General features: G+C 39.3%; 1 pseudogene; it reads right to left on the bottom strand.

Moving 5' to 3' along the window:
• Positions 1-34716: 34716 nt before the first annotated feature.
• LOC136123243 (ATP synthase F(0) complex subunit C1, mitochondrial pseudogene) lies at positions 34717-51371 on the bottom strand (annotated as a pseudogene).
• Between the last annotated feature and the right edge of the window lie 20718 nt (positions 51372-72089).

The following is a 72089-nucleotide window of genomic DNA, read 5'->3' on the forward strand; positions in this document are numbered from 1 at the left end:
TGAAGACCTAATGAAACAAAATTGTTAAACCTGAGTGTTTCCATGCTAGATTTGCTGCAGAGTGAAAAGTTTGGGAAAGGTCCCAGTGATGGGACAAAGGGTATGAAGTGCAGTAAACTGGGGGAAAACTTAGTAAGGCCTGTTCATTCAGGTTTATCTCTGTGTTCCTTTCTCTTTGGAGATAGGGATGATCCTTTTGTCTGAGTGTAGGGAGGGTTTCATGATCTGCTTTAGAGGAAGGTCAAAAAGTCCTTCCTCCACCTGCCATTTCTCAAATTCCTTCACCTTAAAATATTAAATATACCAAGATGGCGTATTTTAGGGAAGCGTGTTCTGAACCCCATGATATAAACTCCTTGAGGGAAAAAGCTAAGCCTCTGATGCATGGCTTTTAAGAAATATTTCCTTCATCTAATGACACTGGAAACACCAAGTGTTGTAGGAGTACAGAAAAGCAGAGGAAGGAGTGATTCATTTTTCTACAGGTGACATAGTGTGAAAGGCAGCTGGACCAATATTTGAGCTGGTCCTTGAATTTATTGGGCTTGGGGAAAGACGTTTCAGGTAAAAGGAATCATATCACCAAGGTAGGGAGAGTTCCAGCATTTTAGGTGTGACTTGTTGCCCCAGTTGATCAGTGCATTGAAAGATTGAAACATAGACCTCTGAGGGCTAGTCTGTTTCTTTGGAATAAAAGAGGTAAAAGAAAAATTTTCTTAACTTTTGATTAAATAAATCATTGGAAAATAAGAGAAGGCAAGGAAATATGTTAGCTAAGGTGAAAATTGCTAAGCTCAAATCTGTACCCTTAATAAAGTGAGGTAATTTATTGGTTTAAGCAGAATACCTTCTAATTTAAAATAGCAATAAGCTCGATAATATAATTCTGATAATTTTTTACTTTTGTAAATGTTTCAAATATTGTGTCCGTTTTAAAAAATAGGTTTAAAAATATTTAATGGAAAAGAATAAAATTAAGCCATGAGTTAGATTTTCTAAATATTTTGACGCTCTAATCTGTACTCTATTTTTTAAATACTTCAAAATTGAATTTTTAGCAACTTGAAAACTATGGTATTTTTTTAAATGCTTGTGCTTCTGAGCTTCTCGTGCCCTCTAGTGGCAGGAATGAACTATTAAATCCTTAATTTAGTGTTATGAAAATGCTCAATACTACTTGATATAGTTAATTTTATGCATATTCAACATTTCATTAGGAGAAAATTAGGCTTACAACTAATGGGGAAGAAGTACTAGTTTGGATTAACATAAAGTAATAACTCCTAGAAACATTGTTGGAACATTTAATGAATATTAAATTCATTTAAGAAAAAAAAAGAATCAGTGGGCTACAGTTCTCAAAAAGTGTTACAGTTCGTAGTTTGTAGCTGATACACTTATCTAGGAAGCTAAGTATATCAAATCAAGAGGAAATCAAGAACACACAAAGTGGAGTGGTAATTTACATAGTTTCTTTCATCTATAGGTCTTCAATAATTAGGGAATTTTGCCCCCGGGAGGCAGTAGTCTGCTGTATTCAAAAGATAACTAAGTGCAGTGGAATTTTCCCTGATCCCAGAAATCAGATTATAGAGGTACAAAGTATCAGATAACCTGTCATGTTTCTTTTGAAAAACTCAAGGCAGAATCATGCAGCTGAAAACTTTACTAAAAGACCTTGCTTCTAGTTCAAGATCAGTCACCTCACCAGTGGGAGGGTGGTGCCCACGATATTTAAAATACCCTGTTTGCCATCCCCCAATGGTGGGCTCAAGATCCAGAGTCTGGAGACTGAGTTTGGATACTTGCTTCAACTCCGACTGGCTGTTGCCCTTTATCCTTGCTGGGCTTCAGTTTTCTCATCTGTAAAGTGGAAATTGTAATATCAATGTTTATTGGTTTGATTTTGTGTCTTAAATGAAATGTGTAGATAAAGCACTTGCTAATTTTAGAACAACTTTAAAAATTAGGTTTATTTGGTTTTGTATTATTATTATTTTTTAATGTTTTAGGCCATGCCTTGCGGCATGCGGATCTTAGTTCCCTGACCAGGGATCAAACCTGTGTCCCCTGCATTGGGATCACGGAGTCTTCACCACTGAACTGCCAGGGAAGTCCCTAAAAATTAGGTTATTTTTATTGCTAGGAATTGTTACCATTGTTACTAGGCAGAGCATGAGGAGACAGAGAGAGATGGAGGGCCATTCAAAAGGGATATTTCAACCAGGCTTTTGGCAACTGCTAAGACATTCTGAAAATTTTGCCAGTCTCTGAGTTCAAAACTAATAATGCCTAGGGCTCCCCTGGTGGCGCAGTGGTTGAGAGTCCGCCTGCCGATGCAGGAGACACGGGTTCGTGCCTCGGTCCGGGAAGATCCCACATGCCGCGGAGCGGCTGGGTCCGTGAGCCGCTGAGCCTGCGCGTCCGGAGCCTGTGCTCCGCAACGGGAGAAGCCACAGCAGTGAGAGGCCCGCGTACCGAAAAAAAAAAAAAAAAAACTATAATGCATATAGGAGGCTAGGCCTGAAAGGTCAATAAAGGCATGTAGAATTAGTCTCCCGAGGGAATGGGACTAGACATTTCTCTCTGGATCTGTAAATAGTGTTTATTGTGCACCTTTCTCTTTTTACTATGTAACTGTTAGGGCTTCATTTGGGTCTTTGTTGGGGGACTCTGGGGTGTTTCCATTCAACTTTATGAATTGTCCTTGAAACTTTTCAAAACACATTTAATATCAATTATCACTTTATTTAGGATACAGCCATTAAGATCCAGGCCCCAGGAAAAAAAACACTGCTTTTCCCCATTGGAATCTGCCTGTGGGAGTTAACACTGTCAGACTCCAAGGTGGCTTCTGGAATGCAAGGTTCACTCACCTAAGGGTTCATTCTAGACTTTGACTAAACTTACCATCTGGCAAACAGGAAGTTTTCCCCCAAAGAAATCATTCCCTTGGAATCCACACACTTTTCTTCCACTGAGGTGTTTCCCTGTATCTTCTAACTGGTCTCCTGACTGCACTCTCTCCTCCCTCTAACTCAGTAGTTCAAAGTCGCAATCAATGGAGAACCCATATACAACTGCTGAAGCTAATTTCAGGAATTCCAGGGAATCTTGACTGTTAAGTAAGCCAGAGGAACCTAGCTTGTGTCACAGTATTAAAATAACTTAAAGCAATGACAGTTGCAAACATTTCTAGGGCAAAGCTTCTCAACATATCTTGTCGTCTTTTCTTTCACTGGAAATCACCTTTTTTCGCACTCCCTATGCCCCCTAGGATTTTCCAGCCTCTCTTTTTACTAGGAATGCTGAGACTGTGCTCTGGCTTCATATCTGGGCCCAGGGTTTCTATTTTAGTTCTAAATTGAAACTATAGTGAAGAGGTAACAATACCCCCAGTGGCTACCTCTCTTGGATTCTGGTACAGACTTTGTTCTTCAAGGCTCTCCTTTGTCATTGATATGCAGCCTCCCTATAGCATCTACCAAATCATTTCCACCTAGTTTTTTTTTTTTTTAAATTAATTTATTTATTTTTGCTGTGTTGGGTCTTCGTTTCTGTGCGAGGGCTTTCTCTTGTTGTGGCAAGTGAGGGCCACTCTTCATTGCGGTGCGCGGGCCTCTCACTATCGTGGCCTCTCGTTGCGGAGCACAGGCTCCAGAAGCGCAGGCTCAGTAGTTGTGGCTCACGGGCCTAGTTGCTCTGCGGCATGTGGGATCCTTCCAGACCGGGGCTCGAACCCATGTCCCCTGCATTAGCAGGCAGATTCTCAACCACTGCGCCACCAGGGAAGCCCTCCACCTAGTTCTGACATAATTGCTTTTGTAGTGAGTTGGTTGGTTAGGCCATCTCTTTCAATCAGCTGTTTCTGTGCTCCTTTCTACTTAGACTACTTACCATCCATATATGAGCAATGGATGTACATTTGTACACACCCATTGTTTCATTTGATCTTACACTATCCTTATGGGATAGGTTATAGTGATCCCATTTTACAGATGTGGTTCAGAAACAGTTTATGATTTGCTAGCGTAGCGGAACAAAAATTCTTTTTCCTACTGAAAATATTCTTTTTTCTTGGGCTGGGGCCCTAAAAAGTGATCTGACAAAAGACAGATTAACAAGAGCAAAGCATACAAGTTTATTTAACATAAGTTTTATGTGACTTGGGAGCCTTCCTAAGACCCGAAGAAACTGTTAATCTTGAGAGTTTTTGAATTAGGTTTGATGAAGAGTGAAGAATCCCGGAAAAATGTGATAGGACAAAAGGGTATTAAGGGTAATAAACTGGGGGGAACTTAGCAAGGCCTGTTCCTCTCTGTGTCCCTCTATCTCTGGAGATAAGAATCTTCCTTTCCTCCAGGTATAGGGAAGGCATCTCTCACGTGAGGGTCTTAAGACTTGTTTCAGGAGAAACAGGGGAGGTCAGAGAGTCCTTCCTGCATCTGCAGAAGAATTTCTTCTCAAATTCCTCAAATTTCTCAAATTCCTTTGGCTTAAAACATTCAGTATGCCAAGGTGCCACATGTGGGGGGATAGTGTTCACTAGATAATGGCAGAACCAAGACAAGATTTTACATCTCCAAGATCCTGGTGCAGTGTTCTAGCCACTGAATTACTGTCTCCCTTTTATCTTCTTGACCTCTGACCTCTTCTCTTTTTTTCAAATACCTGTCCACCTACTGAGATTTTTCAAGGACGAATGTTGGGTGTTTAGTACTTCAGTATTTTCTAGCTGTCTCTCGTTTAATCCTCATGATCTTATGGGGGAGGTATTACTATGAAATTTTTGTTTTTAGTTTTTTAAAAAGTTGAAGTACAGTGTGATATAAGTTACAGGTGTACAATATAGTGATTCACAATTTTTAAAGTTTGTACTCTATTTATAGTTATTATAAAGCATTGGCTAAATTCCCTGTGTTGTACAAACTATGAACCTTGTATTACAAATGAGGAACTGGATGAAACACGGAGAAGTGAAGAGGTCCAAAGTCACACACCTAGCGTTTGGTGACGTGAAGATGTGAATCGAGAAGTGTGACTCCAGAGTTCTTGCTGTCAACCACAGTGCTATGCAGGCATTTTGTTTCTTTCTTTTTTCTTTTTTGGCTTAAAATCCTTCGCTGATCTTGTCAACATGTTCCTTTCCTTTCATCACCAAAATCAACCCACTATCTCTATTCCCTTATCAACTGCTTACTCTTCCACTCCCTGCATTCTGGCTCTTGATCAAAGCTTTTTTTTAAGATCAGCAATCACCAGTTTTCTAACATATTTTCTTTCTGTTTTTAACCTCCATTTACTCTTGGCATTGTTAAGTCCTTCCTCTCTCTTGAAGCTCTTTCTTTTGTTTTCTGTGACACATCAATCTGACTGGTCCTTCTCCAAATTCATTTATTTAGGCATTCATTCATTTAGTGTGTGTGTGAATGTATGAGAGAAGATGAGAGTCACTGAACTAATCATTGGACATTGGAAAATGGTTCTGTGGTGGTTTATGTTTTATTCCTTAACTTGATTACTTATTATATGGATGTGTTTGCTTTGTGAAAATTCATAAAGCCGTACATCATGATTTGTGCACTTTCTTAGTCTTCAACAAAACATTTAAAACCAAGTAAGTACAGTGAGGAGGAGTTTAAGGTCTAGTATGGGAAAGACACACACCATTACAGTACAGTATGATTGCATTGCTACGGCATTATTCTGACATGGGTTATGATACTTGGGGTCCTAGGAAATTACAGACTGAGCAGTGAGAACTGAGGTAGTGATGCCAGAGTTGAAAGTTAAAAAAATGTTTAATAAGGTCAAAGAGTTTGAAGAAGATTTAATTAAGACGGGGTGTAAGCACCTTTTGGGCAGAGGTTACTGCATGTAAAACATACATTTAAAACATGGGATTGGGCTTCCCTGGTGGTGCAGTGGTTAAGAATCTGCCTGCCAATGCAGGGGACACGGGTTCGAGCCCTGATCCGGGAAGATCCCACATGCCGTGGAGCAACTAAGCCCATGCGGCACAACTACTGAGCCCTCATGCTGCAACCACTGAAGCCCACGCGCCTAGAGCCTGTGCTCACAACAAGAGAAGCCACTGCAATGAGAAGCCTGAGCACTGCAACGAAGAGTATCCCCTGCTCACTGCAACCAGAGAAAGCCCATGCACAGCAACAAAGACCCAACGTGGCCCCCGCAAAAAACCACAAAAAACCATGGGGATTTCCCTGGTAGTCTAGTGGTTAGGATTCAAAACTTTCATTGCCATGGCTTGGTTTCAATTCCTGGTTAGGTAAGTGAGATCCTGCAAAAACAAACAAACAAACAAGAAAACCATAAAAAGAGTTTGCCAAGTTTGGAAGCCTTCCAACCACCTGATAGATTTTGAGTACCTATGCTTAGGTACTATGATAGGAATGACAAACTCAGTCTCTACTCTCAATGAGTTTACTATCTAGTGTAGCATATGAGGTTGACAGTTAAGCAGTCAGTTTAAGGTGTGATGAGTTAACTACTACCAAGAAAGAACATGGTGATATTAAAGTTGAGATCTAAAATAAATGAATAGACATTAGCCTGCAAGCTGAGGCCAAACCGTAATGGTCATGTTAATTGCTTAGGATTTTATCCCAAAGGCAATTTTTTCACTGGCAAGTGAAAGGATTAGATATGTGGTTGAGGGAGGTTCTCTCTCTGTGACTGCAGGGGCTGGACTGAAAGCCAGGCTCCCAGTTAAAAGGGTGGTGAGACAGGAGAGACGTAGGAGTTGAAGGCCTGGCTTTGCTGGCTGCCTTGGTGATAGGAAGACAGGAAGGCTTCAGGAGATAGATTTCTCAGGACCTGGTGTTGATTGGACGTCAGCCAGAGAGTGAGGGGTAGAGGAAGTCTTCCACACTTCTGACACAGTCATTAAAGATAGATCAGACTGTGAAATAGAAAATGTGAGAGCAGGTCTTGCTGTAGGGAATGTGGATGACTCTAGTTTTGGCCTTAGTGACATGAAAGTTCAGTGTGGCTAAATGTCCACAGCAGGTTGCAGCTAAACTAGGGAGATGGGTGAGAAGAATATCTTGGAGGGCGTTCCATGTCTGTGTGCACACTTGGAATCTATCTTTAAAGGCCACGGGGAGCTAGCTCTAAGGGCTTCTTCTACGTCAAGGTTTGTGCGTTATATTCAACATTCTTATTGTACATTTACTGATCTCACTTACTGCCAATGCTTTAATCACTGTTTTCGTGCAGAGTAGTCCTACATCTGTGTTTCTAGGTACCTATCTCCAGAGATGCATAGATAACATTTCCATTGGCCTACTAGGTGATTGGTGCCACCTGGTTGTCCTATAGCTTTCCCCGGGTATCTCACTTACACTTAAAATTTAACGTAACTCCCACGTTTATTCCTTCTGGGTCTCATGATTATTTTCCCCCCACCATCCTCCCATTATATAGCCACTTTACTTTACTTACTCTGCATATCCAATCAGATGGCTCTTGGCCCCATTGATCTCTTTTCTATTGTAGCTCTCTAATCTATGGCTCCTTCTATTCCAGTCACTTTTGTGTTTTTAAAAATATTTCTCATTGATTTTTTTCCCCTTGTGTCTTCTAATTGGTCTCCTTGACCTCACCATAAATCCCCTCTAATTTACGGTGCTGACTGGTAGGGCTGACACAGGTGGTCATCATGAATCAAGATCACCTAGAGAAAAAAGAAAAAAAAAGATCACCTAGAGAGTTTTCTATTCCGCTCCTCTCAAACCACCTGGGCTATATCAGACCCTCAACAATATACTTTGTTTTCTCTTCCCTCTACAATCTACAAAGAACCAGTAAGTCCAATTCAGTTTTCCCCAAAGGATGAGAATTAGCTAGAGTGATTCCTGGACCTGAGATTACGTTTTACTAGATTTTTTTTTACTAGATTGTTGATGGGGCTCAGGAATTTGTAGTTTAAGACTCTGGTCTAATTCATTCTGCATACACTTGCTAAAGTTATATTCTTCAAGCACAGGCCAGGGCTAACCTGTGGTTTCACTTTTTTTTTTTTTTTGAGGTACGCGGGCCTCTCACTGTTGTGGCCTCTCCCGCTGTGGAGCACAGGCTCCGGACGCGTAGGCTCCGGACGCTCAGGCTCAGTGGCCATGGCTCACGGGCCTAGCCGTTCTGCGGCATATGGGATCCTCCCGGACCGGGGCACGAACCCGTGTCCCCTGCATCGGTAGGCGGACTCCCAACCACTGCGCCACCAGGGAAGCCCTGGTTTCACTTTTTTCAAGTGCATTGAACATGGAGGCAGAGGCTTCTGATTATGATTTGCCTTCATTGTTTACGAGCTCTGTGAACTTGGACAAGTCCTTAATATCTTTGAGCCATGTCTGCAAAATGGGATGATAATAAATATTATTAATAATCATGATATTGAGTTCTTATCTGGATCAGAAACTTCTTCAGTTATGAAGATCTTTCATATATTTACATTCCAGTGTCTTCTTACAGTAATGGGGATATTGATACCCAGTCGGTTTATCTCAGATTTCAGAACTGGGTCATAAAGTGAGAATGGCCCTAGAAGAAAGAGTAGCCAAATGCTGAAAGGCAGGGTCAGGGTTATTAAAAAACCCCTTCTTGCCTCAAGTCAGTATAAATTCCGAACTGCAGGTTGGTATCAGGAATTTGATAGGGCATCACCCAGATAGGATGAGGGACCCCCGCATGCACACATAAATGCAGAGTAAAATTTGGGTCAGTGATTATCAAGTTGGCTGCCCACAGGACCGGAGAAACTTTAAAAACTGCTGATGCCCAGTTTCTACTCCCAAAGTTTCTGATTTAATTTGTCTAGGGGAGGGGCTACAAAGAAGTTTAAAATAGTCTCCAGTACCCAGGTTGTTTTAACGTACAATTATAATTGAGAACCATTATTTTAGAATGTCTCATGAGGAGTTTGCTTTTTCCTTCCAAATTGTCACTTATTAAACTGAAATGATCTTTTAAAAAAGAATTTATATGCAGTTTAATATGTGCCAGGTATTGTTTGAAGCACTTTACAAGTATTAATTCATTTAATCTCAACCACATATAAAATAAGTATTATCTCTATTTTACTGATGAAGAAATTGAGGTGTTGAGATTTTAAGCAACTTGCCCATGTTTTGTATTCAAGTAGTTTCGAAATGATGTTCTAAGTGTGTATAAGCTGTTTCTCTAGTTTTTCTTCAGCTTTAAAATTAAAAGGAGTGGGGAGACCAAAATATTATAGCACAGTTCATACCCTTCAGTGTTTTCTTAAATAAACAGTTATTTATTTAAAAAATTGGAAATTGTTTAAAAGAATCTTTAAATAGTATCAGTACATAGGAACTATGTAGGACAAGAAATAGAAAACCGTAGGAAGGATGCATATGTATTATTTCTTCAATTAACTATGATAAAGTTATAATTTTTAATTGACATTCTATTATGAAAATTCTTCTAATATAGAGAAAAGTAGAGAGAATACGCTAGTGAAAATCTATATATCCAGCAGTATTTTAACAAAATAATTAAAAAGCAGTTAAAGAGAGAATTAAAATGCTAAATGAATCTCTAACACAGTATCCTAGATTTAACACTTATTAAGATTCTGCCATATTTGCTTCATCTGAAATATTTTAACATACTAACAAACATGATGATTGTCTACCCCTGAATATTTAATTATACATCTCTAAAAACATGAAGATTTTTCTGTATAACTACATCAAACAAACTGGACAACGACTTCTTAATATCATCGAAGATCCAGTCTGTGTTCAGATTTTCCCAGTTGTCCCCCAAATGTCTTTTACAGCGAATTTGTTCACATCAGGATTCAAGCACGCTCAGCATACTTATCACATTAGCTTGTTCTGTTTCTTAGGTCTCTTTTAATCTAGAATAGTTCTTACTGCCCCCCAGCCCCAACTTGGTTTTGACCTTGCCTTGCTGAGAGGGAGGACCAACTGACTGCAGAATGTCTCCGTTTTGAACTTGTCAGAATGAAGCTCTGTTTTATTATTAACTTGTTTTGTCTTGCCCCTGGCTGCTGGCGACCTCAAGCATTTTTTTTCTTTACATCCTTAATCATTTGCTATTTCATATCTCTTTCTATTCAGTGAAACCCTTATTTGTCTTTTACCTTCTAATAGTAGATATCACTCTGTTCTGAGTTCTTGAACAACTTTTCCTATTCTCTCTCTCTCTCTCTCTCTCTATATATATATATATATATTTCTTTTTTTTCCTTGATGGGTACTTCTGATATGTCCTTTATACTGGACATGCCTGACAGCTCTAAAATCCTTAGTTCTATGATGTCATGATCAGGATCTCCCCCCTCCTTGCCCCTCAGTCATTCTCAATCAGGAGTAGTACTGCCCTCTAGGGGAATTTCTGGAAATGTGTGACAATTTCAGTTGTCACAGTGACTGGGGGCTTACTGGCATGTATATTGGCCAAAGGCCAGGGATGCTAAATGTTCTTCCGTACGTGGAATAATCCTGAGCAACTGAGAATTATCTTGCCTAAAGTTATAATAGTGCCCATGTTGAAAAACACTATGTAGATGACACTAGGTAATTTACTTTTGGTTGACTGATACACCAGCACATAGTAGGTGCTCAGTACATATTTGTTGAATGAATGAGTTTTGAAATTTGACCTTTTAAAGCAGACTGTTTTGCCACACACACACATATTACACAAAATTATTTTGTTAGAACTCCCTTAATTACAAGTGAGGAAAAACTCAGTTCACACTGGATTATGTAATTGAAAAGTTCAGGGGTATCTGCCTTCAGAAATTGCCAGATCCATGGTCGTAAATTGTATTATTGGCACTTGATCTCCTTTAACTTTTGGCTTTCTACTCTGAATATTGGCTTCACTTTCTGATGGGCTCTTTCCTCAAGAGAGTGCCCAGCAGCTCAAGGTTTATATCCCTTACCCTGAAGTCCAGGAGAAAGGAGAATTTCCTTTTCCTAACAGTTCCAACCCACACTTTCATCTTACTAGAGTCATTTGCATCACCTGCTCATACCTAAGCCAATCACTGTGGCCAGAGGAGATGGGGTACATTAACAGGTCAGGCAAGATTGTTTCTTTTCCTTCACTCAAGGCAGGCACTGAAGTTAGCCCATCTGCACCAGATGCTTTTATCAAAAGAAGAGGGGATGGATGCTGAGCAGGAAACAGCAAAACAACATGCATTTCCACTGCTCAAACCCATCACTCAGTACAGAACACCAGTCAAATATTCACTCAGTCATCATCATCTGAACCAGGGACAGATTTTAAAAATGTAATTATACAGTATAATTTTAACATTATTACACAACACTAAATAGTAAATATTATTTGTGTATGTTGAATATCTTATAATGTAAAACATCATCCCTGTCTTACCATGAAACTAGAAACTAAAGGAATATTCCAAATAGAACTGAAGTGTTTTTTGTTTGTTTTTTTTTCTTTCTTTTTGGCTGCACTGCATGGCTTGTGGGATCTTAGTTCCCCAACCAGGGATTGAACCCGGACCCTTAGGCAGTGAGAGCTGGAAGTCCTAACCATTGGACCACCAGGGAATTCCCAAATAGAACTGAAGTGTTTAATTCGATTCTACAAGTATTTCTTGAGGCCTACTTCTAGTGTCACATTGTACTGAACTGGTCGACCAGACCGGCGCCTGGGTCCTAGCCTCAGAGAGATAGGAGGTTTCGGCCAGGGAGGTTCTTTTTCTGATAGGATTTGTGCAGCCAATAACGAAACTGATGCTGAGACTAGAACAGCACAGGCTTTATTCAATGGCCAAAGAATGGAGAAGCCGGAACCTAGTTCACAAATCATCCTCTCAATTCAGGCAGAGACACCAAATATATAGGAGGGTGGAGGTAAAAGGGAGGAAATTGGAAAGAGTAGGAGGAATGTTCATGAGTTATCCAAGAACAGGGGTGTGGTTTGGACCTGGAATTGATGCAACTCTCCTTTTCATTCCTTGTTTGGGCTTTCCAGTTGTTGTCATGGCAATCATCATCTGCATTGGCTCTGGTGGGTGTGTCATTTAGCAATCTAGTGCATTACAATTAGCTATAATGAAGTTCCAGGTCTACTGGAAGGCAAATCCTCCCTCATCTTGGGCCTAATTGATTCTAACCAGTTCATGGGTTTTTTTTTTGTTTTTTTTTTTTCTGTTTGCAGCTTCTTCCTGAAACTTAGATTAGTTGGTTTCTATTCAAGGGAAGGGCAGGGATATGATTCTGGGGCAACAGCCTTGGTAACAAAATTTCTAGTAAAATAATTGAAGAACACTTCAAGGTAGTATGAGTTAAAATGCTAAATTTAATTTCTAAAAATATAGTTTAGTCCATATATTCCTAGCTTTCACCTCTGGGGCAAAGGGAATGGACAGCAGGCAAATATTATTTATAGACGAAATTTTCTTTTTGGATATGTCTTGAATATGTAGGTGCTATTGTTAAAAATTAAATGTCTATTCCTTGGTAGCATTTTTCTTTTTTTTTTTTTTGCCATGAGGCATGCAGGATCTTAGTTCCCCAGCCAGGGATCAAACCCGTGCCCCCTGCAATAGAAGCTCGGGGTCTTAATTACTGGACCACCAGGGAAGTCCCTCATTGGTTGCATTTTTGGCCATTGTTGTTACCTTAGCAGATGTTAGAAGTAACATTTTTTTTCAACTTTAAAAGGAACTAATGCTGGACTTTTGAGTCAGAAAGAGAAAAACAAATATCGTATATTAACGCATATATGTGGAACCTAGAAAAATGGTACAGATGAACTGGTTTGCAGGGCAGAAATAGAGACACAGATGTAGAGAACAAACGTATGGACACCGAGGGGGGAAAGCGGGGTGGTGGTGGTGGTGGTGTGATGAATTGGGAGATTGGGATTGACATCTATACACTGATGTGTATAACATTGATGACTAATAAGGACCTGCTGTATAAAAAAAATAAAATTCAAAAAAAAAAAGAAAGAAGGAACTAATGCTCAAAAAGGCTGAGGTTTCTGACCCAGGCAATCAAATACTCCTATTATAGGAATACCTTTCCCATCTCCTCAATCCCATATCAAGGTCTGAAATACTCCCTTTGCCTTTTAGCTGAAAACAATCAGAGGAAGAAAGGAATAGGGCCAGAGAGGCACAAAAGGGCCCGGAGACTGGGAGAGGGCAAGGAGGAAGAAACCTGGGAAGACAACGTTGATGTGCAAATTTCTTGAATGGCTACTGGTGAATGAGAGTAAGGCATATGGATGTAAGGGATGTTTAACTTTATATGTTGTCCTTCTATCTGCATTGACATTACTCCATAATCAGTAGGCATATACATTTTCAGACCTCATCCGAACTGAAATCAGAAGCACTTGGTACTATTGTTCATGCTTGCCTTCTTGAAATTCTGTTTGTTTATATTTTGCGGTATTATTTTCGTCTGTAGCAGGAGAGAATACCTGTTTTACTGACTACCTTTTAAACGGTGTTCCCCAAATTTCTTATTTTGCTGTTTAAAAATATTTTTTTATTATTATTACTTTCATATTTTGCTGTTAAAAAAGAAATCTTACTGTTTGTGCTCTCTGAGATCAGTTTATGCTGAAGGAGGAAATTTATGTCGTCAGCTCAAAATTTTGTTTGGGTTCTAGACTTGTGTTTCTATGTTACTTTTGCATGTTTTTACCTAGTTGTCCTATAATGATCTTAAACTCATGATGTCTAGACTTGAATTTTTCTTTCTCTACTCACATGCTCTGCGTCTGTTTCAAAGTCTGCAAAGAGAACCACTGGGTTTTTTTTTTTTTTTTTTTTCTTGCGGTACACGGGCCTCTCACTGCTGTGGCCTCTCCCGTTGCGGAGCACAGGTTCGGGACGCACAGGCTCAGTGGCCATGGCTCACGGGCCCAGCCGCTCTGCGGCATGTGGGATCCTCCCGGACCGGGGCATGAACCCGTGTCCCCTGCATCGGCAGGCGGACTCTCAACCACTGCGCCACCAGGGAAGCCCCCATTGGGTTTCTTGACTCTCTCAGTTACCTTTACCTGTTGCTGTAAAAATGCTGTGTAACAGTTCACTTTGAAAGCTCAGTGGCTTAAAATACTGTCATTATTATGGCTTACAGGTCTCAGCTGGTTTTGTGCATGTAGTGTGAAGTCAGCTGCCCTTTGGTTGCGTGGTTCTGGTGAGCCTGATGAGACTTTCACATGTTTGAGGAGCAGCTGGCTATAGGCTGGTCTAACATGACCTTAGTCGGATAACTGGGCTCTTCTTCAAGTGTCTCTCATATGCACATGTTTCTCATGTCCTTGTAGTAGGCTAGCCTGAGCATGTTTTCAAGCAAGCTTGGAGAATATGCTCAGAGCGATCACAGAGAAGCAAAAGAAGGTAGAAGTTCTTAAAAGCTTTTTCAAGTCACTGCTTGCTTCAAGCTTGATATTGTCCCACTGGTGAAAGCATGTCATATAGCCCAGCCCAGAGTCAGAGTAAGAGGGAACTAAATATAGAGTAAAGGGTCTAGATATGGGAGTCCCTTTAATTGGGGCCATTAAATGGAATCAATTTACTGCACTTTTCTAAGTTTGACTCAGAGTTATCCTTGGTTTCTCTATTCCCTTTACTTGCCATGCAGTTAGTTGATCATATCTTCTTTTTTTTAATTTAATTTTTATTTTATATTGGAGTGTAGTTGATTTACAATGGTGTGTTAGTTTCATGTGTACAGCTAAGTGATTCAGTTATACATATATATCCATTTTTTTAAGTTTCTTTTTCCATATAGGTTATTACAGAATACTGAGTAGATTTCCCTGTGCTATACAGTAGTTCGTTTTTGATTATTTATATATAGTAGTGTGTACATATTAATTCCAAACTCCTAATTTATCCCTCCCCCCGATGTTTCCCCTTTAGTAACCATAAGTTTGTTTTCAAAATCTGAGTCTGTTCCTCTTTTGTAAATAAGTTCATTTGTATCCTTTTTTTAAATTTAATTTAATTTTTAAATTTTTTATTAAAAAAATAGTCACGGCACGTGGGATCTTTCGTTGTGGTGCGCGGAATTCTCTCTAGTTGTGGTGCAGGGTCTCTAGAGTGTGCGGGTTCAGTAGTTGTGATGCGCGGGCTTAGTAGTTATGATGCGCGGGCTTAGTTGCCCTGCAGCATGTGGGATCTTATTTCTCTGACCAGGGATAGAACCTGCATCCCCTGTACTGGAAGGCGGATTCTTAACCACTGGACCGACAGGGAAGTCCCTGTATCCTTTTTTTTTTTTTTTTTTTTAGATTCCAAGTATAAGTGATATCATATAATATTTGTCTTTCTCCATCTGACTTACTTCACTTGGTATGATAATCTCTGGATCCATCCATGTTGCTGCACATGGCATTATTTCATTCTATTTTAAGGCTGAGTAATATTCTGTTGTATATATGTACCACATCGTCTTTATGCATTCATCTGTTGATGGACATTTAGGTTGCTTCCATGTCTTTTTTTTTTTCAGTGATTTTAATTTTTATCATGGTTAAAAAATATAACAAGATATAAATACAGTCAGCCCTCTGTATCTGTAAGTTCTACCTCCATAGGTTCAACCAACCATGGATCAAAAATATTCAGAAAAAAAACCAAACAAACAATTCCAGAAAGTTCCAGAAAGCAAAATTTGAATTTGTCACATTCCAGGAATGATCTATATAGTATTTTTTATAATGGGCTTGTCATATAGAATATATAGCCTTTATTATGTTGAGGTGAATTATATACTTTTGAGGTTTTATAAACAACACAAAAAGGGCGGACAGCAAAGAAAATACTTGGTTCAAATGGAGATGGTACTGAAGTTACCTCTGGTTGCCTCAGCCTTGCTGAGTCTGATGCATCCCTTAGTACCGCTGCAAAACAGCCCACCCTCCCCAAACTCGGTGCTGAAAATAACAAGCACAGGTTGTTGCTTGTACATCTCTGGATCAGCTGGTTAGTTCTTGGCTTGGCCTGACTCCCTCACATGTCTGTTATTAGCTGAGTGTTGGCTGGAAGCTTTGCTTTGCCTGCTCTTCCCATCCCTGGTATATGAAGCCCTTTTTGCTTCTCTGCAGAGGTATGGTCTTCCTCAGCATCGTTCCCATGTCTTCTCCCTGGACCCCAGCCAGGTCCGTCCATCATGGTTCCCTCAGCTGAATGCTGGGCATGCGAGCCTTCTCATGGATTACCTGGGTTGCATCTGAGCCCTTTGTGTTAAAAGTCCATCGCAGTTTACCCTTCTAATCACGTGTCCCTCATTCCCCTTCACCTCTTATCACACATAGGATTGTGAATTCCTTTTACTTTGTTCATCTCTCTCTCTTATTTTTTTTTCCAGGTATTATTTTTTTTAACATCTTTATTGGAGTATAATTGCTTTACAATGTTGTGTTAATTTCTGTTGTATAACAAAGTGAATCAGCTATATGGATACATATATCACCATATCCCCTCCCCCTTGTGTCTCCTTCCTACCCTCCTTATCCCACCCCTCTAGGTGGTCACAAAGCACCGAGCTGATCTCCCTGTGCTATGCAGCTGCTTCCCACTAGCTATCTGTTTTACATTTGGTAGTGTATACATGCCCATGCTGATCTCTCACTTTGTCCCAGCTTCCCCTTCCCCCTCCCTGTGTCCTCAAGTCCATTCTCTACATCTGCGTGTTTATTCCTGTCCTGTCCCTAGGTTCATCAGAACCATTTTTTTTTTTTAGATTCCATATATATGTGTTAGCATACAGTATTTGTTTTTCTCTTTCTGACTTAATTCACTCTGTACGACAGACTCTAGGTCCATCCCCCTCACTACAAATAACTCAATTTCGTTTCTTTTTATGGCTGAGTAATATTCCATTGTATATATGTGGCACATATTCTTTATCCATTCATCTGTCCATGGACACTTAGGTTGCTTCCATGTCCTGTCTATTGTAAATACAGCTGCAGTGAACACTGTGGTACTCTTTTTGAATTATGGTTTTCTCAGGGTATATGCCCAGTAGTGGGATTGCTAGGTCATATGGTAGTTCTATTTTTAGTTTTTTAAGGAACCTCCATACTGTTCTCCGTAGTGGTTGTACCAATTTACATTCCCCCCAACAGTGCAAGAGGGTTCCCTTTTCTCCACACCCTCTCCAGCATTTGTTACTTGTAGACTTTTTAATGTTGGCCTTTCTGACCTGTGTGAGATGGTACCTCACTGTAGTTTTGATTTGCATTTCTCTAATAATTAGTGATGTTGAGCATCTTTTCATGTGCCTATTGGCCATATGTATGTCTTCTTTGGAGAAATGTCTATTTAGATCTTCTGCCCATGTTTTGATTGGGTTGTTTGTATTTTTGATATTGAGCTATATGAGGTCTTTGTATATTTTGGAGATTAATCCCTTGTCGGTTGCTTCATTTGCAAATATGTTCTTCCATTCTGTGGGTTGTCTTTTTGTTTTGTTTATGGTTTCCTTTGCTGTGCAAAAGCTTTTACTTTTAATTAGGTACCATTTGTTCATTTTTGTTTTTATTTTCATTACTCTAAGAGGTGGTTCCAAAAAGATATTGCTGCAATTTATGTCAAAGAGTGTTCTGCCTATGTTTTCCTCTCAGAGTTTTGATCCTGTCTTCATTCTTCCTTTGAATTGAATCAGCTGTTTCTCTTCATCAGTGCCCACTAATGCTGATTGATTTAAGACCTTAACCATCACTCTCCTGAATTACTGTAATAGTCTTTGCACTGGTAGGCTTCCCCACCCCCACCCCGTTTTCTCAAGTTCTACATCAGATCACAACAAAACTGGTTCAGTTTCTCCATCAACCCTGCAGATCCCCGTCAGTTTGGTTTCCCTTTTGTGGAAGTTCTGACTCATAACCCCAGAGGTGTTTTAGCCCTCCTAGTCCTGTGCCGCAGTGAGGAGCTCCAGGGAGTGTGGACATATGGTTTGGGTGAGCCTGCTGCAGATTCTGTGCTGTTTGTTCATCCAGCATGGGGTATGTTACTGAACGCAAGTTTGTGTGCCTGACACAGTAAGGCCGAACGATACTGAAATGTCAGAGGTCGGAGCAGAGAAAGGTTTATTGTAGGACCATGCAAGGAGACAGGTGGCTCATGCCCCTCAAAACCCCAGTCCACTGAAGGGTTTCAGCAAAGCAGTTTTAAAGGCCAGGTAAGGGAGTGGGGTTGCAGGGTATGTGATCAGCACGTGCACAGTTCTCTGATTGGTTGATGTTGAGGTGACAGGGCCGTTAACATTATCAATCCTTGGGCGCCAGTAGGTCTGAGGGCTACATGCTCATGATCATCAGGTAGTTAATTTCTTCCATTTGGTGGTGGTTTTTAGCATCTGAAAAATTCAGGAAATATGCATGAGACAGTATTATCTGGGTGCTTAAGAGACAAGCAAAAGCAGAGGATATGGGGGAGGGATCTGTCCGGGTAGGCCCCATAGGGTCCTGCTCGGTTACCGATAGGGTATCAGAAGGCATCCCAAGGACTCATATTCCACTCATCGGTAACATCCCTGGTTAAATGCGAGGAGAGCAGTTTTTTTTTTTTTTTTTTTTTTTTTTGCGTTATGCGGGCCTCTCACTGCTGTGGCCTCTCCCGTTGCAGAGCACAGGCTCCGGACGTGCCGGCCCAGTGGCCGTGGCTCACGGGCCCAGCCGCTCCGCGGCATGTGGGATCTTCCCAGACCAGGGCACGAACCCGCGTCCCCTGCGTCGGCAGGCGGGCTCTCAACCACTGCGCCACCAGGGAAGCCCAGGAGAGCAGTTGTTACTGTAGCTAATGCTGATGAAGATTCCAGGTCTGCATAGCACAGTCATCAGCGGAGAACTGGATGCATCAGCATTGGAAACAGATTCTGGAGGCCTCTAACGCTGGGGTCACAGGAGGTCACTAAAAGCAGATCTTGGCTGGGATGGCAGTGTCTCTCTGTGGTATCTTCTTGGGCATGCCTCTGCTGATGCCTTTCTGAGCCTTAAATCTTCATACTTTCTGCAAGAACAGCAGCTGGTGCCGTAGGCTCGACATTTCTAGAAGAAAATCTAAAATTTCTTTTGGCTGAAAAGCTGGGTGGTATATTGGAGTATTTCTACTACGAGGATGAAGTGAGGAAGTGTTTGGGGAGGACTGTGACCCTAAGACTATTGTGGTAGAAGTTAGCAAGTGTCTCATCCAGATCTGGCACCAGTGTCTCTGTTTTGTTTATGGGCCTAGGACACAGGGGTCGGAGGAGGGATTCCATACTGAAAAGTTTGGTGCTGACTTACCATTCTGATCCAAGGAGCTCTAGAGCTTTGTGGCAAAGGCCCAAAAGGTACACGGGCCCAGCAGACACTGCATTATCTCATGTGCTTCACTGAGGTCCATGCAAACCAGTTCTGGACATTAGACAGGAATTGGGGGACTCAAAGGTCAGCGTCTAAGAAGGACATAGGACAGAATGAATAGAGAGTGGGCACAGGGGGCAGTAGGGCAGCAGGCATGGGCAGTTTGAGGGGACCATTACTGGGAGAACTGCACTGAGGGCTCTCTGGGAGTCTGGACAGAGACAGCCTCACTGACTTTTGGTCCAAAAAGGACATAAATATCTGTAAAGTACCTGGTACTTGATACATTGTAGGTGCAGTATAAATGTTTGATTTCTTGTGTTTCTCTTTGCTTTAATTTATACAATCAGAGTTACCTTTCTAAAACACAGATAAAAGTATTCAATACATCATTTCTTTGTTTTAAACCACCAGTCACTACCTTTCCTTTACATCAGTAGTTCTCAGATTCATGTCCATTAGGATCACCTGGAGGACTTTATAAAACACAGATTTCTAAGCCCCACCTCCAGGATTTCTGGTTCAGTAGATCTAGGGTGATGCCCAAGAATTGCATTTCCTAACAGGTTCCTAGCACCGTGTTGATACTGATGGTCTGGTAATTGCACTTTGAAAGGTACTTTATCTCTGAATAAAGTCCCAACTCCTCAGCACGGTTAACAAGGACCTCCATAACTTGAGCTCAGATGTGAAGACGGGGGATTCTACCTCGGAGAGGCGACAATGCCAAGAGCACCATCCCCTCTCTGGTGTGTCACACCTGGATTACCCTCCCCTTTTGGCTAGGCAATATTTTATTCCCCTAAAATCTGGCTTAAAACAGTGTGAAGGACTGTTTTGAGGGGAAAAGAAGGCAGTTAAGGCAAATGTAGCTTCACTAAATAGTACAGCATAAACTCAGGAAAGAAATGTGTGTTCAAGAGGGAGAGGGCAAAGACATTTGCTGTTTAGTCTGTTTGGTACCCTTGGTGTGACGGATTTTGTAGCCAGGTCACACCTTCAAGTCCATTTTATTATCTGCTGGTGAAGTTGCTTTCTTCTTCTGTTACACTTTCAACAGAAGTTGCCCCACCCACTTACCACCAGAGGTAGGAGGTTATTGTACTGGGGAACATGTGTCCAGGGGGGTGTACCAGAATCATGTGGGGAGATTGGAAAAAAATGCAGATTCCTACTGTAGACGTACCAGCTGAGAACCTCCAGAATGAGGCCTTAGAATCTGTATTTTAATTTAATTTTAATACAATGTATTAGGTCTTAAAAAAATACAGAAAACTATTTTTTAAAAACCCATAAGAGGGACTCCCCTGGTGGCACAGTGGTTAAGAATCCGCCTGCCAATGCATGGGACACAGGTTCAATCCCTGGTCTGGGAAGATCCCACATGCCATGGAGCAACTAAGCCCGCGCACCACAACTACTGGGCTTGTGCTCCAGAGCCCGTGAGCTACAACTCCTGAAGTCCAGGCACCTAGAACCCGTGCTCCGCAACAAGAGAAGCCACCGCAATGAGAAGCCCGCGCACCACAATGAAGAGTAGCCCCCACTCACTGCAACTAGAGAAAGCCCGTGCACAGCAACAAAGACCCAATACAGCCAAAAATAAATAAATAAAATAAAAAATTTTTTAAAAAGTTATAAAAAAAATAAAACCCCATAACATTGGCCCATATTCCTCTACTCAGATAACCTATATTGGCATTAAGAATAGAAAAATGAATATATTGGAACATTAATATAGTAAAACCTTCACTCCATCCTCTTCTCCTTAGTTCCTTTACTAAAAAGTAATCACTCATTGCTTTCCCCTGTTTTTATCTAGATAATATTCTGGGAGTCTACTTTTTGGGGGAAGAAATGTACATACTGAATGTAGAACTATTTTTATTACAATGTGAGGAGAACACTACAACATATCTATAAGTATCCCTCACTAGCTCCTTTTCCCTCATTTCCTTCTTAAATTGGGCACGCTGCAAAATCCATCCTCAGCCCTCTTCTTTCACCATCACCCAGGTGTGACAGCCCCTGTTCTGGAGAAACTAGGAGAGACCCATTCAAGCATTTAATTTGTGCCAAGATAGGTTGGTTTGGCTTAACCTTTGTGTGGTAATTGATACAATATGTATTTCCGCTCAGTTAGTGTTTATTGAGTGTGTCTTAGTCTGTTTGGGCTGCTGTAACAACATACCACGGACTAGGTAGCTTATAAACAACAGAAATTTATTTCTCGCAGTTCTGGACTCTGGGAAGTCCAAGATCAGGATGTCAGCATGGTTGGTGAGGATCCTCTTCCCTGTTGCCAGCTTCTCATTGTATCCTGACATGGCCGAAGGGGCTAGGGAGCTCTGTGAGCCTTTTTATAAGAGCACTAATCCATTGGCAAAGACTCCACCCTCATGATCTAATCATTTTACCAAGGCTCTGCCTCCTAATGCTATGAACATTAGGCATTAGAATTTCAAAATATGAATTTTGGGAGGACACAAACATTCAGACCATAGCATAATGCTTTCAAAGTAGGCTAAGTAGTTTAAGAGATAGAAATGAATTAAGGTCTCCATCATGCCCTTTAGGGCATGTATTATCAGATAAGCAAATAACTACTATGCCTGGAAGAAAGGAAGCTCTCACGGAGGTGTAAGAAATGTGCCCTGGGGAACTTCCCTGGTGGTGCAGTGTGGTTAAGAGTCCGCCTGCCAATACAGGGGACACGGCTGGAGCCCTGGTCCGGGAAGATCCCACATGCTGCGGAGAAACTAAGCCCATGCGCCACAACTACTGAGCCTGCGCTCTAGAGCCTGCAAGCCACAACTACGGAAGCCCACATGCTTAGAGCCCGTGCTCCAAAACAAGAGAAGCCACCGCAATGAGAAGCCTGTGCACCACAACGAAGAGTAGCCCCCGCTCACCGCAACTAAAGAAAGCCTGCGCGAAGCAACAAAGACCCAGCGCAGCCAAAAAGTAAATAAATACATTATAAAAAACAGAAATGTGCCATGGGCGGCACAAAGATAACTGATTTGTGAGTTCTGATAGGCAAGTAGCATTCAAACTGGTCTTTGAAGGATAAAACGTAAAATGGTAAATGAAGAGGGATGGGGGGCTTCCCTGGTGGCGCAGTGGTTGAGAGTCCGCCTGCCGATGCACGGGACACGGGTTCGTACCCCGGTCCGGGAAGATCCCACATGCCACGGAGTGGCTCGGCCCGTGAGCCATGGCTGCTGAGCCTGCGCGTCCGGATCCTGTGCTCCGCAATGGGAGAGGCCGCAACAGTGAGAGGCCCGTGTACGGCAAAAAAAAAAAAAAAGAGGGATGGAAATGGGAGGTGAAATCCAGATCCAAGGAGGAGCATGAGTGAAAGTGTGGGGTGGGACCATGCTGTCATGGCAGGGGGCAGGGGTTTAAAAACATAATTTTAAAGAGTTGAGATTTTAAAATAGACAATGGGAAATTTTTCTTTTTTTTTTGGCCTTATGGCATGCGGGATCTTCCCCAAACAGGGATTGAACCTGTGCCCTGTGCAGTGGAAGCACGGAGTCTTAACCACTGGGCTGACAGGGAAGTCTCGACAATGGGAAGTTTTGAAAGTTTTTTTTTTTTTTCTTCCCCTCCTCCTGAAAGTTTTTTTTTTTTTTTTTTTTTTTTTTCTCCTGAAAGTTTTTGAGAAGAGATTTAACAGGAAAAGACTGATGTTTTGGAAAAATAACGCAATACTATTAATATTTATGAGCAACAGGGTCACAGAGAGAATTAAGTCCCAGAAAAAGAATCTTTTGGAGAAACCAGCAATGGGATTATATTGATGTACAACATGGTCGTTCTCCCTCTTATTTGTTTTGTCCAGCAGAAGTGTGAGGGATGGATTTGGGTGGGGATCAACCAGTGGTGAATAGACCTATTACTGCAGTACGGTAGTGAAAGTAAGAAAGGAGAGTAGGACATGAGAGACATCGCTAAGGTAGAGTCAGGACTTGTGACCGGAAGAAAACTAAAATAGATGATTTTTAAGATTTCTAGGCTAAGGGACCAGGTGAATATTAGGTATCATTAATTGAGATGGGAGAGCCGGAAGAGGAGCAGGCTTTAGGGTAGAGGTGGTCAGGGAGAGGGGTAGGAAGGTCGAAGCTTATTACTTTGCTGAGTTTGAGTTACACTGGGGATATTCAGATAGAGAGATTTAGCAGGCAGGTGGTAACTCAGGTCTGGAGCTCACAAGAGAGGTCAGAGCCAGGCAGTACAGGTTTATAGCCACAGACCTAAGAGGCAGATGAGATTGCCTGGAGGCAGTGGTTTTCAACACACATCAAAATCACCTGGAGGCCTTGTTAAAACTCACCGCAGGGCCTCATGCCTGGAGTTTCTGATTCAGTCTGGGATAGGCCCAGTAATTTGCAGCTCTAACAAACGCCCAGGTCGTGCTTATGCTGCTGGTCTGGAAGCACACTTGGAGAAGCATCAGCCTAAAGAAACATGTAGTGAAAGAAGAGGTCTGAGGGTGGGAATTGGGGCAGTGCCCAGCTTAAGGAGGAAGTGAAGGAACAGGAGCTAGTGAGAGCTACTTATAGATATGTCTTAGTGTTCCCTTGCTTAGTAAGAAAAATAACTGTACATTAAATGTGTACATTACGCACATATATTTGCACATAAAATATGCACATTTCAGGTATACAGTTAGATAAGAAGGATCAGAGGAGAACCTGGAGAAAGAGAGGATGCTGTGAATCCCAGAAATCTGGTCTTTTTCGAGGAATCCCTCTCACTCTGTTTAATCCCTGAATGGCTTTCATTTGGGTGTCATCCATTTCCTACGGGTCTCAGTAGCTAGTCCTTTCATTAACTGATCGGTTTAACCCATTCCTGGAATAGAAAAGTCAGACCCAGTTTATATTCTGAGATTTCATGTGAGTTGCTTCTAAAAATTGAAATAGATTTTAATTTTCTTATTAGGAGGAAAATAAAAATAATATTGGTGACAATAACTCAGTAAAGGTTGGGGTAGTATATTTTTGTTAATTGGGTTGAGTCGTTTCTATACACAGTCTTGTTCTGAGGGGTAAGCTACAGCTGGCCAGCAATATGCACATAGAAGACTCAAATGAACAAAATCACACTGTGGGGAACTTGCTCATTAAGGTAAACATTTTAAAAGCCCTGCTGATAAAAATATTGGAAATTATAGAAATTAGTTTTTAAAAATATCTATAATTTCATATTTGAGAAATAAAACCACTATGAAGATTTAGGTATATTTCTTTCTAGTCTCATATATTTTGTAGGGGAAGAAAATTTCTTTTTTCTTTTATTTTTACTACACTCTTAGGTTCTCTGGCTGGGGCCCTATAAATTGGACTGACAGAAGATAAATTACCAAGAGGAAAGCAACCACATTTATTTAAGTTTTATGTGACTTGGGAGCCTTCATAAGGGAATGAAGACCTGAAGAAACAGTTAAACCTGAGTGTGTTTATTCTAGATTTGATGAAGAGTGGATAGTTATGGACAAAGAAGTATGAGCTAAGGGTAGTAAACTGGGGGAAACTTAGCAAGCCCTGTTTATTGGGATTCTTCTTGGTGCCCCTCTGTCTTCAGAGATAAGGACGCTACTTTCTTCCGGGTATAAGGATGGCACCTCTCACATGATGGTCTTATCACCTGTTTCAGGGGAGATGGGGTAGGTCTGAGAGTCCTTTCCGTATCTGTCATTTCTCAAATTCCTTTAGCTTAAAGTATTCAATATGTCATGGAGCCATATTTTGGGGGCAGCATGCTCTGAACTAAATCAATATTTTAAACAATTAAATCAAATAATTGATTTAATTTTATATCATGCTTTTTTCCACTAAATATTATAATGTGGTCATTAAGTATCTTTTGGAAACCTCATTTTTTATTAGCAGCACTGCATTCTAGTTTATGGTTGTATTATAATTTAACTATTGCCTCCAGTTGTTTCCTTTTTAAAATTTATTCTAATCAAAATACAGTGAGGAAAGACTTAATGTTCATTTTTGTATGATAGAGGATTTCTACTAAAATGTCATAAACAGAAATTAATTTTTGGCAACATTCTCCTTGCTGTTTAGATATTTAGATGATATCTCATCTGAGTTAATGGATGTATCTAGTGCTTAAATATGCTCAACAGTTTTATTTTCCTCAACTTCTTTCATTTTGTTGGACATGAATCACCTGCTTGAGACATTTTTTTGCTAATTGTATGTGTGTAACTTTTAACAATACCCATTAGCAAATATGTATTAAACTCTGTGTATCAAGAAATATTAGGTGTTATGGGAAATTATAGAGATAAGTAAAATGGGGCCTCTGGTCTCAGAGAGATCATATGTAGTAAGGCAAAAATATAAAAAGAGTATAAATGATAATCAAATTTAGCTTATTGATCAACCACTCTCTGATCTACAGTTCCAAATGAAAGGAAAGAAGTCGTTAGGCAGTAGAAATTACATGTATATTTCTTCCCTTCTGTAGTGTTAGGAAAAAAAGACCGTTGTGTTAAATATGCACGTTGATTATAAAATGCATCCCTATTTCAGAAACATTAGATGTGTAAAGATATATAGTTCAGAATTGAGACATTCTAATTTATATGTATGTATCTGATATCTATCAGATATATATCTACCCACCTATTATCTGTGTTTCAGCTTTTGATGTATATTTCTTTTCCTTTTATATTACTTAAGAGAGTCTCTTATTCTAGGGCTATTCTTGTGGTCCTTTAACTGCTCTACCTGCCTCCAGTCACTTCTGATCTTGCTTACTACTTCCAGACGAATATTCCCAATCTCCAACACTCATCAGAATGTAGTGAAAACAGTCTGTGCTGGCCCTGAGGCCACAGCTACAGCTGATTCTGGGATTGTCAAGACAGTTGATCTCTGTACTGGCTACAAACAAGACCAGGGTCCTGCTGATAATAACAGTAAGACTTTGAAGAGCCAATCAGGGTGGCTGTCACCCGCCCTTCTCTTTTCTGTGGTTGTTGGAATTTGATAGCTCAACAGATGAGGTATGGAGAAAATCACACTGGATATAGTATACCAGAGTTTGAGCCCCATCTTTGTTACCTATCTTGTTTTTTTTAGTGAAGTCCCAGGTAGTCTTAAACAGCTTTTGTAAATCAGGATAATAATTATTCTAGCCAGACCTTGAAGTAGCAGGGTGCTAACAAAATTTAACTTATTCATGAAATAATGTATCCTTTTAAAAGCAGTTTCATACACATAGCTGATTTCTTCTTTACTATGCTACTTCAAGGTCTGGCTGAACACAAATCCTGAAATATGACTTCCAACCAACTGCAATGTCAACAAACATCTGTGGAGGATACAATGAGACCTGGTAGTGCTGAGGGCTGGGAAGACAAGGGTAAATAGAACACACAGTTCCTTTCCTTGAGAGGTCGGTAGGTTCCTTTCCTCTGAAAGCAGGTCCCTGTACCTTGCTTACCCCCTTGCAATAACTATGTCATGGAACCAAATCTTTGAGAACTGATGCCAGACTGCAACAAGATTGGCTAGCTAAATTATTCTTGTTTGTGTTTGGGGGGTGGGAGCATGATGAGAGAGTGGCTTGACCTTCAGATAACCATCCCACACACCATTGCCTGGAGCTGCATTTGCTGCTTTGCTAATTTTTTGTTTGTATGGGGAAATTGAATTTATAATAGCTTCCAACTTCTTTTTTTTTTTGCGGTACGTGAGCCTCTCACTGTTGCGGCCTCTCCCATTGCGGATCACAGGCTCCGGACGCACAGGCTCAGCAGCCATGGCTCACAGGCCCAGCCGCTCCGCGGCACGCGGGACCCTCCCGGACTGGGGCACGAACCCGCGCCCCCCCGCATCGGGAGGCGGACTCTCAACCACTGAGCCACCAGGGAAGACCGCTTCCAACTTCTCGACATCACCTTTTTCCGGCACTTACCACTTATTATTACCACTGATTTCTGACTTGCTGAGTTAGCTTAAATTGCCTGTTCTTTACATCAAATTGAACCTCTAGGGAAATCTAGTTTGTACCAAAGTGGTCAGAAATGAAAGCCTGCTTCTGTGCAAGGTTTCTACATCACCATTCAGTTTGTGGGATATGCAACTTCCATTTATCAATGCTGTCTTCTCGGACTGTGGAAACACTCTCTGGGTGAGGTTCTGGTGTATTTTCAATAGCTACACACATCTTATAATATAAATGTGGAATAGGTAAGTGATTTTTTTTTGATAATTCTGCATTTTCTTTAAAAATCAGTCACCTTATTCTTACTGACAATGCAGTATAATAGTATATAGATTTCTCATTTTCTTCTCATTTACTCACATAATTATCTTAATTTTACAAATGTATGAGAGACAGTCTCAGATTTTATCACCAGATTTAGCATTTTTCTCAAAGTCTTGGAGAGTGAAATACTCTACATGACTGTTTTACATAAGCATTTATACATATTTTAATTTCAGACCTTTTCACAATTATTTTATCAGACAATCTTCTCTTGCTTTCACCTGAACATAATCTTAAAATCGGATTATGGAGGAAAATAAAAAATTTATGGTAGAGCTTGACTTTCTGTTTTCCCAGAACAAGGGATTTATTGCAGTGCATCTTTCAAGGTTTTCTTTCTCCCAGGAACTCTGCCAGAAGACAGCAAGCATCCTGCTCCCAGAGGCCCCTCTCTGCTGTACCCAGTCATTAGAAGTCAGTGAAAACTCTGCAGTTGGAAGGCCCATTAGCCTCAGAGAGGCTGGCAGGAAATGAATTTGCTTGTGCATCTCCAGCCAAGGACAATGCCATTAAGGGTTGCAAAACTACAATATCTCAGAATAAAGATTTTCAAATTCTATTACCGGCGCACCATTGAGACACTTTCATTTCATTTCGACTCAGGGCTGGAAACCCAAGTAAGGAAGCACAGTAGTTAAGGTAGAATATAATTATATGTAAAGTAAATTCTAAAAGCGAATCTCTATATTGAGTTAGCTGGAGAATAGATCTCTGGCTGTTTGCTATACTTTAATGACCATAGTTGAATCTGTTTTTAATTTTCAGTGGTATTTCCTTTCTAAAAATGCTGTTTGTTGGTAATGCCTTGAAAGACTACCCTGGCATATTTCTGACTTCCATTCTCACTGCCAGTGGTAACAAACAGTATTTTATATTTTCTTTTAGAAATAATGAAAAGCACCTAAATTGTCTAAAAAGTAGAAATAGGCTCATATCATTCATCACTGTAATGTTAATTTAAAAATGAAAAATTACTGTGAAAGAGACTGTCAGCCATTTGTAAGATATAACCCTATTTGGATCCTGATTTGAAAAAAATTGTAAAAAACACACAAAAAGATGGAAAACTCAACATTCTATTTCTTCTTCCAAGTGCTGGCTGGTTACATGGGAATGTTCACTTTGTAAAAATTCAGCAAGCTGTGTACTTATAAATACTGCAAAACAAAATGTACTTAAGTATTTATGAGACAAGCAAGGAAATTGAAGCAGTGACTAGATATTTGATAATATTAAGGAATTGTTAATTCTTAAAATGTGGTAATGGTATTTTTGGTTATGTTTCTAGAAATCCTTATGTTTTAAAGACATAAAAATGTATCTGTGGATGAAATCTAGGATTCCCTTCAAAATAACCTAATGTGCGTTTCTGGGAATGGGGGTAGAAGTGAAACATTGGCCATGCTTTGCTAATTATTAAAGCAAAGTGATTGGTACATTTGGGCTTATTATACTAGTCTCCTTGCTTTTGTTTATATTTACAGTTTTCCATAATAATAAGTGAAAAAAATAAGCGAAAAATATTTTCATGAAATATTACAGCTGTACAAAAAGCTATAGAATATAATAGTAGCTGAATCAAATAGTGCTTACCCATGTGCCAGGTACTGTTTAAGTGCTTAATATATATTCACTTATTTGATTTTCATGGTACCCCTGTGAGATATGTTTCATTATTATCCCCATTTTACAGATAAAGAAATTAGGTTAAATAACTTGTCTTGGGTCATAGAGCTAAATAACGGTGGATCCACATGGGTTCCTATGAACCCATGTGTATCTTCCTCTTAGCTTAAAAAGTAGAACCTACTTAACATAGTCAAAGACCACTTACACGTGAGGTTGAACCATATATGACGTTGTTTCTGTAGGTCAGAAATGGTGGAACATTGGCAATATCATGTGGTTTAACCCAATACCTTGTCCCAATTACATTGTCCCTCCTAATCCCCATGCATTTCTTTGTACTCTTAATTCATATATATGTGTCCCTAACAGTAGGTAGAATTGTTTCTCATGTTTTAAAATATCATATAAATGATATAATATTGTTAGTATTTTAGCAATTTGCATTTTGCCCTCAATTTATGTTTATGAGACACATTTATGTTGATATGTTTTATAAATATATTGTGGTATACTCATACTCTGGCATAGTACACAATTGAAAATACATGAACTTGGGCTTCCCTGGTGGCGCGCAGTGGTTGAGAGTCCGCCTGCCGATGCAGGGGACACGGGTTCGTGCCCCGGTCCGGGAAGATCCCACATGCTGCTGAGCGACTGGGCCCGTGAGTCATGGCCGCTGAGCCTGCGCGTCCGGAGCCTGTGCTCCGCAATGGGAGAGGCCACAACAGTGAGAGGTCGCCGTACCGCAAAAAACAAAAACAAAATACATGGACTAAAGCTAAACGTTTCATTTTAACTTGTTTTCAGTGTCACTTATTATTCTTTGGTGGGCTTTCCATCTCACAAATATTGGTCTACCTCATTCCTTTTCATTAGCTACATAGTATCCATTCATTGTATTGGGTAAACTAATTTATTTAACCAGCTCCCTACTGATAGACATTTAGGCTGTTTCTAGTCTTTTGTTATGACAAGCACTCTCCTACAAATATATAGGGCATACTGGTATGAGTGTGTTCAAAGGATAAACACCTATCAACAATGGCAATCTATAACCTTTACAATTAGTGGATAAAAACACCACCTTAAACCTCTCTTGCTTCTCAAACGTATTTGATTGGATTTTATTTGGTCTTTCCTGAAAATATTCCAGATGATTCGCACTGATTGTCATGACAGACTGTATTTCATCTGTTCTCACAGAAAAATATAGCCCCCCTTAAGAGCAACTTTAAGAGTGTGTGGATAGACAAAGCAGATAATGTGGTTGAGCTGGAAAATTTTACTCAGTTTGGTACTGTGGCCAATAACATAAAAAAGAGGGAAAGAACCAGAAATAGAAGAGAGGGAGTCTTCACAAAATAATATATTATCTTATAGAAATAATCCCAGGGTAGCTTTGGTGAAACAGCTGCTTGCTCTTTAGAGAAATCCATCTTCAAGAGTCTTTGGGCTGTGGGGGACTTCCCTGGTGGCGCAGTGGTTAAAGAATCCGCCTGCCAATGCAGGGGACTCGGGTTCGAGCCCTGGTCTGGGAAGATTCCACATGTTGTGGGGCAACTAAGCCCGTGCACCACAACTACTGAGCCTGCGCTCTAGAGCCCGCGAGCCACAACTACTGAGCCCGTGTGCCCCAACTACTGAAGCTGGTATGCCTAGAGCCCGTGCTCCGCAACAAGAGACGCCACTGCAATGAGGAGCCCGCGCACTGCAACAAAGAGTAGCCCCCTGCTCACCGCAACTAGAGAAAGCCAGTGCGCAGCAACGAAGACCCAGTGCAGCCATAAAGAAAGAAGAAAGAAAGAGTCTATGGTGGGCTGTAAATGATGGAAGAGTTTATACATCTGGATCGTTGGTGGGGGTATTTATCCATTTTTACTGCCCACTCTCTCACGCTTATTTTGCTACCTCTCCTTGATACCTAATATATCTTTAGCCTTTCTGGTGACCTTTTGAGGCCCTTGGAATTAGTGACCCTTTCTTACATAAAACCTGAAAAGATACAGGGCAGCCTGAACTTCAATAATGAACACTGGGCATACCAAGGTGAATCTTCTTTGCAAGCTGCCGTGGCCCTTGTGCTCTTGGTACACACATTTGTAGAAAGAGGTAAGAGGTGCTGGAATGACTTTGGAAAATAAATCGTTACCAGTCGGTGTTGTTTTTTAACTGTAAGCTTTTCTCTTTTTCCCACGTTAGCAATACTTAGTAGTCAATGTTCCTGCACTGTAGGTAGATTCTTAGTTGAGATTATCTTGGAAAACCAGATACTTGCTTTTTTTTTTCTCTGAATATTAAAAGGTTTCAGCTGCCTTCACTTCAGACAGAGTCAAAGAAGATATTTCAATTAAAGAATTATGGTTAAAAATTTTTTAAAGCATACTACTAGACACAGGAAAGAACATTTTAGCATCATACTCCTTTAAACTTTCTTGCTATTTATGCTTTGCTTTAAAAAATCGTTATAAAGCAGACCCAGTTATTATGCATTACCAATTGGAACCATAAAGCCTTTAATATTTAAATTCAACTACAAGAAAAATCAATCTTATTTTGAGATAGCCTATAAATTTTTTACAATGTTTACCAAAATATTTTGGCTTGCAAAATCCATTTTTCACTGTGTGTAAGAAAATATGGCAATATGAGATTTGGATGTAGATGTACATCTTATTTTTAAAGGTTTATTTTTTAGAGCAGTTTTGGATTCACAACAAAATTGATAGGAAGGTACAGAGGTTTTCCATATACCCTTTGCCTCAACACGTGCATAGCCTCCCCCATAATTTTTTTTTGACTACACCGTGTGGCTTGTGGGATCTTAGTTCCCCGACCAGGGATTGAACCTGGGTCCTCGGCAGTGAGAGCACCGAGTCCTAACCACTGGCCAACCAGAGAATTCCCACCTCCCCCATAATTAACATCACTCACCAGATTGGTACATTTGTTACCAAGGATGAATTTCCATTGACACATCGGTATTACCTAAAGTCCATAGCTTACTTTAGGGTTCACTGTGTTATATGTTCTAATTCTATGAGTTTGGACAAATGCATAATGACATATAATAATATGTCATTATAGTATCATACAGAGTATTTTCACTGTTCTAAAACCCTTCTATGCTCTGTCTCTTCACCCCCACCCCCGGCAACTGCTGATCTTTTCATTGTTTCCATATTTCTGCCTTTTCCAGAATATCATATAGTTGGAATCATACAATATGTAGCTTTCTCAGATTGGCTTCTTTTACTTAGAAATATGCATTTAAGTTTCCTCCCATGTCTTTTCATAGCTTGATAACTCATTTCTTTTTAGTGCTAAGTAACATTCCATTGTCTGGATGTACCAGAGTTTATCCATTCCTCTACTGAAGGACATATTGGTTGCTTCTAAGTTTTGGCAATTATGAATAAAGGTTCTATAAACATCTGTGTGCACGTTTTTGTGTGGACATGTTTTCAACTCCTTTGGGTAAATACAAAGGAGCACAATTACTGGATTGTAAGATAAGAATATGTTTAATTTTTTAAGACAGTTGCCAAACTGTCTTCCAAAGTGGCTGTACCGTTTTGCATTTCTGTCAGAAATGAATGAGAGTTGCTGTTGCTCTACATCCTTGCCAGTGTTTGATGTTGGCCAATCTGATAGGTGTGTTGTGGTATCCCATTGTTTTAATTTGCATTCCCTTGGTGACGTATGTTGTAGAGCATCTTTTCACATGCTTATTTGCCATCTGTATATCTTCTTTGGTGAGATGTCTGTTAAGGCCTTTGGCCTATTTTTTAATATGGTTGTTTTCTTATTATTGAGTTTTAAAAGTTCTTTGTATATTTTGGATAACAATCCTTTTTCAGATGTGTCTTTTACAAATATTTTTTTTCCAGTCTGTGGCTTGTCTTCTAATTCTCTTTTGCAGAGCAGATGTTTTAATTTTAATGAAGTCTAGCTTATCAATTATTTCTTTCATGGATCATGCCTTTGGTGGTGTTGTTCCCAAGGTTATCTGGGAGTTTATCTTCTTGGAGCTTTATAGTTCTTGCATTTTACATTTAGGCCTATGATCCATTTTTAGTTAATTTTTGTGAAGATGTAAGGTCTATGTCTAGATTCATTTTTTTGCACATGGATGTCCAGTTATTGCAGCACCATTTGTTGAAGAGACTACCTTTGTTCCATTGTATTGCCTTTGCTCCTTTGTCAAAGATCAGTTGACTATATTTATGCGAGTTTATTTCTGTGACCTCTGTTCTGTTCTATTGATCTATTTATCTGTTCTTTCACCAATACCATACTGTCTTGATCACTGCCACTTTATATTAAGTCTTGAAGTTGAGTAGCATCAGTCCTCCAACTTTGTTATTCTACTTCAGTATTGTGTTGGCTACTCTGGGTCTTTTGCCTCTGCGTACAAACTTTATTTATTTATTTTTTTTAAAGATTGTTTTGATGTGGACCATTTTTAAAGTCTTTATTGACTTTGTTACCATATTGCTTTTGTTTTTTTATATTTTTAGTTTTCTTGTTGCAAGGCATGTGGGGTCTTAGCTCCTCGACCAGGAATCAAACTGACACCCCCTGCATTGGAAGGCGAAGTCTTAACCACTGGACCACCAAGGAAGTCCCCAAACTTTAGAATCACCTTGTCTGTATCCATAAAATAACTTGCTAGGATCTTGACTGGGAATGCATTGAATCAGTTGATCAAGTTGGGAAGAACTGACATCTTGACAATATTGAGTCTCCCTATCCATGAAGATGCAGTATCTCCCCATTGATTTAGTTCTTTTATTTCATTAATCAGAGGTTTGCTCATATAGATCTTATTTTGTTAGATTTATACCTAAGTATTTTTTTTGATGTAATGCAAATGTTATTGTGTTCTGAATTTCAAATTCCACTTGTTCATTGTTAGTACGTAGAAAACAATTGACTTTTATATATTAACTTTGTATCCTGCAACCTTGCTATAATTACTTATTAGCTTTAGGAGTTTGTTTGATCCTTTTGGTTTTTCACATAGATGATCATGTCATCTGCAAACAAAGACAGTTTTATGTCTTCCTTCCCAATCTGCCTGTGTACCTTCTATTTCCTTTTCTTGCCTTACTGCATTAACAAGGACTTCCATTATAATGCTGCAAAGAAGTGGTAAGAGGGGAATGTCCTTTCCATATACCTGATCTTAGTGGGAGATATACATCTTTTTTGTGTGTGAAAAAAAGATTTAGAGAGCATCTTATTATGTCAGCACACTACTAGATTTTTAAATACCTTTGGTTATCTGTGACAAATAGATATAAAATCAAACATTGTTATTTATGCTATTCAAGTCACATCTCTCTCTTAGCACACTCTAGCACTGGGCATGGCCTGGAGTCGAAGCGTCAGGTGTGGGTAGGTGACCTTCATGGAGCCTCACATGGCAAAGAGGATGAGGAAGGTGATCATCAAACAGAAGAGCCCCATAGACTCAGACAGGGCAAAGCCCAGAATGGCGTAGGAGAAGAGCTGCTGCTTCAGAGATGGGTTCCTGGCATAGCCAATGATCTAGCTGCCAAACACTGTGCCAATGCCGGCCCCTGAACCAGACACACCAACTGTGGCGGCTCCAGCGCCGATAAACTTGCCCGCTGTGTCAGGGTCCCGGGAGACAACACTGATCCGGAACTCCCGCCTGGCCACGGGGAGTGGGACACTGCTGTAGGAAGGCTGTTCAGATGGGACCTCTGGCCTCCTCAGGAAGGAGGCAGACACAGGCCTGGTCAGACCCCTAGTACAAGAGCAGATCAGAGCAGGAGGAGTGAGTAGTGCCCCGGTGGTCTGCGTTTTTTCAGTCTGCACTCCCACTGCCCCGCTGCCCCTGCTCAGCCCACAGTGCTTGCCCGGCTTGAGGTGACTGACTCCTCAAGTCACATATATCTCTTGCAAATTAATTTATTTCAGTCTCGACTGGTAGGCACTCTTCTGTTTTTTTTTTTTTAAGTTTTGCCGAATGTGCAATGGCAAAGTGAAACTAAGATTACATAAAAAAGAAAGAAAAATATAGCTAGTATTCAAAGTTCTTCACAAGTGAAGACCTTAATCTACTGTTCTGAATTTACCTTTTGCTGTCCCCTGGATAAACCCTTCATCAGGGTAGACCTGTGTATTGCCTGTTCCTAAAATATATTGCACTAGGCTTTTTGTTGTTGTAAGGAGGAGATTCATTCAGGTAATCTTAAGATAAAAGGGGTTTATTGTAAATACCAAGGACCTAGACTTTGTTTTCTGATGTCTTTCTGGGTGATTGCTCTCTATTTTTCTGCCCCCTGTTCAATCTTCTCTGCATTCCCCTGGTGGTGCAGTGGTTGAGAGTCCGCCTGCGGATGCAGGGGACACGGGTTCGTGCCCCCGTCCGGGAAGATCCCACATGCCGCGGAGTGCCTGGGCCCGTGAGCCATGGCTGCTGAGCCTGCGCATCCAGAGCCTGTGCTCTGCAATGGGAGAGGCCACAACGGTGAGAGGCCCGCGTACCGCAAAAAAAAAAAAAAATTCTGGAGGGAGATAGTCGGATTGGACTAATTTCCACTGCTCCAGTAGGAAGAGTCCTTTGAATTGGGCCACCCCGTGAGTCAAGACTGTGGAGTTGCTGCCCTTGGGTCAGGCCCACTCTGGTTTACTGAGTGGCCATTTCTGAGTAAAGAAAAAGTAGCACCACTGTCATGGGTAGGCAATTTCAGTGAGAAGAATGAGATTTTCTGTGTGACCCTGGGACTGCTATGTCCAAGACATGTCTAAGGTGTTTCTACCTCTCTGCTTTTGTTGACACTTATTCTCTTATCCATAGGACGTTCCCTATGAATTTACACATATTCTGATTTTACCAAGCTGAAATATTAATGAGTTAGGTAGGCAAAGCCTGCCCCAAATATTGCAGTCTACTGATATCGTCCATCTTTGAATTTTTAGTGGATCATCACAGAGCACAGTGATGATTTGAGACCAAGGAAGTGAAGGGCCTAGAGAGGAATGACTTTTTCAACAGTCTGTAAGAATGCAAAAATAAAAATATTTATTAAATTTGGAGTTGAATTTACTCTGGGCTTGGAGGTGCGGGGAGAAGCGACATGCACTAACAAGGACAACAAAGATTACTGAATTCTTTAGATTGCTCCAATGATTTACTCAGGTGTATGTGGTTTACATCCCCTATCTCCTTTATACTCTAGTAAATCTGTGCTTTTTTGTCTATTTTTTAATTGAAGTATAGTTGCTTTACAATATTGTGTTAGTTTCAAGTGTACAGCAAAGCAGTTTGGTTATACATATATATGTATATATTTATATTCTTTTTTATTTTTCCATTATAGTTTATTATAAGATATGGAATACAATTCCCTGTACTCTACAGCAAATCCTTGTTGTTTATTTTATATGGTAGTTTGTATCTACTAATCCCATACTCCCAATTTATCCCTTCCCTCCTTCCCCTTTGGTAACCATAAGTTTGTTTTCTGTCTGTGAGTCTGTTTTGTTTTGTAAATAAGTTCATTTGTACTGTTTTTTAGATTCCACTTATAAGTGATATCATATGGTATTTGTCTTTCTCTGTCTGACTTACATCACTTTGTGTGATAATCTCTAGGTCCAACCACATTGCTGCAAATGGCATTAGTAAATCTGTGCTTTTGATCTCCGTGTTGTGGACCACAGCAGTTAGTATTCAAAGTACTTTTTTTGACAATTCAGATATGACATATTTACAAGAAAAGCACAGCAGTTGGAATAAGCTAGAGAAAAAGAAAAAAGGGATGCAAGAGGACATGAACCAAAAGGTGCAGGACTTGAAGGCAAAAATCTCCCTCTCGTCACTTCCCTGATGGTGCAGTGGTTAAGAACCCGCCTACCAATGCAGGGGACATGGGTTCGAGCCCTGGTCTGGGAAGATCCCACATGCCATGGAGCAACTAAGCCCGTGTGCCACGACTACTGAGCTTGTGCTCTAGAGCCTGCAAGCCACAACTACTGAAGCCTGCATGCTTAGAGCCTGTGCTCCAAAACAAGAGGAGCCACCACAATGAGAAGCCTGTGCACCACAACGAAGAGTAACCCCCCACTTGCTGCAACTAGAGAAAGCCTGCACGCAGCAACGAAGACTCAACGCAGCCAAAAAAAAAAAAAAAAAAACTCCCTCTCTTTGGTCCTTGGAAGCAGCACCAGAGAGTTACCCAAGATGGTGACAGCAAGGGATTCACTGAGGAGTTCCCTAGGCACCAAAGGACTAGGCTTATTTGCTCTTCTAATATAGTAGTTTACATGTGCATTGGACTAACTAGTTTATCCCTATGGAAGAAAAGAGAATGAATAAGAGAAGACTAATGTAGACATTTTGAACATAAGAAAGGTGATAAAAAATAAATGAATTTTACTGGTGAGAAGGAATGAATGGATTCTTTGTCCACAGTGACCTTGAGGTAAATAGAAATAATCTGTCCTCAATGATGTACTCATTTATTTTCATGAAGTATCAGGTCTCCCACCAGTTGATCTTGAAGTCTATCTTGTTGATTTCTGAGCCAGCTGACTAGATTTCCAGCAGAGGGGACCTTACAGGTTTTTCTTCATAGATAGGTGGTCTCATCAACTGAAGTTCCCTTCCTCTTAAGGGTTTTGAGGGGTTTATAGAGAGTAGCTTTTCCTCAGGAAAATTTAAGACTAATTTAGCAAAGTATCGTGCCCCTTATTATTCATATTTATGGAGTACTTAAGGAGTCTTTCTAGCTACCACATTTTGAAGAGAGTCTTGGTAAATTGGAGTATGTTTAAGTAAGAGGCTAAAGGATAGAGGAGAGATGTTAAAATATTGGGGACTCTTCATGTAATCTTTTTTTAAATTGAGAACAGGGGTTAAATTTATTTCATGTAGCTTCAGAAGGCAGACCTTGGATTATTGGGTGGAAGCTGCAGAAAGCAGGTTTCTGCTTAAAATAAGAACTTTCCAACACTTGGAGTTGTTTGAGAGTGGAATTGGCCACCTTGTGAAGCAAGGTGTATTAGTCTGCTGCTAAAACAAAATTCCATAGCCTAGGTGGCTTAAGCAAGAGAAGTTTATTTTCTCACAGTTCTGGAGGCTAGAACTCCAAGGTCAAGGTTCTGGCTGATTGAGTTTCTAGGGAGAGCTCTTTTCCTGGCTTGCAGATGGCTGCCTTTTCGTTATATCCTCACATGGTCTTTCCTCAGTACATATATGGAGGGAGAGGGAGAGAGAGAATGAGTGAGTGCTCTGGTGTCGCTTCTTATGAGGACACTGATTCCTGTCAGATCAGGGCCCCTATGACATCATTTGATTTTAATTGCTTCCTTAGCAGCTCCATCTCAGCCACATTGGAGTTAGGGCTTTGGCATATGAATTTTGGGGAACACAAACAAAACAGGAGAACACTGTGTTTGGAGTGTTTAAATAGAAACTGGTTGCCATCTATCAGGAAAGTTTTAGAGGGCATCCTCAGACTAGGAGAGGCTTGGCCAGATGATCTCAGTTTTCTTAAATCTGAAGGAACAAGGTCAAGCTGTAGATTTTTGAAGATAGGCATATATTGGGGCACACGTTCGAAAAAAAAAGGTTTGATTTTATTCTGGAAACTTGTTAGGAACCAAAATTATAGGTGTTGGAAAATCAAAGTGGAAGTAAAGAAAACCTCTTACCTCTAGAGCTGCCTGTACTTGGTTAGCTATGAGAATTGAAAGCATTAGAATCTACCTAGATAGAATTTCCAAATGTCTTAATCTTCATAAATAACAGAAATAAAGGGAATACATATGTATTTGTCATGTAGCTGGTTCTTTAAAGGACAAATTCATAATAACATTATAAATATGTTGTGTAATTATTGGATGTTGATAACTACTTTCGGAGAACATAAACCTCATTTCATTTTATTCTTCAGCACGTCCTGACAGAGTTCCTTTCTCAGTAGGCAGTGAGGTAAATTTTGCTTCTGTTAGGATATCGGAATTGGACCTAATAACAATCAACATTTGAATGACTTGAAAACATTCTTTCTTTCTTTATTTATTTTTGGCTCTGTTGGGTTTTCGTTGCTATGCGCAGGCTTTCTCTAGTTGCAGTGAGCGGGGGCTACTCTTCCTCGTGGTGCGTGGGCTTCTCATTGCGGTGGCTTCTCTTGTTGCGGAGCATGGCCTCTAGGTGTGCAGGCTTCAGTAGTTGTGGCTCCTGGGCTCAGTAGTTGTGGCTCGCAGGCTCTAGAGTACAGGCTCAGTAGTTGCGGCACATGTGCTTAGTTGCTCCGTGGCACGTGGGATCTTCCCAGATCGGGGCTTGAACCCATGTCCCCTGCATTGGCAGGCGGATTCTTAACCACTGCGCCACGAGGGAAGCCCTTGAAAACATTCTTATATACAGGTTTATTGCACTGGAATTTGAATCCTTTTAGCATGAAAAATAGATGATAGTCTACATTGTTCAGTGTTGTTGATGACCATAGATTGGCTACTAGGTGGATGGTCATCTTAGGTGCTTGGTATTTACTTTGGGTCACACAAAAATTTATACTTTATGCTAACTGCAGCAGAAAAAAATATTTGGTTTGTGACAAGAAACGTTAGAAACGTATAGATGCTATACATCATATAGTTTTCTACCTTCCCTGCTTAGTTGATTTCCTACTATTTTACAAATGTAGAGAAATGAAGGGCCAAAAGGAAAGAGAGAAATAGAAAAGTTTTATCTTGATATAAAGGAGAATGTGAATTTTATTTTCATGGTATGTTATTCTTTTGTTTTTGTTTTATTATAAATTTGATACATGCTTATTATAGAACACTTGGAAAAGAGTGCATTCTTTTTAAACTTACCATCTGTTACCTCAAGACTAGAATTTTTTGGGGGGATAACTTGAACTCATCCCTTTTGATCCAAAAGTATAAAATAAAATCACAACACTGTGGTTTACTTTAAAAAGAACTTCAATTTTTAGAGTTAAGAACCTAAAAGCATTAAAAATATAAGAAAATCTTCAAATTAATTTTTTATCTTTTGGTGCCATTTATTAAATTATTTTGCCCAAGAAATTAAAACAAGTCACAAATGAGCCAAAAGTTAAGGTGTTAATTAAGATCGTTCATATCAAGATTATTGATGTGAAAGCCTGGAATATTATTTGTATTTTGTTCAAAGAATTTAATTATATTATAGGCATATTAGTTATACTGTAATAACTTAGAAAAGTAGTTATGACATGTAGTTTTTATCATTATTATTTACCCTGCAAACCCTTTGTTAAGAGTTTTATCTCATCATGCCATTAGTTATTAAAACTTAGATAGGAACTATTTTGTATTTTGGTTTATCACGTTGCTGAATAACTAAATCATAGAAGCTCAAAGACTGGAATATAATTAGAGATGATTTTACTCAATTCCATCTTTCATAGATGAGAAAACTGAAGCTCAGATGGAGATGAGATAATTTCCTCCATTGAGTAACTGGCAGCTCCCCTGCCTTCCCAACCCCATCGGGTTTCATCACATTTCATCGGTGGGGTTTGTGGAATAATGAATTGTTGATTTCCCCCACCGCAATCCAATGTGTTGGAAGATATATTAACAATGCAGGAGACTCTGAAGTGCTTCTATGACAAAAGTGGATTTCATTTTAGGACAAGCCATAGAAGGTCATGAAAATCCTTTGGAAAGTTTTCATGCAGTTAAGAGTTAATTTGTGTAGATTTCTAACTTGGAAGTCATAAAATCCATTGCTGTGTAGTAAGATTTCATTTATAAGAATTTGATGTATTTAATGCAGTATTTTGATAGACAAGTCTGCTGTTGTCTGGAAGAGGATCAGGTCACTTGTTGGAAGATATTCAATTACTTAAATGAGTAATAAAAAGAGTATATAGTTATCCTATTTGTTTATTGCTTTGCTTATTCTTAGCCAATAAAGTAAAATCAATCCCATAAGAAATACTCCTGAAAATGCAATTTAAATATAATTAAGTGTACAAGGCCTAGAATGCTTATAGGGGAGTACAATATCCAAGCCTGAATTTAAACTTAGTGATTTTCAGGCATCAGGTTTAATTTCTTTCCTCAATATGAGTTGGTGGCTGTTTTCCTCTTGAGCCAAGGGAGGTACTGAATGCAGGGGTAAGAAGCACTTTCTTCTGTTGCCTCTAATTATTCTAGCTGGGAATCAATTCTTTTTTTTTTTTTTTTTGCTGTACACGGGCCTCTCACTGCTGTGGCCTCTCCCATTAAAGAGCACGGGCTCCGGACGCGCAGGCTCAGCGGCCATGGCCACCAGGGAAGCCCCTGGGTATGGGTTTTTTTATTTCAGGGTAACATAGCGCTTTCCAAGGAGGAGCCAATGGCAGAAATTGACTCTATAGGCAACTGTGAGACAGAACAATAAAATGATCCTGGGCTATAAGAATTAGAAAATAATCAAGTTTGAATCCTAGTCCTAGGACTTGCAGGCAAATGACTTTGGGAAATACTAATTGCTTTGAGACTTAGGAAATACTAATTGCTTTGAGCCTTAATTTGGCCATCTATGAAATGAGTATAATAATATGTTTGTTATAAGAATCAAGTGGGGCTTCCCTGGTGGCGCAGTGGTTGAGAGTCTGCCTGCCGATGCAGGGGACACGGGTTCGTGCCCCGGTCTGGGAAGATCCCACATGCTGTGAAGCGGCTAGGCCCGTGAGCCATGACTACTGAGCCTGCGCGTCCGGAGCCTGTGCTCCACAACGGGAGACGCCACAACGGTGAGAGGCCCGCGTACCGCAAAAAAAAAAAAAAAAAAAAAAAAGAATCAAATGAAATAATGAATGTCAAGCACCAATGGCAGTATATGGTGCATGTTACACGTCTTACTTCCTCCCTGTCTCCCTACAAATTCAATTCTACTTCCTTCGGATTTCTTTGGAGACTAAAGCGCACAATAACTGAAGTGGGGACAGAGCACATTGGGCCACTACAGAAGCCATCTGTGGACATTGCCTTTAAATACAATTGAGATTACCATTCTCCACTGTGTCCCCTTCCTGACCCCTGCTCTAACTTCAAGCAGTGCAAATTCAATTAGTTCCAATTCCCAGAAGCCTCATCTTTGGCTATATTACTTAGAAACTTGACATGATGATAACGAGGCCTTCATTCCAGGTTGAAGTGATCCAAGATTTTTCCCAGTTGCTTATAGAGTCCCAGTGCTCAGGTAAGGTGGGTTGCTGTTACTCTCTATGAAAGATGAACAAGAGCCACAGATGCTAAAGTAAGATAGATGTCAAGGTCCAGGGACAGGATCAGAAAGGACAACTGTATTAATCTTTTAAAAAATGTGGTAAAATACATATAATATAAACTTTACTATTTTAACCATTTTTAAGTAAGTGTACAGTTTAGTGACATGAAATACATTCACAGTGTTGTGCATTCATCACCAACATCCATCTCTAGAACTTTTTTTTGTTGTTTTAACCTCGCTAAGCAGCTTGTGGGATCTCGGTTCCTTGTCCAGGGATTGAACCTGGCTGGGCCCTTGTCAGTGAAAGTGCCGAGTCCGAAGCACTGGACCGGCAGGGAATTCCCTCTATAACTTTTTATTCTTCCAAAACTGAAATGCTATACCCATTAAACAATAACTCCCCACCCCCACCACCCCCAGCCCCTGGTCACCACCATTCTACTTTATGTCTTTATAAATTTGACTATTCTAGATACCTCATGTGTGGAATCATACAGTATTTGTGCTTTTGTGATCAACTTATTTTGCTTCCCACAATGTCTTCAAGGTTCATCTATATTGTAGCATGTGTCAGAATTTCCTTCCTTATTGCGGCTGAGTAATATTCTATTGTATGTATATATCACATTTTGTTTTGCCATTCCTCTGTCAATGGATACTTGGGTTGCTTCCATCTCTTGGCTATTGTGAATAATGCTTTTATAGACATAGGTGTATAAATATCTGTTCAAGTCCCTGCTTTCAGTTTTTTGGAGTATATACCAAGAAGTGGAGGGCTTCCCTGGTGGCGCAGTGGTTGAGAGTCCGCCTGCCAATGCAGGGGACACGGGTTCGTGCCCCGGTCCGGGAAGATCCCACATGCCGCAGAGCAGCTGGACCCGTGAGCCATGGCCGCTGAGCCTGTGCGTCCTGACCCTGTGCTCTGCAACGGGAGAGGGCACAGCAGTGAGAGGCCCGTGTACCAAAAAAAAAAAAAGAAGTGGAATTACTGGATCAAATGATAGTTATATTTATAATATTTTGAGGAGTCCCCAAATTTTCCATAGTGATTGCAGCATTTTACATTCCCACCAGCAGTGCACAAGGGTTCCAATTTTTCTATATCCTTGCCAACACTTGTTATTTCTTTTTTTTTGTTGTTGTTGTTAATGTCATCCTAATGGATGTGAAGTGGTAGGTTAATCCTAAAGAAATGATGCATAATGCATAACCTGTCTAGGCTCCAAGCACATAGTAGGTGCTTGTTAAATGAATGGGCAAGAATTCACATTTCATATATGAAATGAAATATCATTAGAGTATAATCCAGGGAGTATTACAACTTATTCATCTATCCATTAATGAAATGGAGTGTGTACCATGCACTATGTTAATTATTAGGAGTTCAAATTTCAATAAAAATTGAAGCCAAGACAAATGTTGTTCCTTCTCTCAAAGAGCTCACAGTCTCATCTCTCCAAGGAGGGAAGCTGAGTCACCAAAATATGACAGCTTAATTAATGAATCCTTATAAACATCTAATCCTTTTGGCACTAGAGTCCATATTTTTCAAGCCACATTATAATTAGTATAATTAGCCACATTATAACTAGATACTATATTCTAGTTTTTTTTTTTTTTTTGCGGTATGTGGGCCTCTCACTGTTGTGGCCTCTCCCGTTGCGGAGCACAGGCGCCGGACACGCAGGCTCAGCGGCCATGGCTCATGGGATTAACCGCTCCGCGGCATGTGGGATCTTCCCGAACTGGGGCACGAACCCGTGTCCCCTGCATCGGCAGGCGGACTCTCAACCACTGTGCCACCAGGGAAGCCCTATATTCTAGTTTTTGTGACACATGTATTTTCTTTTAGCAATTAGTAAATATAATACTTACATGTACATACCTCCACGCATGTATACATATATATGTATAAACTGTATATATATATATATATATATATAGTTTACTTCATTGGATTCAAGCCCTCTGGAATTCTGGGAGTGAAATAAACCCTAATGGTTATTAGGCATCCATTGCATGTAATTAACTTCTCATTGCATCTAGAATGGTAGTAATTATTTGCCATCCTTGGGAGAACTGAGAAATAATCTCTCAAATAATTTTCTGTATTCTGTGTTCAGATGAAGAACCCCTGTTGAGAAAGTCTGCCTCAGTGACTTTCCACTTTTGAGTGAAATAATAAAATTGAGCTTCTGAGCCTGCAAAGCTGAGGACTGTTCACTGGACCATGATAATGGCAGAAACATGCAGGAATCAGTCAACTCTGCTGTCACATTACTGCTCTTACTTTCTGTATAAATTCAGAAAGATAAGGTGGAAACAAATTTGCAGCTGAATCACAGTCTGGTTTTCTTCCTGTAGGAGAATGGGCTTATTTGCGAGGGGGCGGGGTGGTGGTGTTTGGGTTTATTTGTCTTATGCCTGAGTCAACAAAATGCTGTAAACAATCATGCTGCCATTTTGTTTATTACACTGAAGCCATGCATTGAACTGCCTCCCTGAACAAAAATGTACAGTACCTTTGCTACTGGGATCAGTATTGCTCTTTCTACCTATTTAGTTCCATTTATTTAACAAGTATTTATTGAGATCCTACTGTGTCCCCATTACTAGGCTAGGTAGTATTTGATACTACTTTGATAATACAAAGGTGAACTGATCCTGTGGTCTAGTGGTGGTGAAAGACAAATGAATAGGCTGTTATAATTGCTAAGTATTAATAAGTGACAGAAAGCACAGGATGCTGAGATAGAACAGAAAAGAGACCCCTAACTCAGGCCAGAAGAATCAGGGGGAAGACCTCCTGGGGAAACTGATGGCTAAATTAAGACCTATCAATTTAATAGGAGTTAGCCAAGCAAGGAGAGGGAAAACTCTTTTTAGAAGAAACAGCACATACAAAGTCCCAGCGTGGGTAAGCATACACTCTTAAGAAAATGAAAAAATGTGAACGTGATGGTTTGAGACCAGATTGCGAGGGTGTGAGATGAAGCCAGAGAGATAAGCAGGAGCTCACTAGTCTAGGATATTATAATTCCTTTTTGGGACTTTGGTAGCTTTCTGGATATACAATGTGGGGAAAAAGGGGGACTCCCTTTTTTCTGGCTTGGCCACTGGATTAGATGGAAAACACTAGGAGTATCAGGTTTCCTAGGGAAGACAGTAAGTTCAATTTTAGATAATTTTTTTTGAGGTGCCTGTGCAACAAGCAAGAAGGCTTTTGGGGTGAAAAGTTTAGGGGAAGATTAGGGGAAATTATTGTTGTTGATGTTTTAATTCTTGCCCTTATTGCCAATCCTCTCTTAGGATGCCACTATAAAATAAATAATTTGTGAATTAGAGATACTTCCTGTGGGATTGGATCCAAAGCATATAACAAGCAGGAGTATATAACTTGCTGCTTCTTGGGAGCATAATGGGCTGAGGTAACACTGTTTTGATTATCACTTTCTGCCAACAGCTAAACGATTGCTCTTTCCTATTTACTTAAATATACACATGGTTATATATACATAGATAAGGTCTTGATACATCTGTTGATGTGCTCATCTTTAGGAAGTGGGTTTAGTTGGAGGAGAGGGAAATATTACTTTATATACCTCTATATTGCTAGAATTTTTTTTTACACAAAGCACTTTATTTTTATGAAAGTAATAAAATGAAAATTATTTAGTAAATAATTGAGTAAAAATTTTGAGTACATTGAGTTGAATAAAGTAGTTAAAGTGTTGAGGAAGTTTTGAAGGGCAATGCAGAAGACCCAGAAAGAAAAAAAAAGACTGGAAGTGAGATAGGAGGTGTGGGGATACTCCACAAACTACATGGAACAGGTGTTTCTGCCTTCCTGCCTCCCTAAGTGGTATATCAGGAACTATGTGTAAAGAATGTTTGTCATTCAGTTGCTGCTGCTTATTTATTCTCCTGTAGCAAGCCTCCAACATTATACCTGTTAGCAAGACTGATGCTCAACCGGCACTCCCTGGTAGGCTATAGTGGTTATTTATAGCTAATGTCTGTTATGGTTGGTCTGATTACTGGTTGTTATTATCACTACTGCTTTAGTTATTTATACTCTCTGGCATCACTGATTTAGAAAACCTTTCTTGGCATCTGCTTGTTTTCCATCTCCTTTCCAGTTGAACTGTCAACTCCTTCTCTGTTTTTCCAGTGTTCCCTGATAGATGTCTATCATGGCTCCTGTGGTGGGCTGAACAATGACCCCCAAAGGTATCTGGTCCTAATTCCTGGAACCCTCAAATGTTACCTTATTTGGAAAAAGGATCCTTGTAGATGTGATTAAGTTTAAGATCTTGAGATGGGTTATCCAGACAGGCTGTAAATGCCATTACAAGTGTCCTTATAAGAGATAGGCAGAGAGAGATTTAACACACATACACAGGAGAGAAGGCAATGTAAGGTGGAGCCGTAAGAGATTTGAAGATGTCGGCCTTGTAGATTGGAGTGATGTGGCCACAATCCAAGGGATGCTGAAAGCCACTAGAAGCTAAAAGAAGTAAGGGACAGATTCTCCCCTAGAGCCTTGGGAAGGAATGCAGCCCTGCTAACGCCTTGATTTTGATCTAGCGAAAACTGATTTCATGCTCTTTAACTCCAGAAATCGGAGACAATAAATATCTTAAATATACTGAAAACCTATTGTTTGTTGTTTATTTGAAATTTGAATTTAACAGGGCAGGCATTCTGTATTTTATTTGGTAACCCTAGATAGAGATCTTGCGTTAATCTTCATATTACTGTTTAACAGCATTTGGTAAAATGGATGTTTGGTGAGTAAATAAATAACCTAATAATTTTACAAATAGTTAAAGAGTATTTTTATTATTGAAATTTCCAAATATATTCAAAAGTAGGGAGAATAGTGTAATGAAGCCCCATGTAGGGATCACCTAGCTTCCACAATCATCAATGCTTGGCTAATCTCACAGTTTTTAAAACAATACTTTGTTTAAAATAAGTAGCTCTGGTGGTTTTGTTTTGTGTGTGTATATTTATGAGTATGTGTACATTTGTACAGCAAAAGAGGGGTGTGGTAGTAATAGCACTGAATTTCAAGATACTGTATCTTTCCAAAAGAATCCAGAAAGTGGAGAATGATAAGCATTTGTATATGAATGACAGGAGAGCAAAACGAGACTTCTACGATTAAAGGAGCTTGCTATAGAACGCCGGGTAAGATAGAAGACGTGGCCAATATTTTCCAAGTATAAATTGAAACATAGGCACAGAGACTGGTAAATATAACTTCTGGTAGTCTTGTTCTGCTAAAAAAGCAGTTCATGAACCCTCAACTAGCTTTGCTGCTAATTTCACCTCTCAGAATAGCAAGGAAGCAATCAAGAGAATGGACATCCAGAACTTGATTCTGAATGCCAAGGAAGAACAGGTTGGAAACGTGGACGTGATTGGCACTGAGGGAGGGCATGACCACGTGGTCATATCATCCCAGAATATGAAGTTGCCAAGGAACGGAGGGCTGGGCTTAGTTAGACCATGGTTTGTAGGAAAAGTAGGCTTCAAAAATTCAGGTTTAATTGCATCATAAGGATGTTGAATGATGTGCAGGTGCCAGAGAAACAGAAAATTCTTTAAAAAAGAAAATTTTACAGTTAAGCTTCATACATTTTTATGGGAGGAGAATAAACCAGAAGGCATCTGTAGCAGCTGCTGTTGGTTGCCCATCCTCGTAACAGGTACTGTGAACCCGTGAAGTGGTCCAGTCCAACATCTCAGCCGAGAGAGCCTTTTCTTTTTCCAGCTTTACTGAGGTTTAATTGACAAAGAAAATTGTATATATTAAAAGTGTATGAAGACACAAGAATGAGGAAAGAAAAATGAATAGGAAAAATAGGTCAGAGAAATGTACAAAATGTGTCAGAGAAGAAAGATTACTTGTTTGCTTACAGGTCAGTCGATAAGCATTTATTGTTGTTCTTTCACTGTGCACCTCAAAATGATACTTAATACTTTGGGACCTGAAAATTCTTTAAAATTTAAAAGTAAATTTCACAAGTACCATGGCTTAGAAAGGTCACTTTTCTCTTATACCTTCTTCAAAGATTGTTGTATTATTTATGTAAATACCAGTTATTAGTATATTAATTATTGGTAATTGTAATATAAAAATATCTTTAATATAGAGAAAATATATCTAAAAAAGTTAGGGATTCAATTTTGATTCTTATAGCAATGAACCTTTATAGAGCCATTTCTACATGCTAGGTAGTATACTAAACACATTATACCCATTAACTAACGTAATTCTCTCCACACCCTCTAAAAATAGATGTTATTTTAATCTCCATTTTATAGTTGCGGAAACTGAGGCACAAAGAGGTAGAGTAACTTACCTTTAGCTAGTAAGTAGCAGAATAGGGTTTTGAGTCTAGAATCATAAATGTTATATAATATTCCCTAATTATTCTACCAAGATTGCGATCTATGATGAGAAGTATTCAGTAGAAGAACCCAGGTCTTGTATGGGATATCATAGATGTCAGCCTCACAAATTAAACTAATCGGGAAAGATGTCTGAATTAGTTAAAATCTGATTTAAAGAAAGATTGAAAAAATTACATTCTCTATTTTGACATACATTCTTTGGCAGTACTTCAAGACAGAGTAACGAAGCACAAGAAAATGTCACTAAATAGGAATAATTTGAAATCAATAATCGTACGTAAATGGATATTTCTTAAAAAATTCTTATGATAATTAAAATAACCTTAGTCTATTTATAATCCTCTTTAAAGGTTGTACAATGTGATGATTTATTCTATGTATGTATTGTGAAAGGATAACCAAAATCAAATTAATTAACACAGCCATCACCTCACATAGTTACCAATTTTTGATTTGTTTTTTTTTTTGTGTGGTGAGAACATTGAAAATTTACTATCTTAGTACGTTTCCAGTATACCATATAGTATTATTAACTATAGTCACAATGCTGTACATTAGATCCCCAGAACTTATCATCTTACAACTGAAGGTTTACACCTTTTGACCAACATCACCCCATTCCCCTCACCCCCAACCCCTGGCAGCCACTGTTCTATTCTCTGGTTCTATGAGTTTTCAATTTTCTAGATTCCACATATAAGTGAAATCATACAGTGTTTGTCTTTCTGTGTCTGGCTTATTCTACTTAGGACAATGGCCTCTAAGGTCATCCATGTTGTCACAAATGGCAGAATTATATTTTTTTATGCCTGAGTAATATTTTATTGCATATATATACCTTGTTTTCTTTTATCCATTCATCCATCGACACTTAGCTTGTTTCCATATCTTGGCCACTGTGAATAATGCTGCAATGACTTAGGAGTGCAGATATCTCTTCAAGATGCTGATCCCATGCCCTTTGTATATATACCTAGAAGTGGGATTGTTGGATTGCATGGTAATTATATTCTTAATTTTGGGGGGAATCTCCATGATGTTTTCCATAATGGCTGTACTAACTTACACTCCCACGAACAGTCTACGAGGGTTCCCTTTTCTCCACATTCTCACCAACACTTGGTATCTATTGTTCTTTTGCTAACATGTGTGAGGTGATATCTAATTGTGGCTTTGATTTGCATTTCCCTGATGATTAGCGATGGGCATTTTATTTTATTTTATTATTTTTTAACCTGTGAAAGTCAAGGTTTATTTGAGGTTGCTGTATAATTTTTCTGAATTGTACAATAACCTTGCAAAGGAAGAATTATGCACAGCTCATAAATGAGGAAACTGCAGTTAAGAACAATTTTGTGGTTTGCCCAGTTCCACACAGTAGGCAGTTTTGAAGTTTGTATCCTCCTTAACACCAAATACATGGTGTCTTTTCCAACATCAACAGCCAATTCTCCAATTCTCTGGCATCATCTAGGTATCCAAAAATTCAATTCAACTCTGATACTATCAGAGTTAGCTCATACCCCTCTGTCCCACCAGGCTACCCTACGTCAGACACCAGCCACAAATGGGTTGCCCAGGCTACCCCACATTTCCGCTCAGCTGACAACAAATGGGGTTTCCCACTGATATTGTACAACCCAGATTGGGCCTTGAACCCATGGTCTTTTATTTATTTATTAATTTATTATATTTTTCAATCTCCCAATTCATCACACCACAACCCCCACCCCCCACCGCTTTCCCCCCTTGGTGTCCATAAGTGTGTTCTTTACATCTGTGTCTCAATTTCTGCTCTGGACACCGGTTCATCTGTACCATTTTCTAGGTTCCACATATATGTGTTAATATACAATATTTGTTTTTCTCTTTCTGACTTACTTCACTCTGTATGGCAGTGTCTAGATCCATCAACGTCTCTACAAATGACCCAACTTCGTTCTTTTTTTTTTCTTTGCGGTACGCGGGCCTCTCACTGTTGTGGCCTCTCCCGTTGCGGAACACAGGCTCTGGACGCACAGGCTCAGCGGCCACGGCTCATGGGCCCAGCCGCTCTGTGGCATGTGGGATCTTCCCGGACTGGGGCACGAACCGGTGTCCCCTGCCTCTGCAGGCGGACTCTGAACCACTGCGCCAACAGGAAAGCCCCGTTCCTTTTTATGGCTGAGTAATATTCCATTGTATATATATACCACATCTTCTTTATCCATTCGTCTGTCAATGGGCATTTAGATTGCTTCCATGACCTGGCTGTTGTAAATAGTGCTGCAGTGAACATTGGGGTGCACGTGTCTTTTAGAATTATGGTTTTCTCTGGGTATATGCCCAGTAGTGTGATTTCTCGGTCATACGGTAAAATTCTAATTTTAGTTCTTTAAGGAACCTCCATACCGTTCTCCATAGTGGCTGTATCAATTTACATTCCCACCAACAGTGCAAGAGGGTTCCCTTTTCTCCACACCTTTCCAGCATTTGTTGTTTGTAGATTTTCTGGTGATGCCCATTCTAACTGGTGTGAAGTGGTACCTCATTGTAGTTTTGTTTTTCATTTCTCTAATAATTAGTGATGTTGAGCAGCTTTTCATGTGCTTCTTGGCCATCTGTATGTCTTCTTTGGAGAAATGTCTATTTAGGTCTTCTGCCCATTTTTGGATTGGGTTGTTTGTTTTTTTAATATTGAGCTGCTTGTGCTGTTTATATATTTTGGAGATTAATCCTTTGTCCGATGATTCATTTGCAAATAGTTTCTCCCATTCTGAGGGTTGTCTTTTGGTCTTGGTTATGGTTTCCTTTGCTGTGCAAAAGCTTCGAAGTTTCATTAGGTCACATTTGTTTATTTTTGTTTTTAATACCATTACTCTAGGAAGTGGATCAAAAAATATCTTGCTGTGATTTATGTCAAAGAGTGTTCTTCCTATGTTTTCCTCTAAGAGTTTTATAGTGTCTGGTCTTACATTTAGGTCTTGAATCCATTTTGAGTTTATTTTTATGTATGGTGCTAGGGAGTGTTCTAATTTCATTCTTTTACATGTTGCTGTCCAGTTTTCCCAGCATCACTTGTTGAAGAGACTGTCTTTTCTCCATTGTATATTCTTGCCTCCCTTGTCATAGCTTAGTTGACCATAGGTGCATGGGTTTATCTCTGGGCTTTCTATCCCGTTCCATTGATCTATGTTTCTCTTTTTGTGCCAGTACCATATTGTCTTGATTACTGTAGCTTTGTAGTATTGTCTGAAGTCAGGGAGTCTGATTCCTCCAGCTCCGTTTTTTTCCTCAAGACTGCTTTGGCTATTTGAGGTCCTTTGTTTCTCCATACAAATTTTAAGATTTTTTGTTCTAGTTCTGTAAAAAATGCCATTAGTAATTTGATAGGGATTGCTCTGAATCTGTAGATTGCTTTAGGTAGTATAGTCATGTTCACAATATTGATTCTTCCAATCCAAGAACATGGTATATCTCTCCATCTGTTGGTATCATCTTTAATTTCTTTCATCAGTGTCTTATAGTTTTCTGCATACAGGTCTTTTGTCTCCCTAGGTAGGTTTATTCATAGTTATCTTATTCTTTTTGCTGCAGTGGTAAATGGGAGTGTTTCCTTAATTTCTCTTTCAGATTTTTAATCACTAGTGTATAAGAATGCAAGAGATTTCTGTGCATTCATTTTGTATCCTGCAACTTTACCTAATTCATTGATTAGCTCTAGTCGTTTTCTGGTGGCATCTTTAGGATTCTCTGTGTAGAGTATCATGCCATCTGCAAACAGTGACAGTTTTACTTCTTCTTTTCCAATTTGTATTTCTTTTATTTCTTTTTCTTCTCTGATTGCCGTGGCTAGGACTTCCAAAACTATGTTGAATAATAGTGGTGATAGTGGACATCCTTGTCTCATTCCTGATCTGAGAGGAAATGCTTTCAGTTTTTCACCATTGAGAATGATATTTGCTGTGGATTTGTCATATATGGGCTTTATTATGTTGAAGTAGGTTCCCTCTATGCCCACTTTCTGGAGAGTTTTTATCATAAATGGGTGTTGAATTTTGTCAAAAGCTGTTTTTGCATCTATTGAGATGATCATATGGTTTTTATTCTTCAATTTGTTAATAAGGTGTATCACATTGATTTGCATATGTTGAAGAATCCTTGCATCTCTGGGTTAAATCCCACTTGATCATGGTATATGATCCTTTTAATGTGCTGTTGGATTCTGTTTGCTAGTATTTTGTGGAGGATTTTTGCATCTGTATTCATCAGTGATATTGGTCTGTCATTTTCTTTTTTAGTAGTGTCTTTGTCTGGTTTTCGTATCAGGGTGATGCTGGCCTCATAGAATGGGTTTGGGAGTCTTCCTTCCCCTGCAATTTTTGGAAGAGTTTGAGAATGATGGGTGTTAGCTCTTCTCTAAATGTTTGATAGATTTCACCTGTGAAGCCATCTGGTCCTGGACTTTTGTTTGTGGGAAGATTTTTAATCGCAGTTTCAATTTAATTACTTGTGATTGGTCTGTTCATATTTTCTGTTTCTTCCTGGTTCAGTCTTGGAATGTTATACCTTTCGCAGAATTTGTCCATTTCTTCCAGGCTGTCCATTTTATTGGCATAGATTTGCTTGTAGTAGTCTCTTAGGATGCTTTGTATTTCTGTGGCATCTGTTGTAACTTCTCCTTTTACATTACTAATTTTATTGATTTGAGTCCTCTCCCTCTTTTTCTTGATGAGTCTGGCTAATGGTTTATCAATTTTGTTTATCTTCTCAAAGAACCAGCTTTTAATTTTATTGATCTTTGCCATTGTTTTCTTTGTTTCTGTTTCTTTTATTTCTGCTCTGATCTTTATGATTTCTTTCCTTCAGCTAAATTTGGGTTTTGTTTGTTCTTCTTTCTCTAGTTCCTTTAGGTGTAAGGTTAGATTGTTTACTTGCGATTTTTCTTGTTTCTTGAGGTAGGCTTGTATAGCTATAAACTTCCCTCTTAGAACTGCTTTTGCTTCCTGCCATAGGTTTTGGATCATCGTGTTTTCATTGTCATTTGTCTCTAGGTAGTTTTTGATTTCCTCTTTGATTTCTTCAGTGATCGCTTGGTTATTGAGTAACATATTGTTTAGCCTCCATGTGCTTGTGTTTTTTACGTTTTTTTCCCTGTAATTGATTTCTAATCTCATAGTGTTGTGGTGGTCAGAAAAGATGCTTGATATGATTTCAATTTTCTTAAATTTATAGAGGTTTGATTTGTGACCCAAAATATGATCTATCCTGGAGAATGTTCTGTGTGCACTTGAGAAGAAAGTGTAATCTGCTGTTTTTGGATGGAATGTCATATGAATATCAATTTAATCTACCTGGTGTATTGTGTCATGTAAAGCTTCTGTTTCCTTATTAATTTTCTCTTTGGATGATCTGTCCATTGGTGTAAGTGAGGTGCTAAATTCCCCTACTATTATTGTGTTACTGTCGATTTCCTCTTTTATAGCTGTTAGCAGTTGCCTTATGTATTGAGGTGCTCTTATGTTGGGTGCCTATATATTTATAATTGTTATATCTTCTTCTTGGTTTGACCCCTTGATCATTATGTAGTGTTCTTCCTTGTCTCTTGTAACATTCTTTATTTTAACGTCTATTTTATCTGATATGAGTATGGCTACTCCAACTTTATTTTCATTTCCATTTGCATGGAATATCTTTTTCATCCCCTCACTTTCAGTCTGTGTGTCTCTAGGTTTGAAGTGGGTCTCTTGTAGACAGCATATATATGAGTCTTGTTTTTGTATCCATTCAGCATATATATGAGTCTTGTTTTTGTATCCATTCAGCATTTGTCTTTTGGTTGGAGCATTTAATCCATTCATGTTTAAGGTGATTATCGATATGTATGTTCCTATGACCATTTTCTTAATTGTTCTGTGTTTGTTTTTGTAGGTCCTTTTTTTCTCTTGTGTTTCCCACTTTGAGAAGTTTCTTTAGCATTTGTTGTAGAGCAGGTTTGGTGGTACTGAATTTTCTTAGCTTTCGCTTGTCTGTAAAGCTTTTGCTTGTCTGTAAAGCTTTTGAGTTCTCCATCGAATCTGAATGAGAACCTTGCCTGGTAGAGTAATCTTCGTTGTAGGTTCTTCCCTTTCATCACTTTAAGTACATCATGCCACTCCCTTCTGGCTTGCAGAGTTTCTGCTGAGAAATCAGCTAACCTTATGGGAGTTCTCTGGTAAGTTGTCATTTTTCCCTTGCTGCTTTCAATAATATTTCCGTGTCTTTAATTTTTGCCAATTTGATTACTATGTGTCTCGGCATGTTTCTCCTTGGGTTTATCCTGTATGGGACTCTCTGCACTTCCTGGACTTGGGTGGCTATTTCCTTTCCCATGTTGGCGAAGTTTTCGACTATAATCTCTTCAAATATTTTCTTGTTCCTTTCTCTCTCTTTTCTCCTTCTAGGACCCCTATAATGCAAATGTTTTTGCATTTAATGTTGTCCCAGAGGTCTCTTAGGCTGTCTTCATTTCTTTTCATTCTTTATTCTTTAGTCTGTTCTGCAGCAGTGAATTCCACCATTCTGTCTTCCAGGTCACTTATCCATTCTTCTGCGTCAGTTATTCTGCTATTGATTCCTTCTAGTATATTCTTCATTTCAGTTATTGTATTCTTCGTCTCTGTTTGTTTGTTCTTTAATTATTCTAGATCTTTATTAAACATTTCTTGCATCATCTCGATCTTTGCCTCCATTCTTTTTCCGAGGTCCTGGATCATCTTCACATCATTATTCTGAATTCCTTTTCTGAAAGTTCGCCTATCTCTATTTCATTTAGTTGTTTTCCTGGGGTTTTATCTTGTTCCTTCCTCTGGTACGTAGCCCTCTGCCTCTTCATCTTGCCTATCTTTCTGTGAATGTGGTTTTTGTTCCACATGCTGCAGGATTGTAGTTCTTTCTTCTGCTGTCTGCCCTCTGGTGGATGAGGCTATCTAAGAGGCTTGAGGAAGTTTCCTAATGGGAGGGACTGGTGGTGGGTAGAGCTGGCTGTTGCCCTGGTGGGCAGAGCTCAGTAAAACTTTAATCCGCTTCTCTGCTGGTGGGTGGTCCTGGCCTCCCTCCCTGTTGGTTGTTTGGCCTGAGGGGACCCACACTTGAGCCTACCCGGGCTCTTTGGTGGGGATAATGGCAGACTCTGTGAGGGCTCACAGCAAGGAGTATTTCCCAGAACTTCTGCTGCCAGTGTCCTTGTCCCTTGATGAGCCACTGCTGCCCCCCGCCTCTGCTGGAGACCCTCCAACACTAGCAGGTAGGTCAGGTTCAGTCTCCTATGGGGTCACTGCTGCTTCCTCTGGGTCCTGATATACACACTACTTTGTGTGTGCCCTCCAAGAGTGGAGTCTCTGTTTCCCCCAGTCCTGCCAAAGCCCTGCAATCAAATCCCACTAGCCTTCAAAGTCTGATTCTCTAGGAATTCCCCCTCCCATTGCTGGACCCCCAGGTTGGGAAGCCTGACCTGTGGCTCAGAACCTTCACTCCAGTGGGTGGACTTCTGTGGTATAAGTGTTCTCCAGTCTGTGAGTCACCCACCCAGCAGTTATGGGATTTGATTTTTTTGTGATAGCGCCCCTGCTACCATCTCATTACAGCTTCTCCTTTGTCTTTGCATGTGGGGTATCTTTTTGGTCAGTTCCAGTGTCTTCCTGTTGATGATTGTTCAGCAGTTAATTGTGCTTCCAGTGTTCTCGAAAGAGGGAGTGAGAGCATGTCATTCTACTCCACCATCTTGAAACAATCTAGCAATGAGCATTTAAAAATGTACTTGTTGGCCATTTGTATGTCTTCTTTGAAAAAATGTCTATTTATGTCCTCTGCCCATGTTTTAATCAGATATTTTTTGCTACTAAGTTGTGTGTGTTCCTTATATGTTTTGGATATTAACCTCTTATTGGATATGTGAGCAACCTAATTCTGTAGGTCACTCTTTCATTTTGTTGTTTGTTTTCTTTGCTGTACAGAAGTTTATTAGTTTGATATAGTCCCACTTGTTTAGTATTGCTCTTGTTGCTTGTGCTTTCGGTGTCCTATCCAAAAAATTATTGCCAAGAAGTTGTTTCCCTATGTTTTCTTCTAGGACTTTTACAGCTCCAGGTCTTACATTTAAGTCTTTAATCCATTTTGAGTTAACTTTTGGGTATGGTGTAAGATAAGAGTCCAATTTCAGTCTTTTACATGTAGCTGTCCAGTTTCCCTAACACTATTTTTTGAAAAGATTATCCTTTACCTATTGTGTATTCTTGGTGCCCTTGTCAAAGATTAGTTGAATGTATGTGCATGGGTGTATTTCTGGGCTCTCTATTCTGTTCCATTGATCTATGTGTGTGTTTTCTGCCAGTAATATACTGTTTTGAATACTATAGTTATGTAATATAGTTTGAAATCAGGGAGCATGTTGCTTTCAGTTTTGTTCTTTCTCAGAATTTTTTTGGTATTCAGGGTCTTTTGTGGTTCCATATGAATTGTAGAAGTTTTTTTTTTTTTCTATTTCTGTGAAAAATGCCATTGGAATTTTGATAGGAGTTGCATTGAATCTACAGATTGCCTTGGGAGTATGAATATTTTAACAATATTAATTCTTCCAATTCATGAACATAGGGTATCTTTCCATTTATTTGTGTCATCTTCAGTTTCTTTCATCAGTATGTTATGGTTTTCAGTGTACAGCTCTTTTACCTCCATGGTTCAATTTATTCCTAAGTATTTTATTCTTTTTGATGCTATTGTGAGTGGGATTTTTTTAAAAAATTCTCTTTCTGATACTTCGTTGTTAGTGTATAGAAACACAACTTATTTTTGTACATTGATTTTTGTATTCTGCAATTTTACTGAATTTGTTTATTAATTCTAATAGTTTTTTTTAATGTGTCTCTGGGGGTGTCTCTAGGGTTTTCTATATATAAGAGCATGTCATATGCAAATGGAGGCAATTTTACTTCTTCCTTTTCTATTTGGTTGCCTTTTGTTTTTTATTTTTGTTGCCTTGTTACTCTGGCTAAAACTTCCAGTACTGTGTTGAATAGAAGTGCAAAAGTGAGCATCCTTGTCTTGTTCCTGACCTTAGAGGAAATGCTTTCAGCTTTTTACTGTTGAGTACAATGTTGGATATGGCCTTGTCATATATAACCTCTCTTATATTGAAGTACATTCCTTCTATACCCAATTTGTTGAGGGTTTTATCATGAAAGGATGTTGAATTTTGTCAGATGATTTTTTTGCATCTATTGGGATGAAACCAACATAGTCTTCTTTTTTTAACATCTTCATTGGAGTATAATTGCTTTACAATGGTGTGTTAGTTTCTGCTTTATAACAAAGTGAATCAGCTATACATATACCTATACATATATCCCCATATCCCCACGTCTTGCATCTCCCTCCCACCCTCCTTATCCCACCCCTCTAGGTGGTCACAAAGCACGGAGCTGATCTCCCTGTGCTATGCAGCTGCTTCCCAGTAGCTATCTATTTTACATTTGATAGTGTATATGTTCATGCTGCTCTCTCACTTTATCCCAGCTTACCCTTCCCCTTCCCCATGTCCTCAAGTCCATTCTCTACATCTGCATCTTTATTCCTGTTCTGCCCCTAGGTTATTCAGAACCATTTTTTTGTTTGTTTGTTTTAGATTCCATATATATGTGTTAGCATACGGTATTTGTTTTTCTCTTTCTGACTTAATTTATTCTGTATGACAGACTCTAGGTCCATCCACCTCACTACAAATAACTCAATTTCGTTTCTTTTTATGGCTGAGTAATATCCCATTGTATATATATGCCACATATTCTTTATCCATTCATCTGTTGATGGACACTTAGGTTGCTTCCATGTCTGGCTATTGTAAATAGAGCTGCAGTGAACATTGTGGTACATGACTCTTTTTGAATTATGGTTTTCTCAGGGTATATGCCCAGTAATGGGATTGCTGGGTCGTATGGTAGTTCTATTTTTAGTTCTTTAAGGAACCTCCATACTGTTCTCCATATCGGCTGTATCAATTTACATTCCTACCACCAGCAACATAGTCTTTTGATGCTTTGTATGCCTCAGGCACTGACCTAGGCATCGAGGAGCCCATTATAAAGGATCCAGACAAAGGTCCAGTGTACCAAGAGCCAATATTCTGGTTGCAGTTTAAGACCACAAGGATGTAGGGACTGTGACAAAGTAGATAGGTCTGTGGATTTTTGTATCTTTTTTTTTTGAGATTGTGTGGGGCAAACAAAATGAGACTGCAGAGGAACCTTGCTCTTGGGTGGCCTGTTTCCAACTTTCTCCTAAAGGATAAAGTTGAAGTTTCTTAGCATGGTTTCCAAGGGACTCTCTGATTGAGGTCTTTCAAAGGTCCTTAAAGGATGTTACTTAAAAGGTACCTTCCATCTTTATTTCCTGCAACTCCATAATTCTCAGTCGAGCAGTGCAGAACTGTTTCTAGTCCCTGTACACACTGTGCTGTTCTGCATCTCTGTTTCTGTTGTTTTCTCTGTTGCCTCCCTGTCAACTGTCACAGTTGCTGTTAAAATACCTGACATTCATGAAGTGTAGGTTGAATTGAACTGAATGTGACTCAGTATTGTTTAAGTAACTTAAAATCTGATTGAAGAGACAAATGTGTATGCAAACACCTTCACAGAAGTACATGCAGGTACCATAATAAGTTCATGGCTCTAGGACTTAAGGAATGGTATAGCAGAGCAATGAAAAATATGTAAGTGCAATTCACAGTCACTATTCTTTGAGGAGAGCTGGAGAATGGCAGAGATTCTAGGTGATGGGTGATTTTTATTCATATTTTCAGAAAGGGGATAAACTTTGGGTTTTGATGTATAATTGTGTTTGACGTTGGTCCTCAGCAAAATTTAGAATGAATTTTAAAATAGGAGGTGTGTGAGCATTCAGATTGGGGGGAGATAATCATTAGGAATCAGTATGGGTTTACGATGAGCAGGTGAGATCAAACTAACCTTGCTCCTTTTTTTCATAGGTCTCCTAGTTGGTAAGGAAATGCTGAAGATCCACTATTTCAACTCAGCCTTGGGCAATCCCCCAGAATGAAGCATTTGGTTATTTTGTCATTGGACTTGGTTCTTTACTCTTTGTCAGACATGTTTATTAAATTTGCTGATGACTTAGTTTTAATTGCTTGAAAAGTAAGATTAGGATTTATAGTCAGGCTGAAATGATGGACCAATGTTGAAAAGATGAAATTTCACAAGGGTACATATAGTAATATATATACAAATAGATTCAGCATTCATCTGCTTATGTTCAAGAAAATGTAGATCTATTTTAAGAACAATTCAGTGGAAAAGTTCTAATGATTTTAGTTGACTGCAAGCTCATTCTGAGCCAATAGTGTAGAGGACTGCCAAGAAAACTGGATACAAATCTAGACTGCATTAATAACAGCTGAGTGTTCAGGATAAAGTACATAATAATCCCTTCTTTGTGCTTCTCAGATCACATATATTTGGAGTCTTGAGTCCTTAGATCTGGGCTTCACATTTCAAGAGGAAACACTGACAAAGTGGAGCATATTTCGAAGTGGGTAAGCAGGACAATGAAGAGAGTGAAAAATCATGTCAAACAGGAAACGGCTGAATAAACTGGGAACTTAATTGCTCTCTTCAATTATGTAGAAGGAGTTCACAAATTTTATGTCACTCCAGAGAGCAGAACTAAAACTGTGGGGTTGAGGAATTTGAAGAAAGCACCTAATAATTCAATATGAGGAGGAATTAAAACTAGAGCTCTTAAAATCTGAGTGAGATTAAGTATTAATTGTCAGTAATATAGAGATGATAATCCTTTCCAATTCAACTTTAATCAAACCCCAATAGAAAACAAACAAACAAAAATAGGATTGTTTTTGGAGGTTGGGGGCAAATTTCAAAAATTACCCCAAAAAACAAATGAACAAAGATAAATACTGTATGATATCACTTATATGTGGAATATAAAAATAAACCAAACTTGTGAATATAATAACAACAGAAAAACAAATGGTCAATAATGGCATTAAAAATTGAAAAGAGAAGGTTGTTTTATCATTGCAGAAAGCTATAATAATTAAATTAAAATGACACTGGTATAGATATATCAATGGAATAGTTATCTTAGAAATAGACTAATATATCAATATTTAACAAAAGACAAAAGAAGTATAACAATTGAGGAGAAATGGAAGGATTATTTAATAATTTTTTAGGGCAATTGCTTTCATAATTGGGGAAAGACAAAATACTGCAAAAAACAGTCCAGGTGACTTAAATTGTTAAATGGCTAAAAAAAAATCAAACCATAAAAATTAGAAGTAAATATTTAGAAAACTCCTGGACTTGGGAAGTACTTTTCTGTGTTATTATGTTTTACTATAAAACCTATCAAATATGAAAATAAATAGGGTGAATAACGTGACAAATACCCACATACTCCTATATAGGAGTTACTAATTATTAACATTTTGCCGTATTTACTTAATTTTCTTTTTAAACATTTGGAAACAAATTATGGTCATGTTTTGTCTCTACATTCTATGGTGTGCATCTCTAAAATAAGGATATTTTTCCTAAGCATGATACTATTATTATCACATCTAAAAAATTAGCAAAAATTACTTGATATCTTGTAATACCCAATACACATTCCTCAGTTGTCCCCAGAGGGTGTGGTTTGTTTTGTTTGTTTGTTTTATTTGTTTGTTTTTAGCTAATTTGCCCAAACCAGGATCTAATCAATGACCTACATGGCTCTTACCATTTGGCTGTTGTAGATCTTATTTCTCTGTTAGTTCAGGAAAGTTCCACCCTTCTCTATTTCCCCCTTTTTAAAAATTATATTTACTTGTTGAAGAGACTGCGTCAATTTTCTGGTAGAATTCCACCCTCTGGACTCACATTATTGTTTCCTTCTGGTTTCATTTAACTTTTTATTAACTCTCCACTGTATTTTCTGTAAACACGAAATTTTGATCTCACATTATGACTAAAGTCAGGTAAAACATTCTTGTCAAGAATATTTCATGGGTGATGCTGTGAGTATATATATATTTTAATTAATTAATTTATTTTTTAGGCTGTTCCGGGTCTTCACTGTGGCATGCGAGATCTTTAGTTGCAGCATGCGGGATCTTTAGTTGTGGCATGTGGGCTTTAAGTTGTGGCATGCATGTGGGATCTAGTTTCCTGACCAGGGATTGAACCCAGTCCCCTGCATTGGGAGCATCGAGTCTTACTCACTGGATCACCAGGGAAGACCCGGTGCTGTGCATATTATATTGTTTATTTTAGGGGTTGCATAATACCTAGTTGTTTTACCTTTTAATAATCTAAGCTCCATCACTGGATTAATGGTTAACGTGAAAATTGCCATATTACTCCATTGTAAAGTTATGATTTTTCCCCTTGAGACAAGTAAATATTCTGTGTGTTGTTAACTTTGTGGCAGATTAGTATCCAGTCCCTTGTCAACCTCATATTGAATGCTTTCAGCATGCATTGCTGATTCTTGCCTGAACCACTTATCCCATTACAAGTTGAAAAATGGTGTTTTTTTCCACTTCCTTCTGTCCTTTTGCATTCATTAATTGGAATTCTTCTGTCAAGAAGAGCTTCCCCTCATCCACTGGAACTAATTTTTACTCTGAAATAGAGTCCCACGTAGAAAAGAAAGAATTAATACTTAAATTTCTCTCTTTACCAGTTTTTGAGTAAGGAATTGGTATAACTGTCGTCTCAGTTAGTGGCAAATGTGGGTTTTTTCCCCTGTGTTGAGTGTCTTTAGGATTTTTATATATTCAAATACATCAGTCAATTATAGGATTCTTTATTATGCTGTGATTACATTTACCAAAGAAGGTTACACCAGTATATTTGGTCTCACGTGTTCTTCTTATAATGTGATATTGACACTTCTCCATCACTTCTGCCTGGCACTCTCTTGGGACATGAGTGTTTAGTGAAATTCGATCACCTTGAAGACATCGCACTGAAAAGAGCACATCAAAAGACACCATAGAGACAAAGAGGGTTAACTAAGAAGTCCAGATTGTTCCATTCCTTAGCTGTTCACGTCCAGGCAACAACAGACATGCAAGTGAACAAGCTCTCAGTAGATTTCAGTCTCTAGCTTTTTTTTTCTTTTTTGGCTGCGTTGGGTCTTTGTTGCGTGCGGGCTTTCTCTAGGTGCGGGAAGCGGGGGCTAATCTTTGTTGCGGTGCACGGGCTTCTCATTGCGGTGGCTTCTCTTGTTGCGGAACATGGGCTCTAGGTGCGTGGTCTTCAGTAGTTGCAGCACGCTGCGTCAGTAGTTGCAGTGTGCGGGCTCTAGAGCGCAGGCTCAGTAGTTGTGGAGCACGGTCTCAGTTGCTCCGCAGCGTGTGGGATCTTCCCAGACCAGGGATCAAACCCGTGACCCCTGCATTGGCAGGTGGATTCTTAAGCACTGCACCATCAGGGAAGTCCCCAGCCTCCAGCTTTTGAGATGCTCAGTTGATACTGAGTAGAGTAGACACCAGCTGACCCACTGAGCCTTGCCGACACTAAAGATTTTAGCAAAAATAAATGTTGTTTTAAGTTAAGTTTGGTGTGGCTCTTACATATCCATAGTAACTAGAACAGATGCTTTGATGAAGTTGGCTTTTGGGAGCCTCCCCAAATTGATTCCTATGTTCTTTGACACGACGCCAATGCTCTTCAATAGTTTCCTTGCTTTCTGGCGTAAGAGAATGTCCCAAGTTTACCTTGTACCTTCTCTGCCTCAGATCTGAAATCAGCCTTTTCCCTTAAAAACCCTGACTCTTTTTAGTGAGGTAATGGTATTTAGGTTTCAAAATCTGGGCATTGGGAATGCTTTCCATGGAACAAGTTGTAGTAGAAAAATTACAAATTTGATGACAATAAAACATTTCAGCATGTTTTCCAAAAGCAGAATTAAAAGGCACACTACGAAGCCCAACAGAATGGACAAGAATACTAAAAATCCAATAAAAATGAAAAACAACATGAATAAGCAATTCTCAAAAGATGGAATACAAATGAACACTAAATCATGTTTAACTTCCTAATAATAAAAGAGAGGACGTATACTATTATTTTCCTTTATCAATTTAGTAGATTTTCTTTAAAAGAAATAAGCTTCAGTGTTGACAAGAATGCAGTAAAACTAATCTTGTACACATTGGTGGAAATGTCTCTTGATTTTTGGCTTTCTGCTAAGTAATTGTGCAATATGAATTAAGTTGCAATATTAAAAAGTTGTGATCCAAAAAAAAAAAAAGAAAGTTATGACCACTTATACTAGTTAGGACAGAGCCTAAGATTCTGTGACAAAGAGGTACCAAATAAAGTGTCTTAAAAAAACAAATTTATTTTTCTCTCATATAACAGTCCATAGTGAGTGGTCTGGGTTGGAAGAACAGCTCTGCTTTCTGTCATTATTCAGGGGCCACTTTTCCTTCCATTCTCTTGCCCTGCCATTTCCAAAGTGTTAAAGCTGTGTGGTTAAAGCTCGGTCACAGGTAAGTCTGTGTTCCAATTTGCATGAAGGGGAAAAAAAGAACTCTAAGAGAAGAAATTTTCTTTTAAGCAAGAGAGGTAGAATTCTGCTTACAAGGCCACACCCAGCTGCAAGGGAGGTTGGGAGCTCTAGTCTTTGGACAGTCAACTATGTATCTAGCTTAAACATTATTACTTTGGAAGAAGACCATATGCTTTGATGCAATAATTCCATTTTCTGATAGTCTACCCTAATGAAATAAATCAATTATAGAAAATGTATTAATTCCTTAAAGAACAATAATTCAGTCAAGGAGAGTAATGTTCAGTATGTTACTTACTAGAGAGGAAAGGCTCTTGAGAAACATCTATGCACTATTATTGAAGGGTTTTAAGGGCCATGGTAAGGAATTAAATGAGATGGGAAACTGGTGGAAGGTTTTAAGTAAAAGAGTGATTCAATTGGCTCAAGAAGAACATTCTGCTTCCTGAATGGAGGACAGAGTGGAGGCAGTTGCCATAGTCTAGGAGACAAATGATGATGCAGATTGAACTAGGGTTTTAGCAGTAGCAGTGATAGTCTTTTTTTTTTTTTGATAGTCTTTTGAATATTAAATTTTTATTAGCTGTATAGATTTGGAAGTAGCATTTTGTCTGTGAAGCCAAATTTCTCACTTAGCCTATATAGTAAGAGATAATGGCAAAAGATCACTAAGTGGAGTGTTGGTACAGACACATATCTGGGAATTATTATTATTATTATTATTTTTTGGTATGTGGGCCCCTCACTGTTGTGGCCTCTCCCGTTGCGGAGCACAGGCTCCGGACACGCAGGCTCAGCGGCCATGGCTCACGGGCCCAGCCGCTCTGCGGCATGTGGCATCTTCCCGGACCGGGGCACGAACCCGTGTCCCGAACCCGTGTCCCCTGCATCGGCAGGCGGACTCTCAACCACTGCGCCACCAGGAAGCCCTGGGAAGTCTTATTTTAAAATGTTCGAGTTAATTATGTTTATAAAGTTAAAGGTGAGCAAAATGCCAAGAAACTAAAGGACATTTCTTAAGTAGAAAAATATTTTCATTTTCTTGTATCTTAGTGTATTAATATGCTTTTTCCTACAGAATAACCAAAAACATTTTAGCTTTGTTTTTTAAATTAAATTTAATTAATTTATTTAAATATAGTAGATTCTTATTTGTTATCTGTTTTATACATATTGGTGTACATATGTGAATCCCAATCTCCCAATCCATCTCCCCACCCCCCCATCACTTTCCCCCCTTGGTGTCCATACGTTTGTTCTCTACATCTGTGTCTCTATTTCTGCCCTGCAAACCAGTTCATCTGTACCATTTTTCTAGATTCCACATATATGCATTAATATACGATATTTTTTCCTCTCTTTCTGACTTCACTCTGTATGACAGTCTCTAGGTCTCTACAAATGACCCAGTTTTGTTCCTTTTTATTTATTTATTATTATTATTTTTTTTTGTTCCTTTTTATGGCTAATATTCCACTGTATATATGTGCCACATCTTCTTTATCCATTCATCTGTCGATGGACACTTAGGTTGCTTCCACGTCCTGGCTATTGTAAATAGAGCTGCAATGAACGTTATGGTACAGGACTCTTTTTGAATTATGGTTTTCTCAGGGTATATGCCCAGTAGTGGGATTGCTGGATCATATGATAATTCTATTTTTAGTTCTTTAAGGAACCTCCATACTGTTCTCCATAGTGGCTGTATCAATTTACATTCCCACCAATAGTACGGGAGGGTTCCCTTTTCTCCACACCCTCTCCAGCATTTGTTGTTTGTAGATTTTCTGATGATGCCCATTCTAACCGCTGTGAGGTGATACCTTATTGTAGTTTTGCCTTGCATTTCTCTAATAATTAGTGATGTTGAGCAGCTTTTCAGCTTTGTTCTTTATATTTAAAGTGGACTGTATTGTTTTCTTATGCATTTATTAAAGCTATAATATCAGTGATTAGATAGTATCTACATATCCTCTTTGTTATGGAAGCAATCTAATCTAATCGCAATCTATTATCTATATAATTATTAATCTAATAATCTATTTGTTATTTTATATGTAATATTTAAGTCATCTATTTGTTTTGCATGAAACTTGTGATGTTTACCGCTGAGAAGATTACCTGGTTGCTTGTGACTATGGAATTCAATATGAGATTCCATGAGGCAACTAATTTCCATTTGATCTCTATTGGGAATAAGCCACATAAAGAATAAAACTGTTTGAGTCAATTCATTTATTCTTACTACTTATTGAACACCTATTATGTTTAAATCACTGTACATAATACCGAGGTACATGGCATTCAATGGGTTTCTAAGCTGGTTAGGGAGCTCCTGTTTCCACATAAATATCTGAAATGCAGTTGATTAACCAAATTCACAGGAAATAATATAGTTAAAGCACACAGAGTGAATTCTCCTCTTGATTAGGGAAGAATACATTTCTGGTCCTTGCTGCCTACCTTGGCTATGATTTTGCTTCATAGAAGCTTAATAATTTTGGTTATTCTTTCCTTAAAAGTTACATTTATCCCCATTTATCATAATGAAATTAGGGTAGAACATGGTTTTGTTATCAGCCGTCAGATTCAGTATTCGACGCAGAACATATCGTAAAAAGCCTTCATAAAGCTATTATTTCCACAGCATATTACAGAAATAGAATTAGAAGCTCTGTGGCAAATTAAAAAAAAAACTTGAAACTATGCATATTGTTCAAATATTCACCCCCCCCAATTTAATATTCCCCCCTTGTGCTGGGTACCTAACAGGTGATCAATAAATCGTTACTGAATGAATGAACACAAGCAAGAATAGATCATCCTGACTTTCTACCTACTTACCTCTGTCCGTCTAGATCTACAAGTCTATTTCTGTTGGACTGTATATGAGTGCCCTCACGGTGGAATTATTGTAATTGGCACTGAGTCTAGTGGTTACCTCCCTGACATCTTCCATGAACTAACATCAGTGGTGCCTAGCTTATAAAATCTACACAAAACCCACTGCTATTTTATGATATATATAATATCATATATTATATACATGATGATCTACAGAAACATGGGGGAGGTGGTGGTGATTTGCAGATGAAATCACCCCCCTGGTATTGGTATCTTGACAGTGGCTCATTCCTCACCTTCCCTGAACCAGGTGTGGAAGTCCAGTTACTTCCCATATAGCTGATAAATTCTGGCTGCAAACGAATCCAAGTGCTTTCTTTCTTATTTTTTCCTTCTGTTAGAAACAGAAGGAATCAGGCAAAAAAAAAAAAAAAACATTTTCTGAGAAAACAACAGTTCCTTACTCTGTACCACCTGCTTAAAGGCAAACTAAAGGCACCCAAATGATGCAACCCATGAGTGTGGAAGAGGCTGGCCGATGGGCTGTCACGTCTGGCTGATCTGATGTCAGAGCAGATCATGTGGTGCTCTGTGGGCAGCTGGGACTGGCCCGCCGAAAGCGCATGGATTACAGTCTGAGGCTGTAATGGGAAAGTCGGCTCCTGGGCTACTGTCTGCTAGACATCAGCTTGCTGGGAAGCTGGGGGCTCTCCGATTTGCCCTGCTCCGGGACCCCTCCTGCTGCGTGACTCACAGGCGCATTGCTGAGAGAAGCTGCTGCTCCCAGTAAGTGCTTAAAGAAGGTCTTTATTCAGAGCATTTTGGAAGTGGAAAGGAAACACTGGTGTTGATGGGGGTTTCTGGAAGCCCTTTGTAAAACACTCTCCCGGATCTGGGCTGGGCAGCATTGCTTTCTGTGCCATCCTGGAGTTCATAGGCAGCACTGATGTGCAAATGTCCCCCAGCCCTGATTTCTGTTTGTTCTCCACAGGATGTGTCTTTCTGAATTTCATTTTCTATTTTTGTAATTGTAGGGTAGATTTGTTAGAGCTGGTTAAAGCGAATTGATTTCAGATTCACAGACCCATGAGTGGACTTGGTATTCTCTGTATGGTAAGCAGGGAGAGGGGAAAGAGGGTGGTGGCTCTCTTGGTCAGAATCACTGCTTCTGTTAAGATATTGGCTGTGTCTGTGCTGGATAAATATTTAGTGGTTGCCGCCTCTTTTCTGCTTTGGGTGAGTGGGTGGTGAGAGAGGAAGGAGGGTGAACCAGCAGTGAGGAGCATGTAGATTTAGGTAGTTACTGGTAAATTGCGATTTTTAATGGTCTAATTTATATTAGGTGGGGTCAGCTGGCAGAACAGGTGCCGGTAGTGGAAGAATGATGGAGTTCTCTCCCCTTTTACCCAGCAAGCAAATTGTTGCCTGCTTCAAAAGCCCAATTAAAGAGCAGTGAGAAGTGCTACAGCACAGATTTCTAAGCACTGCTTTTTGGTTTTTTGCTGGTAACAAGCATCACATTCCCACACTCATGCATCAGAAGAGATCCTCACCTTGGCAATGTTTAGGTGTGGGCTTTTTGGAGAGCAAGGGAATAAATTCAATAACATCTTACTGTTTCTTCTGGGCATATGACACTAAATTTATTTTAGAGATAAGTGAAAATAAGTGTGTGTGGTTGGAAGGGACTTTAAAGGGAAATTTAGGAGAACAAATCGTTTCTTTGCCTTAGTACTTTTCTATGAAAACTTGACAGAGTTTTAGGTCAAGGTATAGGATGTCCACTTGAAAGACAATAGCAAATAAATAATTAGGCTATATCTTTAAGCATTGTAAAATATTTATTCTTTTTTTTTTGTTTTATTTTGAGGGATAACCCTAGTCTTTTCTGTGAGTCTCTGCACAAACTGTAGGCTTTGGGGCCAAAGACTGGTTCCAGAAACATGTAGCCATTGAAGAAACTTTTGGGTGGGAAAGATGGTGAGATGGGAGCAAAGAAAGTAAGCTGAGATGAGGTCTATTCTTTTTTATAGCCTTTTGCAATAGATGATTTAAGTCACAGAACATCAAACAACAGACAAGAGCTTGCCCCACCCATAGTGTTGTGAACATGGATTATTCACTTGCCATTTTATTCCACTAAATCGCATGAGCACTCAGTGCAGAAAGGGTTCCAATTCATCCTGTGACTCTGTGGAATAGAGTACAAACCAAATCAAATGAAGCATAGAAAAATGAGCTTCCCCCTGTCCCACCCCACCCTACCTGGTCCTCCTTCCATATTGTTGAGTGAAGGCAGATTTATGCTGGAAAGGGCCCTATCACTGCTTGTAAATTTGTGAGCTATTCCAGAGACGCTGACAAAAAGGGCAGAGGAAATGCAGCTGGTACTCTGCCGGGGGAGAGTAGGTGAGCCCAGTGTGAGGAATATTTTCAGAGGTATTACTGACCCAGCCCTCTCTCTCTGCCTTCTCTGACCAGCCTGAGACCACACCCCCTTTTCTGGCCATGTGCCAAACACCATCTCTCTGAGGGGAAGCCTGATGAAGTGATGTCCATGCTTGGGCGTGTTGATTCCTTGGATAGAAACTTGAGGAACCCTCATCTCTCCGTAAGCAAACAAGTCCTGCTTCTCAGGGTAGAGATGCCCATTTATGGGAGTTTTAGAATTTCTTTTCTTCAAAAATTAATACACTGCTATGAAAAGAAATGGAAGAAAAGTTACCCATTTCCCCATCTCACTCGCACAAGCTCCATTTACTGTCTTTATGTTCCCTTGTCTTAATCATTACTTTGGGCAGGTTATGATTAATGCAGAGGCCACCTATACCCCATACTACTTTTCAGGGAAGACATGCGCAGTTAGGAACTTAGAGCTGAACAAACCTTAAGGACTGACAGTTCACCCCCTTATTTTACAGAGGGGGAAACTGGCCAGAGTTATACATGTGATGAGTGACAGAATCAGGACCAGAACCTAGATCTCAGTGCACCTCTGCAGTCACATAACTTAAGGAAAGAGTATTTTCCTACAAACTTAGGTGTTTTTTCAATTTCAGGTTCTTTTTCTTTTTATTTAGCTATGGTATTGCTGGAATAATAAAACCACTGCCATTTCACTTGCCTAAGAATATCTTGGAATAGGTTGGAAAGTCCTTAAAGAGAAAATTAAGTTTCTTTTTCTTAGGGGCATAGCATGTATATATTCTTTGTAGGTCATGTGATGAGATCTCAAATACCTGATCATTAGTTTTCCAATCTTGCCGTACCGGAAATGAGGACCACCCTAATTAATAAAGGGATTATTGTTCAGTTTTGGCAAATCAAATACCACAAGATCATTTAGAAGCTTCTTCCCAGTTGGGTAGTTTTCGGAGTCATATTAATGTTCTTTGTTTATGCAGGCCCTATTTATGGTGACATATTTAAAACCATGTATAAGGGATGTTTAATTTAAAGTTTCAGCTTGACCTTCTCTCCTTAGATTACTGCTAGACCCCAAAGAGATTTCAAAAAATACTTACTGATTGAGTGATAGAATATAAAGAATACTACAATGCCTGCTTATGAGTATAATGAAATTTAAAATGTAACACAATGTTATGCTGTTCCTTAATGGTATTAGAATGCCCATCTGTAAATTATCCAGTCTAATTTTAGTCAGGGTGAGATTCACATATTTCTTTGAGATCAATATAATTATGAATAAATGTCACATGTAATTTGTCTATGTTAATGCTATTTGTAAAAGCAATAAACACATAATTAGGTTGGGTGTTGTTTAATTACATTTTTTGGAAACCTTGACTACAATACAGAGGCCCTCTGATTATATCCTTAATGTGCAATCGTCAGTTTCTACTGGTCCAGTGAGGGCATCTTTTCATTCCAGACGTTAAACTATAGTGATATATTGGGAGAAATTAGTTCTGGTAGCTTTGAGTGGTTTCAACAAGAATAATTGGAACACTGTTCTAAAGAGTCTGCACTCTCTAGCTTAGAAACAAATGGCTGCATGTGTGACATTTCTAAATGGTGACATAGTCAAGGAACCCTCTGATTTTTTATTTTCAGCTTCAGGTTATGGAGAGGGGAAAAAAACAGAAAAGGGAAATTAGGCATTAATGTTCCTACTGTGGAGAGACAGAGACTCCAAATAAAGGTACCACTTATTTTAAAAAGATGTAACTTAAGAGGAAATCCAAAAAACAAAAAGGATGTTCACCGGAGTCTCAATACAATGAATAGCTGCTGTCCTGGTTGTAAATTTCACTCTTAGGTCTTGGGTGCCTTTAACTGGTTCCATTTAGGCTGAAAGCACAAGAAAATACCTCTTGTGGTAAACAAAGCAACAGATTTAAGTTAATGCTAATGTGTTCACAGGCAGAGCCAAAAGCTTTTCAGGGTTATTATAACACACTGGGCTCTTAGCCCATCCATCTAAATGTCTCAAGTAGACTAAAGTTATGGATCAGTCCATTGTATACACCATCCCACATGAGAGCCAGATGCTACTGTTTACTGTGCTATAACTCTGCCAGCTTCAATGTGAAATCTGAGATTGCAGTTTGGGGTCAATGGAAGTTATAGATTGATTTTTCTGATCATGAATTCAAGCTTCTACACTCCAGTCTGGTTTAATTAATGCTGCTTTTTGGTACAATCTCTTAAGCCTAATTTACACCCAACTCTCTAAACTGTTTAGATGGAGGGCTTCCTTGTG

Source organism: Phocoena phocoena, chromosome 5 (assembly GCF_963924675.1).
Source record: "Phocoena phocoena chromosome 5, mPhoPho1.1, whole genome shotgun sequence".
NCBI classification, from domain to species: domain Eukaryota; kingdom Metazoa; phylum Chordata; class Mammalia; order Artiodactyla; family Phocoenidae; genus Phocoena; species Phocoena phocoena.